Genomic DNA, 72,089 nt, shown 5'->3' on the forward strand with positions numbered 1-72,089 from the left:
CTAGATCTACAAGCATAGTACATAAATATTTGAACTTGAGGACTTACAAGAGTCCAGAATGTGCACAAGAAAATGATAAGGAGGTTTGCTTGTTGGATCTAAGCACCAAGGACACCTTATTCTTATTTTTCAAGACACCAAAAACACCACTAAAATCTCACAAATGTTAACAATGGAGGCTAGGGTTGCTTTAGGTCCAAAGGGAGGTGATGGCGGCTGAGGGTATGCAAACCATAGTTATCGCATCGCTTAAATAAAGCTCAAAACCTATAAAATTAGGATTTTGCACTCTAACGGCCACCACATCGTGGCCAGGCTCTTGCCACGTCATGGTGTGCATAAATGATGTGTGTTTCCTCCCACTATCACGACGTCATGGTGCATCCTTCACCACATCATGGTCACCACAAAATCTACAATTTAAGTCTTTAATTGCCATAAAATTGTGACAAACCGAACCTTTTTTCGTTAAATAAATTTCGAATTTTATTTGTTCCGTAAAATACTCATGGTTTGGAAAGTCATTTAAGTTATATAATTGAATTTTATATATAAGTAGGAACCAAAATCGCACAAGAACCTGAGATACTTCGAAAATCAGTGAAAACCGGCCTGACTAGTGTTCACGGCCATGAACCCGATCACGGTCGTAAACCTGTTCACGGCTGGTGGACCCTCACCGACCATGAAACCCCCCTATAAATATGTACTCCTACCCCTCATTCACACTTTTCTGGCCGCGAACCCCCTCTCTCTCTCTCTCTCTTTCTCTCTCTAAAAATCGTCAACCGAAAACATCGGATTTCACTTCATCTAGCACTCTATCCGCCTTGGAACTCGTTTTGGAGCATCAAAACATCCATTTTTCATCAAATCGAGCTTTGCTGTTCTTGAGTTCACGGCCGTGAACCCTTCAAATCTTCATATTCACCAAGATCAAGCTGTGAACCCTTCAAACTTTCAAAGGTCGTAAACCCTTCGAGGGCAGTAAACTGTTCACGGCCGAGAACAGTTCACGGCTGGGAACAGTTCACGGCCACAAACCTTCTCAAGTCGTGAAATTGGCTGAAAACCCGCTTATCTGATTCAATCGAGTCCCGGTAACATTCCTAAACCAAAATCAAGTGCTTTTTACCAACACTATAATTAATGGTTTCGCTAAGAGAATGCATATATGTATTTAACTGTTATTAGGATCTCGTTAAGTGTCACGTACATAAACCCGAGGGTCTTCATTTCCAGTTTCTTTGTCCGACACTTTCACGCAACTAACAGTGAGTTCATACCCCTATGCTTTTACTGTTTTTAATATTTTCAGGGGGGAGTACAAGCCAAACACAAATGATTTTTTGTGAATTTATACAAAAGGACTCCAACACGATTAAAACTGATGCAATTGATACATCCATACGTTTTTCACATTTTATAAAATATTTAGATATTTTATCCCTTTTGTATTATGCTGAGCATAAGGGACGTTTTCAACTTACTGCCAAATTGCATAGTTTTCAGATCAAATCATGAACCAAATACATAATATTCATGCAAACTATAATAGGTATAGTTTGGGGTTTTCGATATATAGTTTTACAAATTCAGAGCTTATACATTGTTAAACATATAAACTATGACAGACTTAGTTTATGATATTCTCGGGTAGGAAGAATACTTTATTAAATAATTATTTGAGTCTAATTATTACCCTATAAAGTATAAAAACGGATTTAAATACAATAGATCAATATAGAACTACACGTAAGCTAGTTAATACAGGATTGTGAGAAAACCCTTCCAAATGTACCTTTCGGGGTACAGATTAAATCCTATATTTTAGTGTAACCAGAGTCTCCTGGAGGGAGAGCGTGAGATTTGTGAATAGATATATTCGGGACTGACAATCCCACACCTAAACTGCTAGCTACAGTTAGGCAGGCATGCCTGGGGTGACAAATATCATACCGTCTGACGCCTGAAGAACGTCGTAGAGGTCATCAGTCATATCAAACATGGTTATACGACTCACAATAGTATAAACTAACCTTTTGTTTACGGGATTTCATTCAGCATTAGTTTTATTTTAATTAATAGAACTAATATACATTATACTGGAGGATTCCAGGGGATAAAATACATGGTTTTGGTTTAATTAATAAAACTAATATACATACTGGTGGTATCCAGGATTTTCCCTCAGAACATTCTATACATACCGGTGATAGCCAGTATTTTCATACAAAAAAGGGGTTTTTCATTCAAAACAGTATTATATAATTTATCTGGTGGCAAACAGGCATTCGAACTAATACTATATGGAATACTATAACAAACTCATACATTAGAAAATATTGGATTTTCTTGGAAACATATAAACATTTTTACTAATTCTTTAACAGATTTTCATCACAAAAACATGCTTATGAACTCACCAGCTTTTATGTTGATACTCTCTTTTCAAAATCACTTGTATTCTCAGGAAATCAGTAGACAGGTACCTCAGCAGACTTTTGAGAAGACGGAGCATATAGAGACACGTCTTTATATTTATTATACTTTTTATGTATATGAATACGAATCAAACAGATGTAACTACTTTTTATATATTCAATGTAATGGTTGTGTTTACCTTGATTACTATGATGCAATTGTTGTGATACTGCATATGACGTCATCCACCCCCGAACGTTTCCGCCGTTTCGGTTTGGGGGTGTGATAGATTGGTATTAGAGCTCTTGTTTATAGTGAACTAAGTATACCGAACCTTACATGGTATACAACTATAAACACTAAAGGGGCCGAAGTGCTCTGAAACTAAAAGTATACTTTAAAATATAAGTATTTTACAAGAAGTATACAAGTATACATATATGCGAGAAGCTATAAAGTAGTAAGAACTACATAAAAGTATTTAGGGCAAGTTGGACACTACGGTTAAACCTGAATAGTTATGTAGTCATATGTGGGGCCAATATAACCTGATCAAGTATATTTATCCGAGATATGACCAACATGCGTTTGAGAGTGACTGTAGTGTTACGACAAGTCTAAAACTCACCAAAACCTATACAAATGAAGCACATACTTAAAATACTATAGGAGTATTTTATGGTTCTATAACACTGCACAAATAGTACTAATCCTCACAAATGAAAGACCTGCAATTCCTTGGTTATGTTAGTAAACTTTTATTGTAGGTCTCTGTTATCGTTGTAGGATTAAATCGTTGTAGGATTAAAATATATCTTGTTCGAAAGTATCCGACTCATGATCGGTATGGAAGGCTTACCGTCATTTTTCCTCTATATCTTTTAGAGAAAAGATGCCACCCAGAAAGAGACCCAACAAGAAGAACAACGATCCACCGCCGCCGCCACCTCATCAGTTCGATCCTGTCATGTTCCAGGCAGCAGTTACAGCCGTTGTGGTTGCTGCAATGTCACAGATGAATCCTGGTGGCTCTAGCGGATCAGGAAGTGGTACCCATCCCCAAAATCTTGATGGTTGACAGGGACACCAGAAGGAGTGTTCCTACAAAAATTTCATGAATTCGAAGCCCAAATCCTTCGATGGCAATGGAGGAGTCATTGCCCTAACCCGGTGGTTCGAGAAAATCGAATCAATTTTCTAGATTTACGCATGTTCTGAGGAAAGCAAGGTGAAGTTTGCCGCCTGCACCTTCACCGATAGAGCATTGACTTGGTGGAATAGCCGGGTCAAATCCCTAACTCTGCCCGTAGCCAATGCCATGGGTTGGGAGAGTTTAAAAGAGTTAATGCTTGCTGAGTACTGCACAAGGGGCGAGATGCAGAAGTTGGAGCACGAGCTCTGGAATCTGAAGATGAAGGGTTCTGACATTTCTACTTATACAGCTAGATTCTGCGATCTGGATCTTATATGTCTGGGGATGGTCACCCCGGAAAGCAAGAAAATAGAGAGGTACATTTGGGGATTGACGCCCCCAAATCAAGGAAATGTTTTGGCTGCTAAACCTCTCACATTCGACAGTGCCAAGTGTTTGGCGCAAACTCTTATAGATCGCGGGGTTGATCTTGATGAAGTGGCAGCCGTTCCCGAACCACCAAAGGCGAGTGGTGGGAAGAAAAAGTTTTGGAACAAGCGAAAGGGCCAGTCTTCGCAGGAACCCTCCAAGAAACAACATGTAGTAGTAGTTCATGCTGCTACCACTCCTGCCGCTGTTCCTGCAACACAAGCATCTGCCAGTAGATATGCTGGTACACTTCCAAAGTGTGACAAGTGCAATTTCATCATCATGGGCAGTGTCGTGAAATGTTGTGCAATAGTTGTGGTAAGAAGGGACAGACAGCTCGATTTTGCAAGACACCAGCCCAACCAACCAATCAGGCTCCTGGAGCGGGCGTTGGCCAAGCCTGTTACGGTTGTGGGGAGATCGGGCACTTCAAGAGAAATTGCCCCAAAGCAACAACTGATGGCAACACAGGAAGAGTGCTAGCCATGGGTCAAGAGGAAGCGGTCGTTGATCCCATCGTTGTTACGGGTACGTTCCTCCTCGACAACTCTTATGCATGCATTCTTTTCGATTCTGGTGCGGAGAGAAGTTTTGTTAGTCATGCATTTAAGCATCTTATCAAGCATGAATCCCAACCTTTAACCGAAACGTTTACCATCGAGATGGATAACGGAAAGAAAGAGAACACTAACGACGTATTCATAGGCTGTACCCTTACCCTAAACGACAATTCCTTTCCAATCGACCTTATGCCAGTTTCCATAAAAAGCTTCGATGTCATCATCGACATGGATTGGTTGAGCCCCAATCGTGCTGATATCCTTTGTTATGACAAAGCCATTCATCTCAATCTACCCTCAGGCGAAGTCCTCATAATCTATGGTGATAAACTCAGCTCAAACATTCGTATCATTTCATGCATCAAAGCCCAGAAATATCTACGAAAAGAGTCTTATGCATTCCTAGCCCATGTCGTCAATGAGAGACAAGAAGTTAAAGACCTTAAGAGAATCCCCGAAGTCTGCAACTTTCCTGATGTCTTCCCCGAAGATCTTCCCGGAATCCCTCCCGAGCGCCAAGTCGAGTTCCGAATCGACTTAAACCCCGGAGCTACCCCCGTAGCCAAATCCCCTTACCGTTTTGCGCCGGCAGAAATGGAAGAATTATCCAGCCAGCTCAATGAGCTACTCAGCAAGGGATTCATCAGACCAAGTTCCTCACCCTGGGGAGCCCTGGTCTTGTTTGTGAAACAGAAATATGGATCCTTTCGGATGTGCATAGATTATCGTGAACTGAACAAGCTTACCATCAAAAACTGTTATCCCCTACCCAGAATCGATGACCACTTCGATCAACTCCAAGGAGCCGGCTACTTCTCAAAAATAGACCTAAGATCAGGGTACCACCAGTTGCGAGTCCATGAGAATGATGTTTCCAAGATAGCATTCTGAACTCACTATGGTCACTACGAGTTTGTAGTAATGCCCTTTGGTCTAACCAACGCACCCGCAGTATTCATGGATCTGATGAATCGGGTGTGCCGCCCTTTCCTAGACAAGTTTGTGATAATGTTCATAGATGATATCCTTGTCTATTCTCGAAGTGAGGAAGATCATAGATAGCACTTGATGCTAGTGCTGGAAACCCTAAGGGCGGAGAAACTGTATGCAAAATTCTCCAACTGCGAATTCTGGATCAGAAAGGTAACTTTCCTCGGTCACGTGGTTAGCGAGGAAGGCATACACGTGGAACCTTCCAAAATCAAGGCGATTGAGAATTGGTCAGCACCAAAGACACCCACAGAAATCCGTCAATTCTTGGGTCTTGCTGGCTACTATCGCAGGTTTAGCGAGGAAGGCATACACGTGGAACCTTCCAAAATCAAGGCGATTGAGAATTGGTCAGCACCAAAGACACCCACAGAAATCCGTCAATTCTTGGGTCTCGCTGGTTACTATCGCAGGTTTATCCAGAATTTCTCTAGGATTGCTAAGCCTTTAACCACCCTAACTCAGAAAGCTGTACCCTTTAGTTGGGGAGAAAAACAAGACATTGCGTTCCAAACATTGAAGCAAGCCCTATGCAGCGCACCTATCTTGTCCCTTCCAGAAGGGACGGAGGACTTCGTTGTCTACTGTGATGCATCTAATCAGGGCCTATGCTGTGTGCTCATGCAACGAGGAAAGGTTATTGCTTATGCATCGAGACATCTGAAAGCACACGAAGTCAATTATACAACTCACGATTTGGAGTTGGGAGCAGTGGTCTTTGCATTAAAGATTTGGAGACATTATCTCTACGGAACCAAGTGTACTGTCTTCACCGACCATAAGAGCCTACAACATATATTCGATCAGAAAGAGTTAAACATGAGGCAACGGCGATGGGTAGAGCTACTCAATGATTATGAGTGCAAAATACACTATCATCCCAGCAAGGCCAATGTGGTAGCGGATGCCCTCATCCGGAAAGAGTATTCAGGTCGTAGAGTGAAGGCACTGACAATGACCATCCATTCCCATCTGTCCGCTCAAATCAGAGAGGCTCAGTTGGAAGCCTTAAAACCAGAGATCATGTCGGATGAAGCTTTGAGGGGAATGGAAAAGAACCTAGAGATCAAGAGAGACGGAGTTTACTATTTCATGAACCGGATCTGGACCCCAAAGTTTGGCGGTTACAGGGAGGTTGTTATGAGCAAAGCTCACAGAACTAGATACTCCGTTCACCCAGGTTCGGATAAGATGTATCTGGATCTCAAAAAGCTTTATTGGTGGCCAAACATGAAAGAAGAGATCGCTACCTTCGTGGGCAAGTGCCTGACTTGCGCCAAGGTGAAGGTGGAATATCAAAAGCCCTCAGATCTACTTCAGCAGCCAGAAATACCTGAGTGGAAGTGGGAAAGGATTACAATGGATTTCATCGCTAAATTGCCCAAGTCTCCGAGTGGGCACGATACCATCTGGGTAATTGTCGACCGATTGACCAAATCCGCCCACTTCCTGCCAATCAAAGAAACATTCAAGATGGAGAGACTAACACGAATCTACATCCAAGAGATAGTTCGTCTGCATGGTGTGCCTGTGTCCATTATCTCTGATCTGGATAGCAGATTCACCTCGAGATTTTGGCAGTCACTGTAGAAGGCTCTTGGAACTAAGATGGATATGAGCACAGCTTACCATCCACAAACCGATGGGAAAAGTGAGAGGACCATTCAAACATTGTAAGACATGTTGAGAGCATGTGTCATAGACTTTGGTAAGTCGTGGGACACCCATTTTTCCCTTGGTCGAGTTCTCGTACAACAACAGCTACCATACCAGCATCAAGGATCTGCCGTTTGAAGCCGTCTATGGCCGTAAGTGCAGCTCCCCTCTGTGTTGGGCTGAGGTGGGTGACACGCTGCTAGCTAAAGTTCAAGTCCCTGATAGCACTCTCACAGGCCCAGAAATCATCCGTGAAACCACAGAAAAGATCGTACAAATCCGAGAACGACTAAAAGCTTCAAGAGATAGACAAAAGAGCTACGCCGATAAGAGACGAAAACCTTTGGAGTTCCAGGTTGGTGACCACGTCCTGTTGAAGGTCTCACCCTGGAAGGGCATGATACGCTCTGGAAAGCATGGGAAGTTAAATCCAAGATACATAGGACCATTCGAGATCCTCGCTAGGATCGGTCCCGTAGCATACAAACTTTGTTTACCCCAAGAGCTTAGTAATATTCATCCCGTCTTCCACGTCAGGCACCTTAAAAAGTGTTTATCTGACGAAACCCTAGTGATCCCTCCTGATGAGATCGAGATCAACAAAGACCTTAATTCCGTGGAAGAACCAGTCGAAATCTTGGATCGGGAAGTCAAACGAACGAAACAGAGTCGCATACAGATAGTGAAGGTCCGCTGGAATGCCAAGCGGGGACCTGAATTCACTTGGGAGCGAGAAGATTCAATGCAACAGAAGTACCTTCATCTTTTTCCGAGTCCATGATTTGTATTCTATGTTTGAATTTCGGGACGAAATTCCCTCTATCGGGGGGATGATGTGATAACCCGAACCTTTTTCCGTTAAATAAATTTCGAATTGTATTTGTTCCGTTAAATACTCATGGTTTGGAAAGTCATTTAAGTTATATAATTGAATTTTATATATGAGTCAGAACCAAAATCGCACAAGAACCCGAGATACTTCGAAAAGTAGTGAAAACCGGCCTGACTAGTGTTCACGACCGTGAACCCGATCACGGCCGTAAACCCGTTCACGGCTGGTGGACCCTCACTGACCATGAAACCCCCCTATAAATATGTTCTCCTACCCCTCATTTACACTTTTATGGCCGCAAACCCCTCTCTCTCTCTCTAAAAATCGTCACCCGAAAACACCGGATTTCACTTCATCTAGCACTCTATCCGCCTTGGAACTCGTTTTGGAGCATCAAAACATCTATTTTTCATCAAATCGAGCTTTGCTGTTCTTGAGTTCACGGTCGTGAACCCTTCGAATCTTCATATTCACCAAGATCAGTCTGTGGACCCTTCAAACCTTCAAAGGCCATAAACCCTTCAAGGGGAGTAAATAGTTCACGGCCGAGAACAGTTCATGGCCGCAAACCTTCTCAAGTCGTGAACTTGGCTGAAAACCTGCTTTTCCGATTCAATCAAGTCCCGGTAACATTCCTAAACCAAAAGCAAGTGCTTTTCCAACACTATTATTAATGATTTCGCTAATAGAATGCATATATGTATTTAATTGTTATTAGGATCCCGTTAAGTGCCCATACATCAACCCGAGGGTCTTCATTTCCAGTTTCATTGTCCAACACTTTCACGCAACTAACAGTGAGTTCATACCCCTATGCTTTTACTATTTTTAATATTTTAGGGGGGAGAGTACAAGCCAAACACAAATTATTTTTTGTGAATTTATACTAAAGGACTCCAACACGATTAAAACTGATGCAATTGATACATCCATACGTTTTTCACATTTTATAAAATATTTAGATATTTTATCCCTTTTGTATTATGCTGAGCATAAGGGACGTTTTCAACTTACTGCCAAATTGCATAGTTTTCAGATCAAATCATGAACCAAATACATAATATTCATGCAAACTATAATAGGTATAGTTTGGGGTTTTCGATATACAGATTTACAAATTCAAAGCTTATACATTGTTAAACATATAAACTATGACAGACTTAGTTTATGATATTCTCGGGTAGCAAGAATACTTTATTAAATAATTATTTAAGTGTAATTATTACCATATAAAGTATACAAACGGATTTAAATACAATAGATCAATACATAACTACACGTAATCTAGTTAATACAGGATTGTGAGACAATCCTTCCAAATGTACCTTTCGAGGTACATATTAAATCCTATCTTTTAGTGTAACCAGAGTCTCCTGGAGGGAAAGCGTGAGATTTGTGAATATATATATTTGGAACTGACAATCTCACACCTAAACTGCTAGCTACAGTTAGGCAGACATGTCTGGGGTGACAAATATCATATCGCCCGACGCCAGAAGAACGTCGTAGAGGTCATCAGTCATATCAAGCATGGTTATACGACTCACAATAGTATAAACTAACCTTTTGTTTACGGGATTTCATTCTTCATTAGTTTTATTTTAATTAATAGAACTACTATACATTATACTGGAGGATTCCACAGGATAAAATGCATGGTTTTGTTTTAATTAATAAAACTAATATACATACTGGTGGTATCCAGGATTTTCCCTCAGAACATTCTATACATACTGGTGATAGCCAGTGTTTTCATACAAAAAGGGGTTTTTCATTCAAAACAGTATTATATAATTTATCTGGTGGTAAACAGGCATTCGAACTAATACTATATGGAATACTGTAACAAACTCACACATTAGAAAATATTGGATTTTCTTGGAAACATATAAACATTTTTACTAATTCTTTAACAGGTTTTCATCACAAAAACATGCTTATGAACTCACCAGCTTTTATGCGGATACTCTCTTTTCAAAATCGCTTGTATTCTCAGGAAATCATTAGACAGGTACCTCAGCAGACTTTTGAGAAGACGGAGCATATAGAGACATGTCTTTATATTTGTTATACTTTTGATGTATATGAATACGAATCAAACAGATGTAACTACTTTTTATATATTCAATGTAATGGTTGTGTTTACCTTGATTACTATGATGCAATTGTTGTGATACTGCATATGACGTTATCCATCCCCGAACGTTTCCGCCGTTTCGGTTTGGGGGTGTGACAAAAATCAAGAGAATTATTTACTTGAATTGGTGTTACAGCCATTACCAATCAACGTAGAGTCCACATCACCGGTTGTGTCCACGTAATCGATGGTATAATAGAACCGAAAATAAAAGTTTTTTGGTCAATTGGATACAATTAAATAGGTATAGTGACTTAAAAAGAAAATAAAATGTTATTGGTTTCCATTTTATGACATTTCGTGAGTGTTGTTTCTAAGCGAAGCCTCGAAGGTCAGGTTATGAGCAAGATCTGAAGCATAGCCTAGAAGAAGAATATCAAGGTGAAGGTTTTGACAAGAAAAGGTTTTGTAGAGCAGTTGAACACCGAAGGACGACCTCGCTTTCAGTGTATTCCTTACTTTTACTTTTGGTGTTTAGAAGCAATCTCAAACTGTAAATATCAGTCCAGCCAGTGGCGAACACACACAGTAATTTATGGAGTAGTGGCACCAATGTTTTTTTCAGTGAACATATACTAGTAGTTTTTAGGGGTGAGCATGGTAAAATAAACAAAAAGTAAGGAGGGATAATTGAACCTAAAACCTCATGAATAAATAGCCAACAGCTTAACCAACAGACCATAAATCTATTTATGCTTATAAGTTACATGATACATATATATACATATGTGGAATTTGTTTGGAAAAATAAATCAAGAAAAATGTATCTACCATGTTTCAAACTAAGAAATTGGGTTTAAATAGCCAGCGCGCTAACCAACTCAACCACCTGATGCTTTTGTTATTAATTTGCAAAACATATTTATATTAGTCGTTGCACCTTAATACAAATATATATATATATATATATATATATATATATATATATATATATATATATATATAGAGAGAGAGAGAGAGAGAGAGAGAGATTTTACACTAAGCCGAAATCGAGTAGTGGCTTGGGACCCCGAGGAATTCCCTAAATCCCCCCTTAAGTCCGACCCGGTACTAACTGGGGCCTAAGTATGCTATAAAGGGCCAACTTATGTCGGTGATGTCATATAACTATGAGCCTTAGTTGATAAGAAATTAGGTCAGACCATTGTTGTAATAAATAGATCTCTCAGAATTAGGTCATTCTCTAGTTTTCCTTTGAGCATAACTTAATTACTCTAATGAAGTGAACCATGTTTAATCCTTGTGCTCTTATGTTTCTTTAGTCGCTGCATTATTTTCTTATGTGTTTATCGAAGTCCTTCTGTAACACCCATAATCTAGAAGGCCAATTAAGAAAATATAATCTTCATTTCTAAAGGTCAACTCGTCGACTTTAGGAAAGAAACTCGACGTGTTGGAAAGTTGGGCCGCGTGTTTTTGGAAGACCAAATCGACGAATTGGGAAGGATCAAATCGATGAGTTGGACGGGGTTTGGGAAACCCTAAAATCAGGACTTTGCACCCTATTTAAACAACTTAAGCCCTAGGGTTTGGCATCATTTCCAGCATCCACTGTCCAAAACCCTAATCTTAAAACCCTAAGCCATTTTTGATAATTGTGAGCTAATCTTGTGCATTCTTGGTGAGTTTGAAGAAGAAACTTGAAGGAGGAGCAAGAACGTGTGGAAGGAGAGTAGATCCAGAAGTTGGGCTTCATTTCTTATTCATCTGAGGTATAAAGCTTCAACCTTGTCCATGGCATACTTAGATCTAGTTTTAGGATGCTTCTCTCATATTTTGGTCCAAGTATGTTGATGCTTGGGATTTGGACGTCCCATTTGGGAAAACCCTTCAGATCTAGGTTCTTCAGGGGACTTTATGGCATAAAGGTGTCAACTTTATGGCCATGGAAGTCCCATGCAACCTATAGACCATCATTTTGGTCTTTTAAGCCCTATTAGGTCATGCATGCGAGTAAAGATGGGAGCTTTACATGACCAATTTGTCCCTTGAGTCCGGATCTATGACCTCATGGTCTATCTTGAAGTATTGATGGTCTTTGGAGTTCGATCTAAGTCATTTTTGGGTTAGGGTTTGATTTTATTCTTTTTAGGAAGGGATGAATGGGTAAAGTTGGAAACTTTACCCTTCTAAAAGGTATTTCTATTCTAGATCTAAAGTATTGGGTTCAGATCTGAAGAATAAAGGCTTAATGCATTAAGGAGGAGTAAACAGAATGAAGAACTCGACGAGTTCACGAAGGAACTTGGCGATTTGATATGAGTATGACTCGATTCTGTTAAAAATGAAAGAACTCGACGAGTTGATACGTAGTATCACAATTCTATGGTTTATGGGAACTCGCCGAGTTGAAGGAATAACTCGACGAGTTTAGTCAACTCGGAGCGTTGACTTTGACTTTGACTTGGATGCTGACTTTAACCTTGACTTGACTTTGACCAAGGTTGACCCCTGTAGGGTTATGAAGTACGGAATGGGTTCTAAAGGGTAGTTCCATGTAAGGGTTGGGCCCAATTTGGAAAATTGGGCCAATGATGGGCTTTATGGATTTTTACAGTTTTAGGCCTCTTTGGTCTTGGGCTTGGGCCTTAGTTATGAATATTGTTGGGCCAGGGGTAAAATGGTCATTTTACCCTAAGTATGGATTATGGATCATGGTTGGGAACCAATTTCTAATTGGGTGATATTTTCGTATTGATAGCTCGATGAGTTGCTAGGGTAGCAGCTAAGGATTTCTTGCAGTAAGCTTCAGCATTGCGAGGTGAATTACCTTCCCGATATGAGTGGGTCGAAGGCACCAATGCCAGCCTACTAGTAGTTGTTTATAGTAGACATAATTGTCTTTGTGATAATTGTATGGTATGCCACTATCTGTAGAGATTTATGTGCTTGTATGATATGTATTATGTGGTAGTGGTAGGAGGGGTGAAATAGACCCTGTAGCCGATTGAGATAAACCGGAGGGTAGGTCGGGCACCCAAATATGTCTGACAGTATGCTTATGATATGTTATTATGTGGTAGTGGTAAGAGGGTGGAATAGACCCCGTAACCGGTTGAAATAAACCGGAGGGTAGGTCGGACACCCGATATGCCAGGATAGGTCGAGCACCCAGGTATGCCTGACATGGGTAGGTTGAGCACCCAGGTATGCTCAGCAGGGTAGGTCGGACACCCAGATATGCCTGATAGGGTAGGCGGGCACCCAGATATGTCTGACAGTATGTGATTATGTGGTATGATGGAGGAACTCACTAAGCTTCGTGCTTACGGTTTACAGTTTTGGTTTCAGGTACTTCTTCTTCGAAAGGAAAGGAGCCGGCATGATCGCAACGCATCACACTATGATTTTCCGCATATGAGATCTTTGGGAGTTGTACTCTGATATTGTTTTCTTAGGACATGTTTTGGTTATGGACGTATTGGTTTTGATTATGATTTGGATGAAATTGTTGATGTTCTCAGAATACCGTTTTTATAAATTACTCAATTAAAAATGAAATTTTTAATCATGAATTTTGGGATGTTACACCTTCATCCTAACAATGTATATATGTATACATGTGTTTATGTGTATGAATTTTGGGATGTTACACCACATTCGCTCACTTTAAATTCTTCTGTAGGACCTTCCCAGCTCATCATTACTGACCCATACACACAATGTGAACATTCCTTTTTTTTTTCTTCTTTCTAGATTGTCGTAAGGAATACAATTCAAAGTGTAATACATCTCTTTGTGGAAAAATATGACACTGACTTAACATAAAAGACACAATACAATTCAAAGTGTAATACATTTCTTTGTGGAAAAATATGACACTGACTTAACATAAAAGACACGCCTTATGAAAGTCAAATTTTCTTTGTAGAAAATAGAGAAAATAAAAACAAAAAAGAGTGCTTCTAGTACAATTACGGGCACAGATCACCATTTTTCAAGAAACAAAATGACAAAGAAAATAATGGCATCTTCAAACTTCTTACTTTTCTCTCTAACTCTAGTAATCATTATGCTCTTCCTCTTACAAAATTTTGTGGATGCTTCTTTGGAGGAAGCCCATGCTCTTCTTAAATGGAAAGCAAGCCTTCAAATCCCAAACAACTCCTCCGTGTCTTCATGGCTTCCTCTCCCTATTAATCCCAGTGCATCGGTTCCATGCACTTCTTGGGTTGGAGTGGTTTGCAATGCTGATGGGAACATTCAAAAGTTGAACCTCAGTTCATCTGGATTAAGTGGTACTCTTCACCAATTTTCATTTTCTTTGCTACACAATCTTACACATTTTGATCTCAGTGTAAACAATTTTGTTGGCCCCATCCCATCTGAAATCCGAATTCTGTCCAAACTTGTCTATCTTGATTTAAAAAAGAACAAGTTTTCTGGAGTAATCCCACCTGAGATAGGAAACATGGTCTCACTTAAGCTCCTAAGCCTCTCCTCAAACAATCTATCTGGCTCAATCCTTCATCATTGGGTAGTTTGACATCTTTGAATGTTCTTACATTGCACCAGAATCAACTCTTTGGTTCCATTCCTATTAAACTTGGGAATTTGAAATCTCTCACTAGACTTGTGGTGAGTGAAAATCAACTCAGTGGTTCTATTCCATCATCACTAGCAAACCTAAGCAACCTACGGTTTTTATACCTCTATCACAATAAATTATCTGGTCTCATTCCTACTGAAATTGGGAATTTGAAGTCTCTCATTATTCTTTCGGCAAACACCAATTTCCTTAATGGTTCTATTCCTTCATCACTAGCAAACCTGAGCAACTTACGATATTTGTATCTCTATGAGAATAAATTATCAGGTCTCATTCCTATTGAACTTGGGAATTTGAAGTCTCTCATTGAACTTGAGGTGAGCAACAATCAACTTAGTGGTTCTATTCCTTCATCACTAGCAAACCTGAGCAACCTACAGTATATGCACCTCTATAAGAATAAATTATGTGGTCTCATTCCTATTGAACTTGGAAATTTGAAGTCTCTCACTATTCTTGAGTTGAGCCACAATCAACTTAGTGGTTCTATTCCTTCATCACTAGCAAACCTGAGCAACTTACAATATTTGTATCTCAATGAGAATAAATTAGTTGGGCTCATTCCTATTGAACTTGGAAATTTGAAGAACCTCATGCATCTTGTGGTTAACTACAACCAACTTAGTGGTTCTATTCCTTCATCACTAGGAAACCTAAGCAACCTACAACTTTTGTACCTCTATGAGAATAGACTATCTGGTCCTATTCCTATTGAACTTGGGAATTTGAAGTCTCTCTCTGATCTTGAGGTGAGTGAGAATCAACTTAGTGGTTTTATTCCTTCATCCTTAGGAAACCTCACCAACCTACAGTGGTTGTACCTCAAAGATAATAATTTTTCTGGTCCTATTCCTACAGAACTTGAGAATTTGAAGTCTCTCATTGATCTTGTAGTGAGCCGCAATCAACTTAGTGGTTCTATTCCGTCTTCGTTGGCTGATTTGACATCGATAAATCACCTTTATTTGCAGCAAAATCAGCTCTCTGGTCCTATTCCTATTGAACTTGTTAATTTGAAGTGTCTTATTGATCTTAAGGTGAGCCACTATCAACTTAGTGGTTCCATTCTTCAGGAGTTTGGAAATTTAACTCAACTACAAAGGCTTGATCTGTCTTCGAATCATTTGGTTGGTGAGATTCCAAAGGAGTTTGGGAAGATGAAAAGTATGTTGTATTTATACTTGTCTGATAACCAACTTTCAGGTACCATACCTCTGGAGCTTGGGTTCTATGAGCTCCTTGAAGTACTCGATCTCTCAAGGAATAGACTGAATGGGTCCATACCAAAAAGTATTGGTCAATGGGCTCAAATTCACTACTTGAATCTTAGTAATAACAAGCTCAGTGAGAAAATTCCATCTGAAATAGGTAAGTTAAGGCAACTTACAGAACTTGATTTATCTCACAATTCGCTCATGGAACAGATACCATCTGAAGTTCAAAGTCTACAAAAATTGGAGAAACTAGATCTTTCTCACAATAGACTATCTGGTTCAATTCCTAATGCATTCGCAAATTTGCCACATGGGATTGATATCAACCTGGCGTATAATGAGCTGTCAGGTCTAGTTCCCCGCTATGTTGTCTTTGTAAATGCGTCCATACAACTGTTACAAGGCAATCCAGGTTTGTGTGGAAATGTTACAGGGCTGAAACTTTGTGCAAGTCAAATTATAATGAAGAAAAATCATCCATTTCATCATAGGGTCATTCTTGTAGTTATGCTCCCTCTTCTTGGAGCAGCTTTACTTGGTTTCTTCATGTGTCGCCTCATTGCTTATCAACAACAAAAGAAAAAAGTTCCACAGAAAGGATTGGATGAAGAAAGTGGTGATTACTTCTTCATAAAAAGTTTGGGTGGAAGAGTAGTGTATGATGATATCTTGATGGGAACAAATAATTTTAATGAAGCATATTGTATTGGGACCGGAGGATACGGTATTGTGTACAAAGTCGAGCTAAAACCTAACAATGTGGTAGCTGTCAAGAAACTTCACTCCTCGCCTGAGAATGTTGATCGCAATGGTTTCCTTAATGAGGTACGAGCATTGACGAACATAAGGCATCGAAACATAGTGAAACTCTATGGATACTGCTTCCATGCCCACCACTCATTTTTGATTTATGAATACCTTGAAAAGGGGAGCCTAGGATCAATCTTAAGAAGCGATGTTTTAGTAAAAGAATTGGATTGGTTGAAAAGGGTCAATATTGTAAAGGCTGTAGCTAATGGTTTGGCTTATATGCATCATAATTGCTCACCTCCTATAATTCATAGAGACATTTCCATAGCCAACATCCTTCTTGATTCTGATTATGAGGCACATATTTCTGATTTTGGCACGTCCAAGCTTTTAAAGCTAGACTCATCAAACTGGACCGCAATTGCAGGCACCTATGGTTATATTACGCCAGGTAACTTAACTTTGTGATGTTTTTTCTACATCTTATGAATTATATACAGAAATATGTATGTGTGTTATCCAGTGGGGTTAATACATTTTTTTTTATCTTATGTTTCTTTTGATGTAGAGCTTGCTTATACGATGATCGCAACTGAGAAATGTGATGTGTATAGCTTTGGAGTTGTTGCACTAGAAGTGATCATGGGAAAGCATCCAGGAGAACTCATAACATCTTTACCAACACTGTCTGCTGATTATCTAGTGCCAGAAATTATGGGAGATAGTCGGATACCACCTCCCTCATCACAAGTTCAGAAACAACTTAAGTCGGTACTAAGTCTCTCAAGAGCATGTTTGAAATCCAATCCACATGAAAGACCAACAATGTGTAGAGTTTCAAATATGTTAATGAAGGATCAACTTTGAATTTATATCTCTTGTTTGAAATATATATATATATATATATATATATATATATATATATATATATATATTCGGTATATAACAACATACATAGTTTTAACAAAATACAATCAAATATCTCTGCTACCTTTCTTGTATCCTTTATTAGAGCTTATCTTATGCTTTGTATATATTTTTATAGAGTTTTCTAAGTTTAATTTTGCACCACAAACCGTGTAAATGAATATTTTTACCAACTACCTGAAGGTTTCCATATTGAATCTTATTATAGAAAATTATAGTGAAAAATTGAAACTGTTCATTTAAAAACGAAATAAACCTCTTCCATAACCCATAAAAACACATGTAATTGTATACAAGGAAGGTGTCCAAGGAAGATATGAAGCCTATTAGTGGTCTAATAAAAAAAACACATTCGAATACATAAATATTAGGGATGAATCAGGAAATCATAAATAATATGAGTTCAAAAGCAATAGGACAGAGTTAACTATGAAAGAAATTTGTGTTTTTTTAATCAAAATGAAATCAATTTTTATGATTTTATACCTAATATTACATACATGACTGCCATATGTTCAATTTTCCTATATATATATATATATATATATATATATATATATATATATATATATATATATATATATATATAGAGAGAGAGAGAGAGAGAGAGAGCTAGATTCAAATGTGGATTAAAATCTATTGTGCGGACGTGTGGACAGTGTTATTCTGTGAGAATGACAAAGAAAATATATTGTTTGATTATGTGAATACGTTCAACCTTACATAACTATTGTCATTATCACTCATTCTCCCTAATTAAATCGTCTATAAGGTTATTATTGAATTTCTTTTATTATTCTCATTCTGTCAGAATGTTTATTGAATCGTATTCTGTAAGAACAAAAATAAGTGAAAAACGACGTGTGAGAACAAAAACGAATAAGAAGTAGTGAGAATCCATGAAAATGACAATAGTTGTGTAAGGTTGAATGTTTTCACATTACTAAACAACTTATTCTCTTAGTAGTTCTCATAGAATAGCATTATGCACACGTCCGCCTAATAGTTGTCTATCCACATTATACCTATATGCATTATCTCAATATGCATTCATTGAATGCCTTCTTATTAAGAAACTTTATGTATTTTGTAGTAGATAAACAATTAAGTCGATGAAGATTGTTATACTTGTAAAAACTAACTAATAGGAACCAGACAATGCTATACAGGCATCTCCCAAACAAGAATTTTGCGTATAGATATATAACCTATGAGGCAGTTTTCAAACTATTTTTGGGAGTTTGATTTTGGAATTGGATGACTTCAACCACCTCTATCCTTTAAAAGTTCACCCGAGTAGTGTTGAGCAAAAACCGAACCGGTTAAAATGGCAAAAAAAAACCACAACAAGCTAAAACCGAGACAAAAGTTGACGGTCCAGTTTTTGATTTTGCGAAAAACAAAAATCCAACGGTTTTGTGTGGTTTTCAACAACAACAAACAAAGCCAACCCCCCCCCCCCCCCCCCCCGAACCACATCGAGTGTTAATAAAATAAATATTATTAAAATACTAATAATATATATTATATTTTGTCTTTGACCTATGCTTCAACCCAATCGGTATTCAAAAAAATTCAAACATTGTGTCTTTCCCTTAGTTGAAGACTCCAAGGGCTCAAACCTTAGACCCTTGCACTCGAAGGGCTCTACGACGATGCTACCCTTTTCATTCTCTAGGTATGTTTGTGCTGATTGTTTTCAAACATGTTTCTATTTGCAGACAAAATCAATTATATACATGTTTGTGATTTTAGAATTTCATGATCTATCTGATTTAGTGATATACGGATGGAATCATAAGAATGTTTGATAGACATGTTTGTGTTCTCAAAATTTTATTAGCTCTATTTGTTAGGAATTAACGAGAAAATCACACAAACAAAGACATAATATTTAATATGGTTCAATTGACCTATGTCCACACAAGACAAGAGAGTATTCTTACTCACAAAATTGAAAACAATAGAATAGTACAATTGAAACCCTGACTCCCGGTCGTTATATATATGCAAAAGTATAAACAACCGGGTTTCTTTACGTAAATCCAAACTACTCCAAACACTTATATCGTTGATATTCAATGTCGGGTTTCTTTACTTTGCTCGAATGGATCGATATCCATTCGGGTCGTTAATTCTCAAGTCAAATTTAACAATATCCACCTTGACTTGAATATGCTCCAAACTCTAGAAACCAAGAACCTCACGCTCCCTCTTACCATTTTGCCTAATAAATACTTAACTCCTATGAACATATACTAAGTCCAAGAAAATCTTGAATTTTTCCATGGGCAATCACTTTGTTTTTGCTAACATATCAGGTTCTCCTTGATATCTATATCTTGGATAGAAAACCTTTCTTTTTCAAATCCATGTTGAAATTCAGCTTTACATCAATACGTTTTCTTCTCATGAGACCATATTCTTTGCAAGACACAAAGCACTCTGACTATCACAAAATAAGACATGCTTCTCCACCTTCAACCCAATACTCTAAATTAGACCATGTAACCATATGTATTAATGTATGCCTTTGGTAATTGACATGTACTCTGGTTCAGTTGTAAACAATGAAAGAATTGTAACCTTGACTTCCAACTTATAACATATCTAAAAAAGGGTAAAAATATAACATCTAAGTGGTCTTCTTTTCATAAGATCACCACCATATCATAGTTTAAATCCTCACTAGTATTCTATTTATTCCAATTACACAAAATGACATGACACTAAAATCCCAAACTATATTCCAAAATTTTCACTCTTTTAGAGATCCACTTGATTTCATTCCAATTAACTCCCTCAATCTTATCAAGTTTGTTTATGTAATAACAACAAAAATGTTTCATTCTTCATCAATGTTTATGTATTTGAATGACAGTTATTAATCACTACCCAATATTACAATCGTATAAAGCACAATGTGAAATTTATTTTACGAAATGTACTTCTTGAAATTTTCAAATTTCGTGGACTTTTGCTAGAGTATTTCTAGCATTCATTTCTATTAAGATCAAACTTACAAAAAATAATAATAATAACAATTTTTTTTTCTCATTGACATTCAAACTATATCTAATGCATGCTAAACATGATGTTATACATATGTCTATTGCAATATATTGCATGATATAAATTCAATTTCAAAACTACTATTCATAAAAAAGTACAATAAAGTCTTCTTATTTTCTCATGGACTAGAAAGCACAAATGAAACGGATGTATAAAATAAGTTAATATAAATATATTTACAGAAAATATCAAGTTTTAAGAACCCGAAAGGACTTTGGTGATATTACTTTGCACAGTTGCAATGGAGTCAACTGCAGATTTTGCCAACCAACTGATTCCAACTTTAACACGATGTTCATCAGTAGGTAACCTGATCAAGTAAGCTAGTTTCCTAGCTGCAAATTTTATCATGAATCAACATGTGAGGGTCAAGGGCAAAACGGTAATATCACAAAAAGTGAAGACTGATTAATTACCAGTATGACCAATAGGACCCTCCAATGTTAGACCCTCGATGAAACTTGGTGTAATTGCTGCATCGTTTCTCCCTAAGACCATCATCTCACCCAAATTCTGAAATCTGTATACAATACAAGTGTAAGAGTAAGAGTAAGATATTTTAACTTTATATTTTAGATATTTCATAAATAATATAAAACGATTTTTTTTTTTTTCAAATTATGATATTGGAATTTTATTGGAAAAGGAAGTAGTATTTAAATTTTGGTATTGAACCTAAATGGCAAAAGAGGACGGTTGTTGATAGCAGCCCAAATGTTCCAACCAGCAAAATCAGCCTGCTGAAATGCAACCTGAAAACAAATTACATGGCGTATTAAATTATCAATAAAACAACATCTGTTGCAGTTTTTTAAGACTATTTTTTTATGATGAGATGATGAGGGCATTCATGTCTTTTCACATACTCAGTCACCTTTTTTGATGGGACAAAAAATTGCAACTTTTATCATGTTGACATCTGTCCATGTCCCACCTTTTGGGAAGAGAGAGAAAATGCAGTTTTTATCTTGTCTCACCTTTTTGGATGAGACAAAAAATTTCAATTTTAATGGACTGGTGTCAACATGATAAAAAATATAGTTTTTTTCAATGTTGACACCTATCCATATCCCACCTTTTTAGATGGGACAAAAAATGCAGACTGTCTCTGTCCCTGTCCCACCTTCTTGAATGGGACAAAAAAATGCAGTTTTTATCATGTTGACACCTGTCCATATCCCATCTTTTTAGATGGGACAAAAAATGCAGACTGTCCCTGTCCCTGTCCCACCTTCTTGGATGGGACAAAAAAAGCAGATTTTATCATGTTAACACCTGTCCCTGTCCCACTTTTTTAGATGGGACAAAAAATGCAGACTGCCCCTGTCTCTGTCCCACCTTCTTGGACGAGACAAGAAAAGCAGTTTTTATCCTGTCGACACTCCACCTTTTTAGATGGGACAAAAAACTGTCCTGTCTCACCTTTTTAGATGAGACAAAAACAGCAGTTTTTATTGTTGAGTTTTTATTGTTGACACCTGTCCATATCCCACCTTTTTAGATGGGACAAAAAATGCAGACTGTCCCTGTCCCTGTCCCACCTTTTTGGATAGGACAAAAAAAAATGCATTTTTTGTCTTATTAACATTATTCCCACAATCCTACCTTTCTAGATGAGAAAAAATATTGCAATTTTTTTTTGTCCCATTGACATCAGTGATCAGTTTCAGTCTCAGTCCCAGTCCAAATACATTGCAATTTTTTTTTGTCCCATTGACATCAGTGATCAGTTTCAATCTCGGTCCCAGTCCAAATACAGTACAACCTTTTCTGTTATATCTACTCTTACGCAACAATCACAATCAGGACCTAATAACTATGCAAAACTCCAACACCATTACCAATTTCTTATCTATAAGTACCTGTGCAGTAGCTGGAAGCACTTTTCCTTTGGAGTCTCTCAAAGTAGAAGAATCACCAACAGCAAAAATACGTGGATGCCCTTTCACTTGAAGGGTTTCATCTGTTTCTGCTTGTCCTCTACCAGTAACAGGAAGCTCAAAAGGCCATCCATTTGGTTCCAATTGAGGAAGTAAAGGTTTATTCCCAACAGTCCATAGAACCAAATCAGCTTCCAAAAGTTGACTTTTTGCACCCTTTTCATTAGCCTGCACCTCAATGATTAATTTTTCAGAATCATTGACTTTTTCTTCAACTTCTGACTTTTCAATAGAGCTTCTGAAATCACCGGATTTTCCTATACGCCGGACAAAATACCCTAGTAGAAGTTCAACTTTCCTCGTGTTGAGAACCTGTAGATAGAAGGGTAAAATGGTCATTTAACCTCTCGTTTAATGTTAATACAAAAATTACTCGAGATAGACGTAACTTTTTGTTTTTTTTTCTCATGAAGTGTTGTCTGGATAAATGATGTTTAAAAGATATTTGAAAAATAAAGGCACAAATGTGAAAATAGAAGGTAAAACAAATAAACTAGAGTAAATTTGTAAAAAGTTTGGTATATTGCTATTTCTTGCATTAAACTGTATAACTTAAGCCAACTTGACAAAAAAATTTAGATCTATACTCCAATTAATAAACATTTGGCATTACAAATAGGCAAAGTTGTAGTCAATTTCAAAATTTCCACATAGTTTTTTGTCAAATTGTCGAATTTCGTATAGAACATTTGTCTATTGGTACTTAAAGTTCATGAAAAAAGTCATAAGGGTAATGTATTTAGTAGCCAATTTAAGTTGATTATGAAGATAGAGTCTCTTACTTTCAAAGCAGCTTCCTTATTTCCAGAAGGAGCATTTGGTAAAATTGATGAGTCAACACTGATTGCTTGCACAACTCCTTTACCCTCTAGTCTTTCTGATACTGTTGCCGCCAGTTCAACACCAGAGTAACCAAGTCCAACCACCACCACACGTATCGGATTTTTCTTACCAAAATTCTCACGCTCTAATTTTGTTAATTTCTCATTTACTTTCTGCATCAAGATATGAAAGTAGGATATTATAAATATAATGGAAATATCAATGAAAGTGCATTGATATTTCTTCCATTTAACTCATTTGTTAGAAGTTAGGACTTAGGCTATGTTTGGCCTACTACTGATAGTTGAAAAGCTAGCTGATATATGAAAAGGTAGTTGTTATATAAAAAGCTAGCTGAGAGATGAAAAACTAATTGTTATATAAAAAGTAGCCGATATATGAAAAGCTAGCTGAAAGATGAAAAGCTAGCTGTTATATAAAAAGTAATTGATAGCTGAAAAACTAGTTGTTATATGAAAAGCTAGCTGATATATGAAAAACTAGCTGAGAGATGAAAAGCTAACTGTTATATAAAAAGTAGTTGATAGCTGAAAAGCTAGTTGTTATATGAAAAGCTAGCTGATATATGAAAAGCTAACTGTTATATAAAAAGCTAGTTGAGAGATGAAAAGCTAGTTGTTATATAAAAAGTAGCTGATAGCTAACAAGCTAGCTGTTATATGAAAAGCTAGTTGATATATGAAAAGCTAGTTGTTATATAAAAAGCTAGTTGAGAGATGAAAAACTAGTTGTTATATAAAAAGTAGTTGATAGTTGAAAAGCTAGTTATATAAAAAGCTAGTTGTTATATAAAAAGTAGCTGATAGTTGAAAAGCTAGTTGATATATGAAAAGCTAGTTGTTATATAAAAAGCTAGTTGTTATATAAAAAGTAGCTGATAGTTGAAAAGCTAGTTGATATATGAAAAGCTAGTTGTTATATAAAAAGCTAGTTGTTATATAAAAAGTAGCTGATAGTTGAAAAGCTAGTTGTTATATAAAAAGCTAGCTGATAGCTGAAAAGCTAGCTATTATATAAAAAGCTAGCTGATAGCTGAAAAGCTAGCTATTATATAAAAAGCTAGCTATTATATAAAAAGCTAGCTATTATATAAAAAGCTAGCTGAGAGTTGAAAAGCTAGTTGTTATATGAAAAGCTAGTTGATAGCTGAAAAGCTAAGTGATAAAAAATGACGTTTGGTAAAATTAATTGATAAGGTAGCTGAAAGATACAAAATGTCATAAAAGGGCATTTAAAAGAATATGTTTTCTATGATTAACTAAGGGGTATATTTGGAATTTTTTTAAAAAGCTCATGAAAAGCTAGTTTAAGTAGCTTTTTAAAAAGCTAGCTTATAAGCTACTTTTTGGCTTGCAAAACACAACCTTAATGGGGAAAGCCTCGTTTCCCTTACTTTATCCACTAAGTTGTTTGATCTATATTAAGTCAAAAACAAACACTCATATCATATATAGCTTATACAATTGAGTTTTGTATCTGTTAAGTCCATTAAGTAAAAAAGAAACATAATCTAATTTGATATGTTGAGAAACTTACACAAGCATCATTCAGGGTCGAAAATGGAAATGCAAACTCAACAGCACCTGGTATAACATCAAGTTTAGGTTCAGCTCCTAAAGAAAGTACCAACCTGGCTGCCCAAATACAAAACATAGAATTAGAATGAGAGGATGAGGAGAGTATTTTCGTAATTTACATAAAGAATAGATCAAGAGCTAATCAATGTCCCATCGACATCAGTTTCAGTCTCAATCTGAGTCTGAGTCTAATGCAGGTCAAACACAGTACAACCTGTTCTGTTCTGTTCTGTCATACTCACACTCTAATTACTGAATGTGGGTCCCAAAATTAACTTATTGGGAACTAAAGTAAATTGCTAAATTAAAAAAATACAAAATTCATACCAATCATATTCAATAACAAGACCACTTTCAAGTTGAACAGTTCCTCCACTACCAGATACAGTAGTGGGCCCATTTATTCCCAAATGATCACATGGACTCAGTATTTTCACCCTATCTTTTAAAAATTGAACAGCAGTATTCACAAGCAAATCTGAAAACCTTGGAGCAATTTCCCATGCATCTACTTCTACACTTCAAAAAAATTTATACACCAATTAGTATACAATGATCAAGGACAAGAATTCAAATTTAAAACCATAAAAATGAAGTGTGTAGTTGTGTAATGTATACCTCCTGTTAGAAGCTCATATAACATGGGCTTAAAGACAAAACGCTCAGATTGATCAACAAGTATCACCTGTTTGCATTTTCATGAAGGGTAAAGGTGTCATTATATTGATTCATAACACCATTGCCATGATAATATAAGGGATTAAAACTTTTTAGCTCATTATGAGTAGCAATTATTTAATTTATATATGATGTGATTCATTATGATTACCTGAGGTTTTTTGTCATCTGGCCATGTTAGTGAATCCAATCTTAAAGCAGTATATAGACCTCCAAATCCTCCACCTAGTATGCACACCCTTGGCCTCTGTAACAAAAAAGAATAAAATGTCAGTTTTGGTAATGATAATAAGCCCTATTTCCTTGACTTTAGTCAAAATGAAACATCCATATACATATACCCTGTTTTTTTTTTTCTAATTAAGTGATGTATGGATAATGATGCATATAAGATATAAGAAGATCAAGAAAGACAATCAGATAAACCTTTTTATCAGGCCATGAATAAAGCGACACAGCTTCTTCTTGAGAAACTTCATTGCTCCCTAAAATTTTCCCCTCAATTGCAGAACTAACAAAACGTAATTGTCTACTCCTTGGTGTACTCGAGAAAAATAACGAATTAGAATGGAATTTAAGCAAAGATGAACCATGGAACAGTTTCCCCAATTGAACGAATGTACCTGAAATACACGTAATAGAAAGGTCGTCAATTTCAATAAAAGAATTTCTCTTTTGGTGATTCGCATTTCAATTTGTAAGTTACTCTTGACGATTACGTATTTGATTAATGTTAAACCTAATTTGAAGTTTCAAATTTGATGGTGAATTCCGTAAGAACTCATTAACTACAAGTGAAATCTGGAACAGACTTCGAAAATCGGAGATTCGTAAAGAAATTTATAGGATTTCTGTAAAGTGCAAGATGGAAAACTTACGGTTAAGAGGAGGGATGACTGCTGAAGCAGATACAGAGGCTGCAGCAGCACTAAGATGCGCCATTAACGTCGGAGAGATGAGACCAAGAAGAAGAAGAAGAAGAAGAAGAAGAAGGTGGATTTGGGTGGAGATGTGGTGGTTTCACTTCCACGTTGAGTTCTGGTACTTGTTAGTCTCACAATTGGAAGTTAGAAACTTGAAAGTCACAACACAAATGGTATATGGTACGTGGTTAAATAAATTAAAAATAATAATAATAATATATAACTTTTCATGTGACAAACTCACATATTGATATTCCAAGGGTAGTTATGTAATCTTTGAAGCTTTCCAATCCCTAAAAAGATCAAAATTTGCTAGAAATAAAATCAAAATAAATCTAAGGACATGATTGGAGTGGAAATTAAAAAAAAGATCTTCTGAAAAGTTCATAATTTACACCTAAAAGAAATATAGGGGTGCCAAAGATCACTATCATTTATTTCATTGTGTGAAGTACAAGATGTTAAACATCCTCCCACAACATGTTTCTTGACGAAGTTTTCTATAAGTATCTCCTTCCTTTTCCAATTACACCCCCTTATTTGATTTTTTGTCTTTTATGTTTTTTTTTTCCTATTTTGTTTTTTTGTTGTTTTTAATTCTTTTTTAATTATTATTATTATTATTATTATTATTATTATTATTATTATTATTATTATATTTTGATTATTATTATTATTATTATTATTATTATTATAAATTTCACACAAAATTTTAACATTCGGAAGACATTATAAATTCAAACGGCTATATAAAATCGGTTTTTAAATATTTTTTTTATATTTTTTAATTACGGACAAAAAAGTCGTTCGAATTTTATAATGTCGTGCGAATTTATAATGTTTACCGAATTTTAAAATGTCATTTGAATTTAATAGTAATAATATTAAAATATAAAATAAAAACAAAAAAAAAATCAAAAACAAAAAGGAAAAAAAATAATGTCAAATCAAAAGTAAAAATTTGATTTGATTGATGTTAGGGGTAAATTGGTTAACGAAGGTACTTATAGCACAACCCTTCTTGATTTTCATCTTCAGGCAAAAATATTTAACCTGAAATATTTAATGTTGAAGATTCTTTGTAAAATGGTAAAGCAACATGTTGTACCAATTACGCAAATGTCACACCCCCGAACCACACGGCGGAAACGTCTGAGGGCTCGCGTGACTTAAAATGAAATATCATCACAATGAATATATATGAAACATAACACATGCATCACCAACCATTACATAGTACAACTGGCATTGTTTACATCGAGTACAAGGTTTACATTACATGATTTCAAAATATAAAGTGTTTGGTGATTAGCAACTACAAAAGAAACTTTCAACACACCGGATGCTTCCTTGACTAACGATTACCTGAGAATACAAGTTATTTTGAAAACGGTCAACATATATAATGTTGGTGAGTTCATAAGTGTGTTTGATGAAAAGTAGTTTATGTCATTGGTAAAACCCAGAAAATCCGATATTTTCTGTAATAAAACTTTCTTGAAAAATAGTGTGATGATCCTGTAAGTATATGCGTGAATGATTTCAAAACATGAATAAATGAGAAGTTTTTGCATTATAATGTTTGAAAGTACAAGTGAGTAAGATTTATTTCCCCGGAAAACCCGATGTCTTCCGAATAAAAGTTATGATTGTTTTGCTTTATTGAATCGTTACATCGAATGAATATGATTTCCATTGATTAATGAACTTCCTTTAATTAATGATTTCCCTTGATTAATGATCTTCCTTTGATTAATGATTTCCCTTGATTAATGATTTCCCCTGATTAATGATGTCGGATTTCTACGTGAGTCGTTATAACCATGCATTATAATGACTAGTTCGTCTGTCTTAGTATTCTAATGAACACCGAATTTGATCTTAAGACTTTGTCACCCTAGACTGGCCGAGTCTAACTGTAGCGAACAGCTTAGGTGTGGGGGAGTCACCCCCGTATAGATCTATACACAAACTCTCGCTCTCCCTCCAGGAGACTTTGATTACAACTACAGACTACGACCGACACTTATTGGTGTCACCCGTTATTCCTCACTCAATCCACATGAGTTTGATTAACCTTGATTAATGATCGAATTTTATTTTATACAAAAAGAAGGTAATCCTAACAGACGAGGAGAAGAGGACTACTAGGCCCTACTAATTTCGTATGTTATATAAGGATGTCGAGTATACGAAAAGCGCGTTGGCCCCTCTCGCATTTAATTTACTTGGACCTTACTAGTAATGCATAATGGGCCACTGAGGCCCAATAGCATGTAAAAACCATTGAGGGTCCATTAAACATGTAATTGGGTTATAGGAGGCCCAATAGACATGTTTTATCATTGTTAGGCCCGAAAGTCATGTCAATGGGCCACGAAGGCCCAATAAGCATGATTAGGATCTTTCAAGCCCAACAATTTGAATATTTACTTGTTTTAGGTATAGTATAATTGTCGGAAGCTTGATTGAACAATTGTTAATATTAGTAACGGCACGAGGCTTGTCGATTGTTTATAACGATATTTAAAAATATATGTATATTCTTCATTCTATTTTCATAAGTCGTAATTTGGTATTTTTGACCCAAATATCTTAATAATAAAATAATTGATTCAAAATATTGGTCTGACCTATTCAGCCCTTCTACAACAAAAATGACAATCTTAGTCCCTTATAAATTGACAATCTTAAGCCCAAAAATTGGCCCATTAAGCTACAAATCACATTTCTAGTCCTTTGAAGAGCATAATATTCATAAAAACATTTATTTTAACTGTTTTGACTCTTTTGGTCCTTAAGAAAACCGTGAATGACAATTTTTAACCCAACTTTTGTTTATTTGACAAATATAGTCCAAAAATGAGTTTTATGTTGCAATATGTTTATTATAACCTCAGAGGGTAATTTTTCTTGACTTGTTTAGTGTAATATATCTTAGATCATGTTTATTTTCCTTCTTGTGCCATAGATCTCGAGATTTCTTTCCTTTTTGTTACATATTTACCACATAAACACATGAAATCACACATAACATACACGTACACATAGATCTACACATTTTACTTGCATTCTCCCCCATAAAACTTGTGAAAACCGAAAATAGAGGGGTATGAACTCACCTTTGCTTGTTGTTTTCGATTTGAAGAAGAAAGGGAAGAGTTTGATGCTATTTTTCGGCCCTAGCAAGCTTTCTTGGGTTGATTTTGAACTTAAGAAGTTTCTAAGAAGTAGATCACGAAAATGGTGTGAGTTAGGAAGAAGTTTTGATGAAATAAAGAGACTAGGTTATGGATCTAACCAATAACTTACCAATGATGATGATTATTATGGAATAACCTCCTTGAAGAGCCCTAACTCTCAAAAATTTTGAAGGAGAAGTGAAGAAGTTGTTGTGAGTTCTTAAGAGGATTTAGAAGTGAAATAAGTGTGTGTGTGTGTATGTATGTGTATTGATACTCTCGGCCGAGAGTAGTAGAATGTGAAGAGAGAGAGGTGATAGGATGGATGCATGGAAGTATGTGACTTGATGCATGGATATCCCATGGATAATTATGAAGTGGCACCATGGAAAGTCAACCCTCCCTTATCCCTTCTTTTCCTATTTTTTTGTTTTGTTTTGTTTAACTTGGGCCGAGAGAGAGAGAGAGGGAGAAGAAAATATTTGGGCCTTGGTGTTAGAGTCCAAAATATGGAGCCCAATTTAATAGCTTTTGGCCCATTTGAGCCTTTGGAGTGGGTTACGGCCCAAATGTGCATGCAAGAATGGATTTGTGGCTTTTTAGGGCTTATTGGATTGTTATGGCCCAATAAGGCCCATTAAAGGTAGCCCAAAAAGGTTAAGTCTTATGATAGTGGGTCCAATTAGAGCCCATTTAAGAGTTCTAAGTCCAAGATAGTCACATTGGAGGTTTATTGGCCCATTAGGCCCAATAAAGAAATCATAGTCCATAATGGACTTAAACCGGGATTTCTAGGGTTTCCAACCTTTTGTTGACTATTTGAGTGTTTTGAATAGAGTGTTTGATGGAATTTGGTTGTCACTGAATAAGCATCATACATTGCTTTCAAGTTTTTAGTTACAATGTTATCCTTGTTCAATGTTTACAAAGCATTAGAATTCCTAGTTGTGACATCATCCCCCCGTTAAAGGGAATTTCGTCCCGAAATTCTTTTTGAAACTAGATTTAAGAATGCGAGAATAAGTGAGGGTACTTTTGCTTCATCTGGTCTTCGCGTTCCCAAGTGAATTCCAGTCCACGCTTTGCGTTCCACCGAACCTTCACTATTGGAATGTGGCTTTGCTTAGTACGCTTCACTTCCCTGTCCATGATTTCGACGGGTTCTTCGATGAACAGGAGATTTTCGTTGATTTTGATTTCTTCTAACGGAATGACGAGAGTTTCGTCGGACAAGCACTTCTTCAAATTGGAAACGTGAAACCCGGGGTGTACACTGCTGAGTTCGGTAGGTAGTTGCAGTCTATAAGCCACTGGACCAATTCGGGCAAGAATCTCGAAGGGTCCAATGTATCGTGGGTTTAGCTTTCCCCGTTTCCCAAAACGGATCACCCCTTCCAGGGGGAGACCTTTAACAACACTCGATCCCCGACTTGAAATTCCAAAGGCTTTCGCCGTTTATCGGCGTAGCTCTTCTGTCGGTCGCGTGATGCTTGAAGTCGAGCTTTGATTTGGGCTATCTTCTCTGTCGTTTCGCGTATGATTTCTGGTCCTGTCAATGCATTGCTAGATGTCTTCCTTCTTTCCAGCTGAGTGTCGCCTACCTCTGCCCAACACAACGGTGATCTACATTTACGACCATATAATGCTTCGAAAGGAGCAACTTTGATGTTTGTGTGATAACTGTTGTTGTATGAAAACTCAATTAAAGGTAAGTGGGTATCCCACGACCTTCCAAAGTCTATCACACATGCTCGAAGCATATCCTCAAGCGTTTGAATGGTTCACTCACTCTGACCATCCGTCTGGGGGTGGTAAGCAGTGCTCATGTCGAGTTGTGTCCCCATAGCCTTCTGTAGTGATTGCCAAAAGCGTGAAGTGAACCTACTATCTCGATCTGAGATGATAGATATTGGCACTCCGTGGAGTCTCACAATTTCCTTGATGTAGATCCTTGTTAGTTGCTCCATCTTGTATATCTCCTTTATTGGCAGGAAATGAGCGGATTTCGTCAATCTGTCGACTATCACCCATATGGTATCCGATCCATCTGTTGTTTTGGGTAATTTGGTCACAAAGTCCATAGTAATCCTTTCCCATTTCCACTCGAGTATTACCGGCTGCTGTAATAGTCTCGAGGGCTTTTGATGCTTTACCTTCACTTTAGCACAAGTGAGGCATTTGCTAACGTATGTGGCAATCTCTGCCTTCATGTTAGGCCACCAATAACATTTCTTGACATCCAGGTACATTTTATTTGACCCTGGATGGATGGAGTATCGTGTCTTATGAGCTTCATTCATGACTACTTCTCTGAGTCCTCCATGTTTAGGGACCCAAATTCGGTTCATGAAATAATATGTTCCATCCTCCTTGACTTCGAAGTTCTTTTCCATCCCACGTAACGCTTCGCTCGTTCTGTTTTCTGTCTTCATGGCGTCGAACTGGGCTGCTTTGATTTGTGAGGACAGATGAGATTGGATGGTTATTGAAAGAGTCTTCACACGACGAGGGGAGTATTCCTTCCGACTCAAGGCATCAGCCACCACGTTAGCCTTGCCTGGGTGGTACTTGATTTCGCACTCATAATCGTTCAGCAGCTCAACCCATCTTCGCTGCCTCATGTTCAACTCCTTTTGATTTAAAATGTGCTGGAGGCTCTTGTGGTCGGTGAAAATGGTGCACTTGGTACCATAAAGGTAGTGCCTCCAAATTTTCAAGGCGAAGACCACAACTCCTAATTCGAGATCATGGGTGGTATAATTCACCTCATGTGTTTTCAGTTGTCGGGATGCATAAGCTATCACCTTGCCACGCTGCATGAGTACACAGCCTAAACCCTGATTCGAAGCATCGCAGTAAACTACGAAGTCCTCTGTTCCCTCTAGTAGTGATAATACTGGTGCACTACAGAGAGCTTGCTTCAGAGTTCGGAAGGCAACCTCCTGCTTTTCTATCCATTTAAATGGTACACCCTTCTGTGTAAGCATGGTGAGTGGCTTGGCTGTTTTGGAGAAGTTCTAAATAAATCTCATGTAATAGCCTGCGAGACCTAAAAATTGACGAATTTCTGTGGGTGTCGCTGGGACTGCCCATCCTTCAATGGCTTTGATCTTAGAAGGGTCCACATGTATCCCTTCTTGGCTGACAACATGACCTAAAAAGTTTACGCTTCGGAGCCAGAACTCGCATTTAGAGAGTTTTGCGTATAACCTTTCAGTCCGTAGGGTTTCCAAGATTTTCCGGAGGTGTCGGCCGTGCTCCTCTTCGCTTCGAGAATAGACTAGAATATCGTCAATGAAAACGATGACAAAGTTGTCGAGGAATGTTCGGCAGACTCGATTCATTAGGTCATGAATGCGGCAGGGGCATTCGTTAGACCGAAGGGCATCACAACGAATTCATAATGTCCATAGCGGGTTCAGAAAGCGGTTTTGGGGATATCCTCTTCCCGGACCTTGAGCTGGTGGTAGCCGGACCGTAGATCTATCTTAGAGAAATAATTTGCTCCCTGGAGCTGGTCGAACAGGTCGTCGATTCGTGGAAGTGGGTAACGATTCTTGATAGTGAGCTTATTCAGCTCTCTATAATCGATACACATCCTAAAGGATCCATCCTTCTTCTTAACAAAAAGGACCGAAGCTCCCCAGGGTGAGAAGCTAGGTCGGATGAATCCTTTACTCAAGAGCTCGCTGAGTTGGCTTGACAGTTCTTGCATCTCCGCAGGAGCCAACCTATAGGGTGATTTGGCCATTGGCGTAGCTCCCGGTACCAGGTCAATTCGGAACTCGACTTGTCTTTCCGGAGGTATCCCCGGAAGATCTTCGGGAAAGACGTCCGGGAAGTCCCAAGCCACTGGGATGTCTCGAATATTGACCTCTTCCTTGGACTTATCCACTATGTGTGCCAGAAACGCCAAGTCCTTCTTTTGAAGACACTTTTGTGCCTTAATGCAAGAGATAAGACGAAGGTTCGTACTAGGTTTGTCTCTGTATATAATTAGGGTTTCGTGATTAGGGAGATGAAGGCGAACGGCCTTCTCGCGACATAAAATTTCGGCATGATGGGGGCTTAACCAGTCCATGCCGATAATCACATCAAAACTCCTAATAGTTACAGGCATCAAGTTTATTTGAAAGGTATGCTGATTTAAAGTTAGGGTACATCCTACATAGATTTCCCCAGCCGATTCTGTTTTCTCATTAGCCATTTCCACCGTAAAGGTTTCATTAAGCCTTTGGGGTTGTTGTTTTAGCAAGTGTTTGAATTTGTTACTCACAAAGCTCCGCTCTGCTCCGGTATCAAACAGTATGCATGCATATGAGTGGTTAAGGAGAAACGTACCGGTGATGACAGCGGGATCCTGAACCGCTTCTCCTTGCCCCATAGTCAGCACTCTTCCTGCTGCTCCTGTCGCATGGGTGTTCGCATTGGGACAACTTCGTCTGAAATGTCCAGTCTTCCCGCACCCATAACAGGTATAATTGGCTCTGTCCTTGGTGCTGTTGTTGTTGTTGTTGTTGTTGTTGTGCATCTGGTTTTGTGGAAACTGGGCCTTATAATATTTTGATGTATGGCCCTTCCGGTTGCATCTTGTGCACATCATCTCTCTGCATTCCCCGAGGTGATGGTAGTTACACTTGTTACACTTGGGAAGATTCCCTGTGTACTGCCTCGGAGTATTCGGCGTGGATGAGGCTGGAGCATGTGGTGCTGGGGTAGCTTGGGTTGCTGCATGGACAGTCACTGTCTGTTGCTTCTTAGATGACTCTGAGTTCTGTTTACCTCTTCTCTTGTTACTCTTTCCTTTCTTTTTCTCTTCTTCCTTCTTGACATCCGCTTCCACGATCTTAACACTCTTCTTGTTGCCATGATCATACAGTTTCTTGGCCAATCTTTTGGCGCTATCAAACGTCTCGGGGTTTTCCGCAATGAAATTCCCTTGGATAGGTGCAGTCAATCCCCAGATGAACCTCTCAATCTTTTTCCCTTCTGAGGTGATCATACCCGGACACAGAAGGGATAGCTCGCTAAACCTGGATATGTATGCTTCGATGTTGGAGTTCTGAACCGTCAAGTTCCACAATTCGTGTTCCATCTTTTGTATCTCGCCTCGAGGACAGTACTCTGCCAACATCATTTCCTTCAGTTCTTCCCAGGGCATCGCGTTTGCCACTGGAAGGGTCATGGCTTCAATATGACCATTCCACCATGAAAGAGCTTGATCAACAAAGGTACATGCTGCGAACTTGACCTTGCACCCATCTGGACACCCACAAATTTCAAAGACGGATTCGATTTTCTTAATCCACCTCTTTAGGGTTATGACGTCTCCCGTCCCATTGAAGGTTCGTGGCTTGGCGTTGGTGAAGTCGTTGTAAGAGCATGTTTTGGTAGGTCCTTGATTTATTCCATTGTTTGAACTTCCAGCTCCCTGCCCGTTTCCTCCGCCATTGTTCCCCTGGTGGATTTGCGCCATGGCTGCTGTGACTGCAGCAGATACAGCGGCTTGAAACGCGGCTGAGTTGACTTCCGGTGGCGTCGGTGGTTGGTTATTTCCGCGGTTTGGTCTCTGAGGCATCTTGCTGTTATGGAACAGAAAGATGTTGAGTATGAATTGTTTTTAAGTTGAAGATTTCGTGAATCGATTTTTGTATCTAAGTGTTCCCATAAATTCACACAACACAATAATAGTATAAAAACACATAGCAGGTCACAACATCACCATAAAACACATAACATTTTTTTAACTACTAATATTCGTACTTTGATACATGAAAATTTGCTCGAAAGAGCATACATAGAGGTACAAAGTTTGACAGCATAACGACTCTATGAGTAGTGTAATCATTTAAACATGGAATCGGTAGTACATAATATAGCGAACATAGAGAACATAGCACTAGTAGGGAAAAGCTACTGGTCCGAAGTGCTCTGAGATGCATCGGGTGGTGGGGCTGATGATGTGGATGCGCCCTGAAGTCGCGCCACCTGACGTTCTGTGGCTCGTAGTCGATCCTCCCACATCGCTTGACGTACTTGAAAGTTATGGATTACCTCTTGAGTTTCTCGCTCCGCCCGGGCCACTGCGGCTCGCATCTGATTCAGTTGCTCGGTCGTGTCCTGGGCCAGGTCGCTAGTGTTCCGTAAGCGTCTTACCATGACAGGAAGTGCTCGGTCAGCCGGTCCTCCCTCCCTCAGGTCATAAAACTGGCGAGCCATGCCAAACGGGGGTTGTTGTCCCTGTTGTCTGCTTCATCTCCAAATATCGATACCCCAGGGAGGGGTAGGGCCGTTAGGGCCCATCCGGTGAGCTGGCACCCTCACTGGGTATGGGGGGTTGATGACTACAGACTCAGTGTCCGAATCATCGCTGCTATCGCCACCCGACTCTTCCTCTTCCATGTCTGCCACAGGTTCTGCAGGTCCTTCTTCGATTTCCTCTTCCGGTTCCTCTTCTTCCATGGGGTCCTCTTCAGGCTCCTCGTCAGATTCCTCTAGCCATCCGTTATTTCCCTGATTGGGGAAATACGGATCTCCAGGGAGATGGAACCCAGCCATACTGTCTGCACGGGGGGGGGGGGGGGGTATACGTGAAGAGGTATATAAATAAGCTATTATTAATCCTAGAATATTTATAGTTGTTATAAAAATTGGGTTGATGCATTCCTCTTGTTTAACAATAGGGTATGCCTTGGGTTTACTGACCATCGCGATCTTTCCAGGGCATGTGATAGTTGTATTACGAAGAAATGTAGTTGATCAGGCTACATTCATCCCTAATACAACTGTGAACAGTCCTGGCTTAACCGGGATGTCAGGTTCTCCCAATTGTTTTATTCGAGTTGTTATTGTGTTCGTTTTTTTAAGTCGCACAAATAAGAGTGTTTATTGGTATATTTTATTTGTTTTGTTCAGAGTTATTTAGTCCCTTGCTGGGTTTATAGTTGCATATCCATGTGTGGTTAGATATGCCAGTTCACTATAAACAGTGCTCTGATACCAACCTGTCACACCCCCGAACCAGACGGCGGAAACGTCAGAGGGCTCACGTGACTTCCGAATAAAAGTTATGATTGTTTTGCTTTATTGAATCGTTACATCGAATGAATATGATTTCCATTGATTAATGATCTTCCTTTGATTAATGATTTCCCTTGATTAATGATTTCCCCTGATTAATGATGTCGGATTTCTACGTGAGTCGTTATAACCATGCATTATAATGACTAGTTCGTCTGTCTTAGTATTCTAATGAACACCGAATTTGATCTTAAGACTTTGTCACCCTAGACTGGCCGAGTCTAACTGTAGCGAACAGCTTAGGTGTGGGGGAGTCACCCCCGTATAGATCTATACACAAACTCTCGCTCTCCCTCCAGGAGACTTTGATTACAACTACAGACTACGACCGACACTTATTGGTGTCACCCGTTATTCCTCAATCAATCCACATGAGTTTGATTAACCTTGATTAATGATCGAATTTGATTTTATACAAAAAGAAGGTAAGCCTAACAGACGAGGAGAAGAGGACTACTAGGCCCTAGTAATTTCATATGTTATATAAGGCTGTCGAGTATACGAAAAACGCGTTGGCCCCTCTCGCATTTAATTTACTTGGACCTTACTAGTAATGCATAATGGGCCACTGAGGCCCAATAACATGTAAAAATCATTGAGGGTCCATTAAACATGTAATTGGGTCACAGGAGGCCCAATAGACATGTGTTATCATTGTTAGGCCCGAAAGTCATGTCAATGGGCCACGAAGGCCCAATAAGCATGATTAGGATCTTTCAAGCCCAACAATTTGAATATTTACTTGTTTTAGGTATAGTATTAATTGTCGGAAGCTTGATTGAACAATTGTTAATATTTGTAACGGCACGAGGCTTGTCGATTGTTTATAACGATATTTAAAAATATATGTATATTTTTCATTCTATTTTCATAAGTCGTAATTTGGTATTTTTGACCCAAATATCTTAATAATAAAATAATTGATTCAAAATATTGGTTTGACCTATTCAGCCCTTCTTCAATAAAAATGACAATCTTAGTCCCTTATAAAAAAAAGACATTTTAGGTCCCTAAAACCATTTTCTTGACATTTTTGATCCATAGACTTGTTTAAGTAATGTTTTTAGCTCAAAATTTACTCTTTGGCAGTTTCAGCCCTTTCAGCAAAGAGTTTTTCAGTTAAAGTCCAAACTTTTCGCAACTTTTACAATTTTGACCCAAATTCCAAAAACTTTACATTTTTTATCCGTTTTGGAAAAAAATCATTTTAACCCCTGAAATAGTTTTGTTTACCCTTCAGCAAAGAGTTTTTCAGTTAAAGTCCAAACTTTTCGCAACTTTTACAATTTTGACCCAAATTCCAAAAACTTTACATTTTTTATCCGTTTTGGAAAAAAATCATTTTAACCCCTGAAATAGTTTTGTTTACCCTTTTTCCCCTGTTTTGAGAAATTTACCATTTCAACCCCTTGAAAATCACATTTTTCGCAATTTTTGGGCCTATGGTCCGAAAAGCCCAAAAATTGGCCCATTAAGCTACAAATCACATTTCTAGTCCTTTGAAGAGCATAATATTCATAAAAACATTTATTTTAACTGTTTTGACTCTTTTGGTCCTTAAGAAAACCGTGAATGACAATTTTTAACCCAACTTTTGTTTATTTGACAAATATAGTCCAAAAATGAGTTTTATGTTGCAATATGTTTATTATAACCTTAGAGAGTAATTTTTCTTGACTTGTTTAGTGTAATATATCTTAGATCATGTTTATTTTCCTTCTTGTGCCATAGATCTCGAGATTTCTTTCCTTTTTGTTACATATTTACCACATAAACACATGAAATCACACATAACATACACGTACACATAGATCTACACATTTTACTTGCATTCTCCCCCATAAAACTTGTGAAAACCGAAAATAGAGGGGTATGAACTCACATTTGCTTGTTGTTTTCGATTTGAAGAAGAAAGGGAAGAGTTTGATGCTATTTTTCGGCCCTAGCAAGCTTTCTTGGGTTGATTTCGAACTTAAGAAGTTTCTAAGAAGTAGATCACGAAAATGGTGTGAGTTAGGAAGAAGTTTTGATGAAATAAAGAGACTAGGTTATGGATCTAACCAATAACTTACCAATGATGATGATTATTATGGAATAACCTCCTTGAAGAGCCCTAACTCTCGAAAATTTTGAAGGAGAAGTGAAGAAGTTGTTGTGAGCTCTTGAGAGGATTTAGAAGTGAAATAAGTGTGTGTGTATGTATGTGTATTGATACTCTCGGCCGAGAGTAGTAGAATGAGAAGAGAGAGAGGTGATAGGATGGATGCATGGAAGTATGTGACTTGATGCATGGATATCCCATGGATAATTATGAAGTGGCACCATGGAAAGTCAACCCTCCCTTATCCCTTCTTTTCCTATTTTTTTGTTTTGTTTTGTTTAACTTGGGCCGAAAGAGAGAGAGGGAGAAGAAAATATTTGGGCCTTGGTGTTAGAGTCCAAAATATGGAGCCCAATTTAATAGCTTTTGGCCCATTTGAGCCTTTGGAGTGGGTTACGGCCCAAATGTGCATGCAAGAATGGATTTGTGGCTTTTTAGGGATTATTGGATTGTTATGGCCCAATAAGGCCCATTAAAGGTAACTAGTCCATTTTAGACTTATAAAGCCCAAAAAGGTTAAGTCTTATGATAATGGGTCTAATTAGAGCCCATTTAAGAGTTCTAAGCCCAAGATAGTCACATTGGAGGTTTATTGGCCCATTAGGCCCAATAAAGAAATCCTAGTCCATAATGGACTTAAACCGGGATTTCTAGGGTTTCCAACCTTTTGTTGACTATTTGAGTGTTTTGAATAGAGTGTTTGATGGAATTTGGTTGTCATTGAATAAGCATCATACATTGCTTTCAAGTTTTTAGTTACAATGTTATCCTTGTTCAATGTTTACAAAGCATTAAAATTCTTAGTTGTGATAGCAAAGCCTCCCCCCATTTCATGGTGGGCCCTGGAAAATGGTGGTTAGTGGGAAATTGTTTTTAATTTTTGTTTAATATTTTGGAAAGCTTTAAAAAGTGACTAATTTTGTCTTCTTTTTCAATTATCTATTTGACATTGTCTAACATATTTATTTAAACCATCACCTTAGAGTAGTTTAATTAGTGGTGTAGTGGTAGAGACGGATAAGGATAAACTCCCTAGGGGAGGCTATGAGTTCAAAATCTCGGCAAGTGTTAACTTAGATGTGGCTTGAGACTGACTATGCATTATGCATATTAACAACTTCACCGCCAATCCCCGAGAACCTCAAAATTAAGGGACATTGCAGTGGGTGATACAAGCAGGGGCGCATATAAGAGTTGTTTGATAGTTGTTTATTGAGTCTTGTTAAGGGTTGTTTGATAATTGTTGATCGAGTCTGATCAAATCAATACCTGATTTAATTGTCCATATCATATAGACTATATTGTATGACCGAATCATAGACTACTAATTGTTGCGACAAACTGTTTTTATCTGACTCGGTCAGACACAACTTCTTAGTGTATCATAAGTAGGGTGTATGGACCCACTTAAATTAAACCGCATCTAACATTTTAATAAAAGCTATATTTTTTATTAAATTATATAATTGGCCCCATTTAAGCTTTTTTGGCACCCATTCTTGTTGAAATCCACCAACAAGAACCTACAAATTCATATCCTTTTTATTAATTTCATTATATTTATCTTTTATATATGATGCCCTAGATTAAGTATTGGTTATAAATGTGCCACTAGATAGGAGCAACCTAATTTTATATTCCTATCTAAGGCTTTCTATTTTCCTTTAAATTATTGTTTCATGTTACAATTCAATCTTGATCTTAAATAGTTTTCAACATAATTTTTGGCCGTCTTCTTTCATAATATTAATATAAAAATCTTTAACATTTCAATAATATATAAAAAAAACTAATTGTTTCATAAATTAAGTTAGTTGTGAAACATAAATATATCATTGAAACGACATATCCAGAAGAGAAATTCCAGTAATTGTAATTGTCATCGCTATATACCTATTATTGGTTGAGGTGGCATTGAACAATACTTATTCTCAAGTATCAGCAATGAAGTTTTTACTATTACTGGTTTGTTTAACAACGCATAGTGTCGAAGCTTACATATAATAAAACAACAAAAAAATTTATTTTGAGAAATGAAATATTGGACTTCAAATTGATCATATAATGAAGATAAATGTAACCAACAACAAACAAACTATACACAAAACAAAAAAAAAAAAAAAAAAAAAAGGTAAATGGTAACCTATTGCATACTTTTATGTGGCCGATCGGGTGAGGGACCATGCACACATTCAATAAATCAAATATAAAACTAATATTTTGTTGATTTACGATAGAAGTTGTTGTATCTTCAATCTTGATCATCTCTAACGACATTAGCTTGGTGCTAGTATATCATAAAAAACATGTGGCTTCTTGTATTCAGTCTTACACAACGCCTAAAAACAAACCATGTCAAGTAAGAATTAGTTCAAGAAACACAACCAACCTCAAGAGTAATATAATATATAAAACTAAGAAAATTTTCCCAATTTACCTCCATAGCATAAGCAATTTGAATCAATTTAGCTTCGGACCATGGCTTCCCGATAAACTGAATCCCAATAGGCAACCCAAGTCTGTCGTACCCAACCTACCAGAAAGAACTAAATTGTTAACCCACTTGGCCCACTAAGGCCCAGTTTGTCGGTTTGTCACTACAGGACAAAAACAAGTTATACTGTATTTGGTAACGTTTTAGAATAAGACTAGGAGTGATGTCATCATGACAAATAGCTCCAGAAAGTTTGTCCAGTCCAGTGCTATCATTTTCCAAATTTGTTATATAACTTACTGGAACAGTCACAGCTGGCAATCCAAGAAAATTTCCAGCTATTGAATATCGAACGAGTGCAGCTGAGAGAAAAAAAAAATTGAAATTAAAAATCTAGTGAAAAATAAAAAACAAGCATTAAAGGCAAAGTATCATATATATATATATATATATATATATATATATATATATATATATATATATATATATATATATATATATATATATATATATATATATATACTACCTCCATTAACGTAGTCCAATTCTCCGGTGTCTCTTACATCATCCTTTATTTCATATGCAGTTACACTACCACGAACCATAAATAAAATTAGATGCTTTTTTTTTACTTTATTCAAAAAAAAAGGAGGCTTTACATCTTAAATATATTTTAACAAAACTTATCCAGATTTTTATGGTTCAAGATCATACCCAACCATAGGTGAAACAATGACATCAGCCATGCTGAAAATCTTTTCATGGAACTTCATTTGACGATTTCTACATAAAAATTTCAATGAAATTTTAGAAAAAAAAAATATATATAAATTTGGGAGAATTTAAGCTATTTGATACCTGATTCGTTGTGCATTTAAGTAATCCCTACTGTTAAAAGAACCATATATAGAAAGTGCAACTCTTACATCCCATCCTGATTCTGACTTTCCCCTGATTCATTTCAAGTTAAAAATTTTAGCAATTCAGCATCATTGCAGAATGCAGACAATAGATTAATGGATAAATGGATAAAATTGTGTTTTGCCTATTCTTTTTTTAATTAAATGTTGACTTTGGTGTGTATTGGAAATTTACTTACATCTTTTCTAAATGATGAGCAATAGATGCTGTACATTCTGAACCAATAGTAACATAATGTGCCAAACGCATCACTTCTATATCTGGTAAAGTCACCTCTATTGTCTGTATGAAGAAAAATAAAGATACATTGTGGGAGTTTTAACGTTAAATAGAAAAAATAGCAACATATTTTCATTAATTTGTTTATTGTAACATCCTACTTTCATTTATGTATATTACAACATTATATTTTAGAAAAGTAAAGAAGCTCTGACATTTCCTTTTTCTATTTACTTAAACAAATTAGAGTAAATTACACGAATGGTCCCTATGGTTTGGGGTAATTTGCACGTTTGGTCCCTAACTTATTTTTTTAACTTGGAAGGTCCCTATAGTTTGTTTTTGTTGCGCGTTTGGTCCCTGTCTAACCTAAAAAGACTATTTTGCCTTTGATTTTTTTAATTTATTTAAATAAACACACCCCAACCCCACTTCCACCTCACCTTACCTTACCTTACCTACCCCACTTTATTTAAATAAAGTAAAAAATCAAGGGCAAAATAGTCTTTTTAGGTAAGACAGGGACCAAGCACGCAACAAAAACAAACTGTAGGGACCTTTTGAGTTAAAAAAATAAGTTAGGGACCAAACGTGCAAATTACCCCAAACCATAGGGACCATTCGTGTAATTTACTCAACAAATTAATATAGAGTAAAGAAAATAAACATTGAGTACCTCCCATCCATACAACTTATGAAGATTAGCCAAAGCACGTGAACAACAAGCTCTAATATCATCCGAACAATCATTGAACCACTGATATATAGAATTAGAAAGCAGAAAGTTTATAATTATCATAAAGGAATAAAAAAATTAAAATCAAACATAGAGGTGAAGTAAAAACCTCATTAGATTTAGCCATCTTGATACTAGACATATTAGAAAGATTCAGCTTTGGCAAATTCAATCTAGGCTGTATAAAATAAAAAAAAAAAAAAAAAAGTTTATGAGTCCACTATGTCTAGAATAAATGTTTTGCTTAGTGTGCTTATCGATTCTTTTTGTTGCTTAAATTCAAAGTCTAGTATGAATTTAAGCACAAAAAACAACTGATAAGCACATTAAGGAGATCTTTACATAATGGTGATATAGGACGAATTAAGTACAATTTTTGGTTTGTGTGATTCAGCTGGACCACTGATGGCTGCATAACTGAAAATATATAACAAAGTGGAAAGTTGTAAAAAAAAAATTATAAAAGTCTGAGTGGAAAACAATTTAGTGGTTTTAGAAATGAAGAACACTAACACAATAAGAGAATCCTCAACTGTTCCTGCTAATATTCCAACCATTCCAACTGTCCAATTCAAGGGTAGAACCCTGAAAAAAAAAAGATAGAAAAGAAAATGACTTGGTATTCTTGATGAATATCATGTATATAAGGTTAAAAAAGTAAACTGACCCTGTGTGTGGTATGCGCCCAAAAGATGGTTTTAACCCTATAACACCACAAAGAGCAGCAGGCATTCTCACAGATCCTAGACAAATAATGAAAATTAAAAACCAAACCTTGGTTTGTTTCTTTCTATTTCCTATTAGGTAAAGTGGTTGAATGGGTAATGATGTGGAAAAAGTGTTGTATAGATAAGTTCTTTTCCTTTTCAAGACCGAATAAACCGTGTAAGTGACCGTTTTACCCTTACATTCGAAAAAACAAATTGTAACATATTAATCGATTTTCAATTTTAGTAACTTTACCTCCCCCATCAACACCGAGGGCTACAGGGCACAGCCCTGCACATACAACAGCAGCAGATCCGCTAGATGAACCACCGGAGATCCGTTTGGGATCATATGGATTTCGTGAAGTCCTGCGTTAAAAATTATATATATATATATATATATATATATATATATATATATATATATATATATATATATATATATATATATGAGTCTATGAGTGTCCAAGAAGGACGACATGACATGACATGATATGACAGAACAGAACATAATAGACTGTCTGCGTTTGGTGCATTGGATTGGACCAGGCTATCAGTTTCCAAGAAGGACAAGACAAGATATGACATCACATCACAAAACTGAATAGAAAGTACTGCGTTTGGTGTGCATTGGACGGGACCAAGCTATGTGTGTCCAAGAAGGACAAGACAAGACATGACAGAACAGACTGTGTTTAGCGTGCATTGGACTGGACCAGGCTATCAGTGTCCAAGAAGGACAAGACAAGTCATGACATGACAGAACAAACTGTACTGTGTTTGGTGTGCATTGGATAGGTGTGTCCAAGAAGGACAAGACAAGACATGACATGACAGACTTTACTGCAATTGGCGTGCATTGGACTGGGACAAAATTTTCGACTTTTTTGTTCCAGTAAAAAAGGTTGAAGAAGGTGGGACATGGACTCGCTCTCGATCACTCATCTGTGCAAAAGACATGAATACCCTCCTCATAAAAAAATAGCTCTAGCCAAGGTTATAAATGGAAATGCAATTTTTTTTTGTTTACCCGTAATGAGGATTTATCCCACTGGTTCCTGCACCAAGCTCGTGCATATTTGTTTTTCCAACAAGTATGGCACCACATGCACGCAACCTCATAACACAACAAGCATCTTCTTTACAAGGTCTTACTTTATGTAGCCACTTTGAACCTCCTACAACAAACAATGGTAAGTAATGCAACTCAAAACATAAAAAAATAAATTTACCCTTTATTAAACGACCACTATACCCTTGATCAACTTTATATATATTAAAACATAAGTCTTCATTGAACCTTTTTACAAGAGACATCCTCAACCATATAGCAACTTACATGCATTTCTTTACCAATAATAGTAAATGTAAATAATGCTATTATCAGTAAAATATATATATATATATATATATATATATATATATATATATATATATATATATATATATATATATAGGTATGTTGCTTTTATAGGTAAAAAGTAATGTACATTATCCATAATATATATATATATATATATATATATATATATATATATATATATATATATATATATATATATATATATATATATATATATATATATAGCAAGAGATGAAATTACCTGTGGTTGGATAAGGCATGCAATCTATTTCATCCTTGACTGCAATAGGGACTCCATCTAGAACAGAAATCGCTTCACCTACATACATAAACAGCAAATATCAAAATTCCCTAATTGAGTATGATTTTAAAATGAGTTTAAATTACGTAAATGCCCATAGTACTTACCTCTTTGATAACGTAGAGTTGACTCAGTAGCTTGCCTTAGAATATCATGAGTATCATAACTAATAAAGAATGACATATCCATTTCTGGACCAGAAGACTGCATGACTGCTGATATTAATCGCTCTGCAACCTGAAAAAACCGTGTTGATTTTAACCACTCAAGAATCTTAACTGTTTTTGTTAGTGACATTTTTTGAACAAGTTTTTTAGGGTTATTTTTGATGATGAAGATGAGAAGGGCATTCATGTCTTTTGTGAAAATGAGAGAGAAGAATCATGTCTTTTCCACCTTATTCCACAAATTTGGGTACAATTTATAGTCACATTGACTCTTTAGTCACAAATCTGATCTGTTGTTACACCTTTTTGGGTACAATTTTTTGTCCGTTGACTTTTGTCATAAATATGACATGTCACACATTCTTTTGTACAATTTTTTGTCCCAATGACTTAAGTCACAAATATGACATGTCACATCTTTTTGGGTACACCTTTTGTCCCATTGACTTTAGTCACAAATATAAGAGTATACTTTTTGTCCATTGACTTTTGTCACAAATATCGCATGTCACACATTCTTTTGTACAACTTTTTGTCCCAATGACTTTAGTGACATGTCATCCATTGACGTACAAATATAACATGTTACATCTTTTTTTATACAAACTTGGCCCATTGAATTTAGTCAAATTTGTGAGATGTTGTAGTTTTTTTAGTACATTTTGTCCCATTGACTTTAATCACACAAATTTACAAATATGACCTTTTACATGTTTTTGGCATAACTTTTTGTCCAAATGATTGAACTCAAAAATATAACATTTACTCATTTTTTGGTACAATTTTTTGTACCATTATTGACTTCACTCACAAATCTGATAGCTTTTTGGGTATAATTTTTTGTACATGAGTCACAAATCTAACATATACACCTTTTTGGATACAATTTTTTGTATCATTAACTTTAGTCACAAAAATGACATGTTACACCTTTTTTGGTACATCTTTTTGTCTCATTACTTTAGCAGGACAAAAATGTACAATTTTTTGTCCAATTGAGTTTAGGTCATAGTTAGAAAAAAGTTCAGTTGTTGACATACCATAAGAGGAGTTATTTGTCGTGATGCATAAGCTTTAGAATAATCCAAAATCGTCCATCTGCGAAAACTGAAGTTTGAATCTTCAAGTATAGAAGAATCTGAAGACTGTAAACAATCAACAGCATGTTGAACTTGTTCTGATGCTGACAAACCACGATTTAGACATTCAATTTCTTCTTCTTGTTCTTCAAATTCTGAATTAAATCGATTATAAATATTGTATTATGATTTATGAATCATAGCGATGTTTATTTAATGAAACTGAAACTGACCTTCATAAGGGTGTAAAGGAACGTATAGAGGTGATTCTTCCAACACCGCATATGAAACTAACTGCACCAAAAAAAAAAAAGCAAGGTACTAATTTAATTTTAGAAATATATGGTACTTTATTTTTTCATTTTGTTATTATTGTAATTATTTTTTTATTATCTCTTACATTCTAAAATGAACTGTTTGCTACATCGGTTATTAGATTTGATAATTTTTGAAGTCATTAATGTAAAACTGAACCGGTCAAAATCCAAAAGAAAATTCTCACCCCAGTCTTTATGACTGGTCCCAAAAAAAACACAATCTGAAATTTAAATTATTTGAGTTTGTATTTTGTTTCAACTTTTACCTATGAGTATTTTATTTTATTATCTCTTACATTCTAAAATTTAGATTATTCGATTTACATTGTTTGATATTAAGAATTTTTAAAAGAAAGGAAACATAATTCTATTTGATTATTCATTACAAAAAAATATTAAATTATTTGAATAATAATAATAAGAGTAAATTACACGAATGATCCCTATGGTTTAGGGTAATTTGCACGTCTGGTCCATAACTTATTTTGTTAACTCGGAAGGTCCCTACTGTTTGTTTTTTGTTACGCGTTTGGTCCCTGTCTTACCTAAAAAGACTATTTGGCCCTGATTTTTTTATTTATTTAAATAAACACACCCCAAACCACCCCCCTTCCACCTTACCTTACCTACCCCATCATTTTTCTCTATTTAAATAATAGTCAATTTATGTAAGACATGGATCAAGCGCGTAACAAAAACAAGCAGTAGGGACCTTCCGAATTAAAAAAATAAATTAGGGACCAAGCGCGCAAATTACCCCAAACCATAGGGACCATTCGTGTAATTTACTCTAATAATAATAGAGTCTAAAGACCTATACTTAACGCTATCTTTAACAATTACCTATTTTCTTATATAATATCACTTATTTGCTAGCATATATTCAAGTTTAAAATGTTGAGTTGACCTAACTAAATTCAAACGTCTATTAATGCCACTTATATCATAGCAAACTTATTTTAATATGGTTTAATGACACTGTGACTCTATGACTATGAGTATATGATATGATTGATATTTGATAGTATGATAGTTGTTTATTCCAGAGAGCCCGATGTGGATGATTATTTGAAGATCCAATAATAAATAAACTGGTCCACAAAATTACTATTACTAAAGTTGGTCCCAGTAGTCCATACTCCATACTCCATACTCTCAAATCTCATCCCACCTAAAAGTCTTAAAGTATGCAGGAAAAATATTCAAATTCAAAGTCTTAATTTTAACTCATTTTATTTAAATAATAACTTTAATATATATACATATTACATTCAATTTGAGATTGCATTTGGTGCATACGTAATAAAGATCATCCAAAAATTTGAACTTGACAAAGTTAAAGTTTTACCAACCAAGCGATTACTTGGTTGACTATTTTATGAATTATTATAAATGTTTATTTTTCATGTATTATTGTAAGTGTTTCTTTATGACATAAAATGTTGTCGACATCTAAACTTTTGAATTACAAAACATATTAAGAATTGAACTTATTGTTTGTTTTATATGATTGGTTCTGTTAGTTGATAGTTCGTTATGGTGTAATTTGAATATTTCATACCATTTAACATATTTTAATTTTTAGTTTAATAAAAAATTTGGATGTTTAAAAGTTATTATATACGTTTAAAGACATAAATTTTGAATATTCACTACATGAAATTATTACATGTAAGGACTATTTCTATGCTCCTTTGAATTGCAATACTAATAAGATACCAATTCATGTCTTAAAAACACAGTAATGTTTAACAAATAGTAATTAAATAGACATAGTTAAACGCTACTACCTAACTTAAAGAATCACATATTTACATTGACTTGTTTTGATTAATTATTTCCTAAGTTTAGAGGAGTGAGAAAAAGTGACGTGACACTTATGTGACTGAATGGAGTGAGTTAGCCAAATTAAAAATGTTCAATTATTAATCAAATAAACAAATATTTAACTTTGTCAAAATAAATATAACTTTGATTTTTTGAACTTGTGAAATAAACATTAATTACCTACCTTAATTAATTACTTTTTACAATAATTTGTAGTAAGTATTGTAAAAAAAATTAATTTTATGAAAAAAAATCATATGTTAATCTTTACAAATTATGTTAATTTCTTCTTTATCAATTAAATGTACCTTCAATTATAAGAAAAAACGATATTATATGTAACATTCCAAGCATATAATTGTTTTAAGGTTAAATATAGGTCAAATTAGGTATACCTTCAAAATTTTCTAAATAGTTAGAAGTTGAATTTATTCCATATACAAGAAGGTAAAAATATTAAAATTAAAACCAATTTAATATATATATATATATATATATATATATATATATATAGGGCGAGGTTCAATAGAGAACCATAATTAACCAAGGAACCAATCTTTTTTTCAACTTTTAGAACTTATTTTTTATCAAAAAAAAAAAAACTAAAAATACAGAAATTCATAACTTTTTATCCTTTTTCCAATGATATCAAATTCAAATATATATATATTTTTACGTCAAATTCACAATGTGAATCTTTGAAAATTCACAATGTGAATCCGGATTCACCAATATTTTTCACATTCACAATGTTAATATATGAATTTAGATATTTTTAGATTTTTTTTTCGATAAAGAATAAGTTCTAGAAATTGAAAAAAAAATTTGGTTCCTTAAAGAACCAATAATTATAGTTCTCTATTGAACTTTTCTATATATATATATATATATATATATATATATATATATATATATATATATATATATATATAATTAGAGGTCGAGTTCATAAGATTTTTTAACACATGTGGACGATCTTAGAAACACATTTAAGGTGTTAAAAAAATTATCATGAACTTTCGCAACTTTTTATTTCAAGTAAATAAATCACCATTCTAGTGCATTATTCAAATAAAATATTCTCATAATAATATAATATGTGTAATATATATTCTATTAGAATATTACAATATACAAAATTCTTATATCCTTAATAAAAAAAATCTTTAATAATATTCTAATATAATATTCCGAATAATATATTTTTATGAGTAATACTAAAAATATTCACTAGAAAGGTGTTTTTTTAATTAAAAGGACACAAAAAAAACATTATTTTTTTCACTTAGAATGTATGACCGGAACCATCATATGTTGTTTTACAAAACTATTTCCTGAATTTTAATTTACATCTATTACTTTGTTATATTTATTTGATTAGTCATAACAATTATTACACATCCAAATCAAGCAAAGGTGTAATGGAAGCAATTCACAACTTAACCTAAAGAAGAAAGTTGGCCTAAGCTAGTTTTTGTTGATTAATTGAGTGGGGAAATACTTCTCTTATAACAATCCACAATCTACCTATTACTCCACATTATTTATTCCTCTCACGTCATATAAAGAATTATAAAAGTAATTCTAAAAATCAAAGATGATACATGTGTTTTATTTCAAACAAGTAAAAAACTTTATTAAAAATAGTATTCTTTAAATTACAATCATAAATGAGTTGTCAATTTCCAATTTATAAGGCACTAGAAGTTTCAAAATTGAATACTTATTTGGTCCTACTTCTTACTCCCTTTGTCCATAAAAATCACCATACTTCAAAGTTTATTGAGATGTATATTATATACAATGTTTATCTTAAATTACTTCACATTATTGTATTATTTACACACTAAAATTAAAATTGTATATTATTTTTAGCAAAAACGGGTTTGTATGAATTTGATTAAAAAAAAACATAATAATTAACGATTTAACTACTAAAAGGTTAAACATATTAACAAGTGTTCATTGGAATGTTTATGCATGTTTTGAACTCATTAATTAATTAAACTTTGGAACAAAAAAAAAAATAAACCTATTGTTTATAAAAGATATATTCATTAAAATTTGTTTAATTTATAATACATCATTATATGAAATTATGAACCAAAATTTAATGCTCTTTAATGATTTTGTTAATTAAAATAATGCCAACAATATACGTTAAATCCAAATTTTCTAAATTACGAAAACTACATTAACAAAAGAATAATTCCATACCTTTTGAATTCGGTTATTCTTCTTCAGAAAGTAAAGCAAAATCTTGCCGATTATCTTCATCTCCAAAAACCACACGAATACCTTTGCAAGAAATCCAGCCATTCGAGGAGCTGTTTATACATATACAATCATATATCTATACATTAATTCAAGCCAATTATCAAATTATGTCATACATTCATACATAATATATATAATCACACATTTAGTCGACAATCAAATTCACACACACACACACACAGAAACTGTATGTACATACATAACGCAATCTTATACTCATATACACATACATCAGTTAGTTAAAGCTAGTTGATGATCGCAAATTCAGTTAAAGTTCATACGTAATATGTATAATCGATCACACATTTAAGCTATGATCAAAATCATCCACACACACAGAGAGATATAAAAACTGTGTGTATTGATGGAAATGGAGATTGGAGAAGATCGATCATGGAGAAATTAAACGAGATGAAATTGAAATGAAGGTGAATGAAGAGACCTTTGACATCGGAATGGAGGTAGAGTTGATCGCTATTAGGGCCAAGATCAACTTCGTTGATAGGTTCGTAAACGACACCGTTGTCCTTCAAAATCCCCATTAATTCTCTGTGTTTTCGACTTTTCGTGAAGGAGAGTAGTCTGTGGTAGGAGAGAGAGCGAATGGAGAAGTGAGAGACTTGTTAACGTGACCCTTCAACTAACTGGCTGCTGTATTTATAGGAGCGGTGTTGGTGGTTGTGGTTGTGTGTGTGGAGAGTCCATGATATATTCTATTGTTTAATAAATATAATATGTTTCAACATTTAATATAAAAAAATGATGGAGACATACTAAATTTTCCTTAAAAAAAATTATATAAATTATGAATCACAACTACTTTTATTGGAATTTTATATCTATAAGAAAAGAAATATATAAAATATGAAAGAGAAATTCCCAAAAGAAAAAAAATGATATCCTTATTATCTACCAAGAAAATCAATGATAATAAGTGGTTCATGTGGGTGTGAAAATGTCTTTTCCTTGTAAAAGTTCCAATAGAATACTTTCTTGTTTGCAAAATGCAACATGATTTTTGAATCCTGGATGCTTCTACCAATGTGTTTCATGTACGTTTTTTTTAATTAATACAATGTAAACTGATTGTATAACAGTATAAGTGCATGCTAATTAAAGACTTATATCTTCGGATGCATGTAACAATGTTTTCATATATGTTAAGGTAACTTCATTTAAAAATAAAACATTGGTATGTTTGATAAGGGCCCGAAATATTATTTAAAAAAAAATTAAATATTTTTTTCATATTTTCTTCCTACTTATTCTCCTACTCATATAATGTATATTTATCCTCCTATTCATATAACATTAGGGAATATGTATTTTTATAGGATTGTATCCTTGAATCGAATATATGTACCATGTGTACAAACAAATATTTACCAACAAGTAAACTAGCTAATATGTTATCATAACACTAGGTAGTGATATTTAAAAGTAGAAAAATAAAAGACAAATATATTTAATTTCATCAAATCATTTTCCAAGAATTGTCAAAAATTGGCTCAATCACCAAAATAGCCATGAATTTCGCAGATGGCAACTCCAAAATTGCAAATCGTTTGCAAAAAATGATGTTATATGTGACGTCCTATTTTCACAACAAAAAATTTTCATTTTTATTAAGGTAAAACTTCTCAATTATAAATTCATTCTAAGAAAACCATTTATTCCTAATTACATTTATTGAAAATCAGAGTATTATAGTAAACGCAGAATCCTAGATGTTGCTGATGAGTGTGTACAGTCCCGTCTTCACATTCCTACGATCACCGGTAGAACCTGAAACATAAACAACTGGGTAAACACAAAGCTTAGTGAGTTTCCCCCAAAATACCTCATACAACAAACATACTAGCATGCATATCGGGTCCATAATCATCGGATTGGATTACCCTGGCCCAATCAGTCGTCGGATTGGAATGCCAACATGCAAATGATCCAATCAGTCATTGGACTAGAATACCTAGGGTTTGTTGGCCTACCGCCTCAACCCAACCGCTCTTCCCAATCCTCCGTGCCTACGGCTTGCAGTCGGTCTGCACCAGGTATCTTGGCCTACAACACACAGCAGGACCGCATCAACCTCAACCACCACGATATGTCGACATATAAACAAACAAGGATCAAGTAGGCACATTATACAAGGAATATCAAGAATATAGTTCGCTACTGCCTACTGGATCACTCACAACACACTACTCCACTACCAGATAACCTCCATGGAATGTGTAACCATAAGTGACCAGAGGTGAGATAGCTACCCGAACAGATGATCCTACTCCAGAGCCACAACCAAATAAGGAGCATGTAAGAAAGCCTAGATCAGGAGTTATCATGATATCCTACATGACTACGTACAGTCCCTAGGACACTCCACTAGACGATAACCTGCCTACTAGTACTCTAACCAATATAACACTACTGTTGCATCCTATCACACCAGGATATATATATATATATATATATATATATATATATATATATATATAGCAGATCACTACAACATAGAAGCATCCTATACACAAGGATATGTGACCAAATTAGCAAGGAATGTGTAACTACATATAACCAGAAGTGAGATAGTCACCCGAATAGATGATCCTACTCTAGAACCACAACCAAACAAGGAACATGCAGGAGAGCCTAGATCAAGAGTCCCCAGTCTATCCTGCGTGACTACATATAGTCCCTAGGGCATCCTGATAAAAATGATAATCAAAGTTAGTGGGTCGGCATTGGTGCCTTCGACCCACGGGTACAATGAGGCAAAACTCATCTGAATCGAAGAACCCTGAAACACTGTGGCACGCTCCCTTCTGCACTGCTTGCTCCCACGAATCCTCTATCACCAAAACCAGATAGAATCTTAATCAATAGCCTGAAGCCCTCAAGTTTGATCGAAAGTCAAACTTGGTAAAAAAGTCAATGGTCAACAGAAGTCAACGAAAGTCAAAATTCAAGCCAGGCTGAGTACGCCCTGCGTACTCTACCTACGCCCAACATACATGGTTCAGGCCTAGTACGCCCAACGTACGCAAGTTGGCTCTAACATTTCCATTAAGCACTTTATCCCTTAAGACCTTTCATCCAGAGCTCAGATCTAAGTCCAAATGATATTCTAAATCATAAAGTTTCCAACTTTATGATTTTGCATGGCTAGAAAGGGTCCAAATCCAAAACCATAACTTATCATAAGATTCTAGGCTTCATAACTCATGCATGAATGGAAGAACAAGACCAAGATTGTGTTTTTATGACTTGATATCCTCAAATACACCTGGAAATACACCCCACAAGCTCTGGGACAACTCACACTCAAATAGACCAATTTGTGGGACAAAAAGGACATAACTTTAACCTCTAAACTAGATCTATAAATGGAGGCATAAAGGTACAAACTTTATACCTTCTTGAGATGAATAACGGAGGAGAACTTCCAGATCCAAGGTTGCTTTAAGCTTCTAATCACAATCACCGCCTTCTTCTTCCTTCAAAGACACTCAAAAACACCTTATTTAGCTCACAAGGCTCAAACTAGTGTTAGGGTTTCAAGGGATGATGTCGAAGAGATGGAGTCTAAGAATGGAGAGGGATTGGGGAAGTTAAGGAGCTTAAATAGATCTCAAAACCCTGAAATTAGGATCACTCACAATATATGGGTTATGACCGTGTATGCCCAATGTACGCTTCTAAAGTCGCATTTTTGGTCAGCTAGTACGCCCAACGTACCTAGCGTACGCCCAACGTACCTAGAGTACGCCCATCGTACTACCATGCTTCACATTCCAACCAAAATTCAATTTGCGGCAACTTCTTCGTTTCAACTTCGATTTTAGCGTTCTTTATATGCACATAAAGGTGTTGAAGAGCCCCACCACATAATCTAGTTACTTTGGACTAAAAACTGCTCGAACTAAAATCCATACTTCATGCAAGAAACTCGGCCTATAGCTTTTCCATTTTCTACCCTTTGGTCCAGTACACAGCTCAAGGGTTAGATCTCTCAACCATCATTACGTCCTTCTAATGGTCTAAACCTTACATCCTTAAGGCCCAAAGCTTTTACACAATCGACTCCAGTCCTATGGCCCTGAGATAAGAAATGACAGGAAACCGGATGTTACAACTCTCCCCCACTTAAATTAGATTTCATCCTAGAAATCAGTACTCGCTTCCATTTCATGATATAACCCCCTGAGGGTCCTTCAAACCCGACTCCTTCAATGCGGCTAAGGTCACTGAAATGTCAACATCTGAAACCATCATCAATAATGGTTCCACCCTAGGCTCAAGCCAATCAAACCAAGACTCCAAAATCTGACGCAACCCTCGTCTCAACTAAACTAACCGAAAATCAGCAGATTTGATCGGCCCAAAACCTTCTCGGCCACACGTCGTCCTGTTAATCCCGCAAATAAGTACACTAAAACGAAGAAAACCAAACAGTCACATACTAAACTAGACCACACTCCTACTCGGCTTCGACAACCCTGCTTAGCTATCTACTGTCAACACTCGGGCTCACCCCCGACCCATTAACCAACAACAACACTTGGGCTTACCCCAGATCTACTAACCAACAACAGCACTCGCAGCCTAACAAGACACACATTGATCCCAACAAGACTTAACTGACCCTATTAGGCCCTTGGGCCGCAACTCAGACTTCCAAACCCCAATCAGACAATAACAAACAAGGAAACCCTCATCACATCCCTAGAGTTGGGCTCCTAACACCTTAGAGTATAAAGCACAAGCATGCCCTACAGATGCAATCACAACTAAAACTAATACAACTTGAAGGGAAATCCAACAGCTGACATTGATCTTGACGCGAAATCATAAGATTCAACTGTTGTACGGAAGTCCTGAACTTGGAGAAATCCGACTGAGAACTGAATCTTGGCATAGGCTCTTCTTGTTGCGAGGTTCCACTCTCCTCCACTTGAAATATGCTAGAATCTGACAACTTCACAATCTTTTGATACCTAGACCGACTTGAACTCTACTACTCGATCCCAACCACTAATATCCAGATACACAGGAGAATCTGAACCCACACAACATTCATAAATTCCAACACACATGTAATCTGAGGACAATGATAATTAATCTATTCACAATAAGAAATTACTTAAAATAGAGCTAAATAAGATAATATCATTCAACTGATCATCCAAGATTACAAATGAACTTCAAAACATAATAACAAATTACAGATGACTACCAACACTACAGCAACCAACTAAATCGAAGAACTGAAAACTCAAACCTCGGCCCTCGAAACTGCCGCTGTCCCATGACAACTGTCGGGTAAATGCCAAGCTAGGGGTGTAGGGTCCAACACCTCACCGAAAACGAGAAAGGGACAACGAGCTCTGATGTGGCCCTCCTGGCCGCAATGGAAACAAACCCTCAAACTCTGTCTGCAATATCTACCAAAATGACCCTCGCCGCCACATCTACGACATCCAACAGGTCCACACCTTCAGTCATGAAACTTTCGGCACTTGCCACACTTGAATCTCCTCCTCTCATCCGATCATGAACTCGGGTCTGTGGACTTGAACAACTTAGCTGCCGACCGATACTCTCCTGAAGTTGTCCATTCCTCCTCCTGCTAATTCTCTAACTTAACCTCCCTCCTCCTGCAACTTGCATGCATATCGGTGAAGATCTGGTACTACTGAGTATATACAAACTCTCAAATCTTCGTCTTGAGCATACTCAAGTATCGCGACATCTGTGCCTGCTATGAAGCGGTGTAATCAGAGCAGAAAAGAGCACTCTTCGTAAACATCTTGGTGATCTCCGTCATTGACTCGGTCGTCTACTTGAGCAACAGGTACTCTTGTGCCAGTCTCTCCTGCTCCACAAGAGGAACATACTGATGGAGTTTTGAGCATATCAAACAATCCTATGTGTGCATGCAACCCTAAATAAGATCTACGTCTTCTCTAATTGAACATACAATATGAACAACAATATGTAAACCTTAGATCTATAGATCATAATCGAAATTCACATAATAAAGAGTTTATGATACATACCTTAGATTGTTATGTAGTAATAACAATCCAATAACCTTGAAGATCTTGAAGCTTAAGAGCAAGTGTCACAAGTGTAACAACTCTAATGAATCACAAACACATTTAGCAAGAGGATGAGATATGAGAGGGAGGAGGAAGCTTCAATTTTTGGCTATAACTCTCTAGGGTTTCTAGTGGCAAAAAATTAATAAGGGTATGGGTCGTTATATAGTGAGGTGACTTAGAGCCAAAGCTAGGGTTAAAAGTAGGAAACCCTAATTGCTTTGCTTAAGGACCAAGCAAACCCAAAACCTTCCATCCATAAGCCCTTAGACGAAAATTCTAGGGCTTTCCTAGAAGATTTCGTCCAATCCTCTTTAGGAGGGTTCTAGAGCTTGTTTCCTCAACTATTAATAAATTTCCAAACAACCCCTGCACTTTTAATTAATTCAGTTAATCCCAAAATTAATTCTAATTAATTTTTTATTAACTATTAATTAAATAATATGATTTCCAATTAATATATCACTTCCATAATACATTAAGAAATCATTCATTTCAATTTATTAATCAAATAATAAATTCTTCCTCTTTCTCAATAGGTCATCCTGTCTAGTTGCTAGTATGAAGGCAACCCAAAAGGATTGTGCTACTATCAATTCAAGTATATACTAATTATAGTTATGGGCTTAGACACCTAATCCAACAGTCTCCCAATTGGATAAGTCTAATAACTATAGTTGCCAGTATAACTTTAAAAATTGATTAGCAAATTGTAGCTCTCAAAGCCGCTGTCGAACTCTGACCTAGTCAGATATGCATCCTAAGATAAGTAATCATATATTTCTCCGTTCTACAAGATATCGTATGGACATGAGAAATTGATTATAATCAATCTCTTTGTCCAAGATTTGTTTCCCGATTTCTGATTTATGACGACTGAAATCAGAATACTAATTGAACACGTCAATTCAATCCAGGCTTGGCCAAGCGCTTTAGATGTCGACATCAAATCATCGAGGGGTCCACATATATCACCTTTCCCGTTAGGGCAAAAGGAACGGATAAACTTCAACTTATTTGGTTATACTATTCACTCATCAAATCATGCACAACAATATGTTTTATAATATCAAGTTACTGATACGTTTACGTATTATCAATGTACAACTGACTTGCAAACAACAACTCATATCTCTCTGTTTCAAGAATATAAGATATTATCGTCTCATAATTACTCGTGATAAAATCCATGAAGTAATTTTCTGAGTGTGGGTTTATCCAATACTTAAAATACCTATTTTCCAAGTACTCATGAACATTGTAGCAAAACCATTGCTATGTCTAAAACTCTTCAGACAATCTACAATCCAGTTCACGACAGTCTTAATTCGCTACTTACTTCCAAAAGTACGAGCGACTGTGGATGTTAGAATAATCTAATTATTTGGGGAGTAAACACTTATTATTTAATCACCATATTAATTATACTTTATTCATTGTATAATGTTTCAAGTAGTCAACTAAATACTTGAATTAAACATCAGTCATGCCATGTTATAAACATGCATACTATGTCTCTCTATGGTCCTTCCTTTGTGAACAGATCGATTGGACACTAATCCAATGATGCTCATTTCACACTTTCAAATTCTTGTTACTACTAGAATGTGTTAGAGTTCAACCTTAAATGCATTTTCCTTCTATGATGTCAAAGCTTTAAAGTCACAAAGACTCAACCAATGATATTATAGAATGTTCTGTTGGAGCTTTTTTACCCAAAATAATTCCAAAGTAATGAAGTTTCAAATTCAAGGCATATTTCTTGAACACCTTCCTTGCATTAAATTTTGTAACTCACATGTAGATTTCAATAACCAACTCCCACTATGGAAATATTTCTATAGTCCCATATGACCATCAATTCTGAACAAGAATTACCTCCACTCAGAATTATGTCAATAAAGTCCGTCCAAATTAATATTATACTTCCAACTGTCCACAAACAACCAATCTTCAGTAAACCTTAGAGTGTTCCTGATAGTTTTTTTAACAACTTTAGTCATACCAAGTTCTAGTCCTTTTCCCTCTCAATACGCTAGGCATTTGGAAAAATCAAAACAGGTGAATATTATAGCATATGTAAACGATGCTAAATTCGAAGCATATTGGTCTTAATTCATAATGTCTTACATAAAGACAAGATGTTTGATCAGTCTGTTGCTATAATATTTCCATATATCGAATTTACTATGTTGAATCATTTCAACACGATATTCATATATGTCCAAGACTAAGTTTTATTAAAACTTTTAGGTTTGAAATGAAGTATGAATACCCTCTCCCTTAAATCTTTCCATAGCGAAACAATTCCTAAACTTTGCAATTTGCAAATTTGAAATATTTGTTTCCTACAATTAGTATTGCTAACTTGCAACACTTAGCATACCAATTATACTCCCACTAGCATAACAATTATGCTCCCACTAGCTTTGACATGTATTCAGAAATCAACTGGACTTCTAGAAATCAATACTTTTTGACTTTCTTACTAAAGTGGAGATTTATGATATGTAAAGCTTTGATAAGTCTTCAGTCAGGCTTCTCAAGCTTATACACCTTCATTAGATAACATATGTGTGTGCTTAAAACCTTTCAGAACTTATAGTTATAAGTCCTGAACGTTCAAACTGCTCCTTGCCATTTCTCACAATTCGAACTATGAAAACAGATGCCGTAATCATATTGCGAATTTGAGAACGCAATTATCACAATTGCTGACCATAATGATATTAATCATATTTAAAATCTACTAGCGAAAATGTTTCCTCATAATCATTTTCATGAATTAGAGCGAAACCTTTTGCCACCTAGATTTTCTGGTGTATGTATTCCCATCCATGTGAATCTATCATTATCAACCTACAATCGTAAGAAAAGGTTTATGAAAAATTCAAATTCAAATGTAGCTTTCATGGAATGAACCTTATTTGTTCTTAATTTCTTGCATTCTGGTAGCACAAGGGCCTACCAGTGCTTCCATGTTGTTCAAGCAACTCACCCATATTGATCAATGTGCTTTCACTGACCAACGTGCTCTGCCTTTAGCAGTCAAATGAGAACCATAGAACTCATAAGCATTACCAAATCAACTACAAGATGCATAGAAACAAGAATGTGTCAACTTAACAAGATAGGCTATCAACATCAGGTCGTGTGCTAGTGATAACTAAAAGGTTTATTCTTGATTGACCGTACAACTTTTCAAGATCAATAAGACTCCCACTGACTTCTTGACATATAAGTTTTTCTTTCAAGGAACATTCCTTGACGAGCAAAAACATATATTCAAAAGTTAGTATGGATTCTCGACAAGAAAATACTTCATTGAATTGGTCTTAGTTTATCCTCTGTTTTTAACCAAAAAATCATAACTACCAATTCTTAATGTGCTAGAGTAAGAAAACATTATTACTCCACATTTCATGAGGTGTTATAAACCTAATTAGTACGAAACAAGCTTCAAGATACGATTTATAATTTCTAGAGCATGGATCTAAAATTTTAACTGGATACGAAGTATGACTCATCTCATGATTGAACCATTTCAATAATATCTGATTCCTCTTCTTAGTCAAACAATTGTACTAAGATGTTCTTAGAGGATCAATTTGTGACATAGTACCACAATCATTAAGACGATCACTAAACATGATACTAAAGTACTCTCCTTTCCTTTCAGATTGGAGAAACCTTTATCTTTCTGCCTAATAGATTCTCTTATTCTTTTACTACTCTTTGAATCTTTTCAAAGTGTCAGAATTATTCTTAATCTTATAAACACAACCATGTTTACTGATACATCGGTAAACCATGACGAATAGAGTTATCGTTCTTTGTGGTGGATATGAATAGTCCACATCAATGTGTGCTAGATCTATTAGTCATTCACTTGACTCACATAAACATCTGATCAACGAATTAATCATAATTTTCCAATGATCAAGATTCTCATACATCACTCAATTCAAAGTGCATGACTCCAAGTTTCTATCCAACTGAAACTTGGGCGATGAGAATTCTTTTTCAGTTGGTTAATTATGACAATACCACAAACGACATAATTAAGAATCACATCCATATTTAACATTGCTAATATTGGAAATGTAACCACCAATTTTCATAAATGCCATTGCAAGGAAATATAAAGTAAACTAGATAAATCAAAAATTCACTTTATTGATAATAAGAGGAAAAATTTGTCCTTACAATGAAAAAACATGAAAACTATGTTTCTAAACATCTCCTTAGAAATCTATTAAGTTATCATAACTCGTAAGAGTAGCTTCCAAAATCTGATCATCGAACCATGTGACCGAAATCCATTTCTCACGATCATATTTAGCTTACTCTTCTCAAGCTTACTTTTTTCTCTTAGATCCTGCAAAACATCAAAATATGATCATCACATCATGTATTAAGAATCTATGAATAGGAACTTATTAAAATAATGGAGTTAGATAATGGATGTACCTGAAATGAAGTCATACGACATGAATTTACCATCTCTAGGATCCTTCAGGTAGTCAGGGCAGCTTCGCATCCAATGTCCCTTCAATTGGCAATAGAAACATATGGACTCTTTAGGGTCAGCACATGGAACTATCTCAGAATTAGCCATTCTCTTTACCATATGGTCAAACAGTTTGACCTTGGCCGATCCTTTTCCATTGGGAAGAGAAACCTTTTCTGGACTTCCGTTGTCAATGTCCATGGAAATTTGGGAGACAGATCCTTTAAACACTTTTGCTTGACTTGTGCTCTTAAGCATTTCTGCTTCCGCAGTAATCAACATGTATGTTAGATCAATTAGGGCCACGTCGTGGTCCCTCATATAGTAGTCTTTGATGAACTGACTATATGGTGCAGGAAGCGAAAGTAGAACCAATTCAATGGCCAGCTCCCTTGGGAAAACAATGCCCAACATCCCCAATCTGTCAATGTGTGATTTCATTTTCAGAACATGCGCACACACAGACTTTCCATCTTGATGTTTACATGCCAATAGGGCTTGAGTCACTTCGTATTTTTCAGCTTGAAGGAAACATGACTTGGGGAGAGTCACTGGAGGAGGTGGAGGAAGAGTTGGACAAGCATGATTTCCAGTTCCACCATTTCTTGAAGAAGGGAATATTCTTTCACCTTGATCAACATGTGGAAGATCATCTTCAGATGGAGAAGAAAAAACATTTCCAGAAGGATGATGAAGACCATTTTTGTCTGAACTTGACATCTATAATAGGAGAAAAGAGAATTCAAGTTTGTTGGTTTTAATCCTTAATTATTAACCCAAAAATTTAAATTAAGGCTAGGATCCTTATTTTTGATTCGAACTTTGAAGAGGGATGCTGTAATCAAATTCGAATCTATTTTAGGTAGGTAAAGCATTTACCAATTTCAATCTTATGAAATTCCTAGATCTTTTGAGATTCACTGTACTATTCAATGGAATGTTTAATCTCGATTATGCTCTCACTTTGTGACTGGGATGTCGAGGATCACAAATGAGATGTGAATAACCATGAAAATTAGCTTGGTACTCTCGATGTCATTTATCATCTAATCAATGTGCCGATTAGACACACGCACTCCATTAATCAACGATAATTTACGAGACACCCATTACCACCATTTATTAGTCCATTTAGTGTGTCGGTTAACCACACACGCTCCACTAACAAATTATATAAAGTGCAATGTGTAATTTCATGAATTAGCATTAAATTCACATTTTTCTTAAAGTAACTAAGATTGAGAATTTTATAAAAAACATTTAGTTACTTTATAATTTCATTATACTTATTAATGAGAATTAATTGTCCTATCAAACCCGTTCAGCTAACGACCCTCCACCAATCAAGGGAGCGGTGGGTAAGAGTGGATACCCAATAGCGGTCATTTTATAAGCCGCTTCCTTAAACTCCCCTTATAATCCGACTTCGTGAATGAGGCGTACTAGCGGTTCGATTGACTTGTCTTATATATATATATATATATATATATATATATATATATATATATATATATATATATATATATATATATATATATATATATATATATATATTAAACTTTTAATGTTACATATAAAATAAGGGTGTATTTTAAAACATTTTAAAATAGAAAATGTTTAATCTTTAATAAATTAAACTTTTAATTTAATTAAAATTAAAACCTTTTATGGATTTATTAATTATCTTTTAATTAATCACTTAATTAAATTAATAATAAGATCCATAAAGATGTATTTTAAACTTTTCAAAAATACTAGGGTTATTGTAACACCCGATTCCCGGTACGTATTTTAAATATAAGTATTTGCATTTTTACACAGGGACTCGACGAGTTGGAGGCCCAACTCGTCGAGTAGACTGAATTATGGATGCAGGTTTTAAGTAATCTACTCGACGAGTCGGGAGCCCGAATCAACGATTAGGATTGTCTGAAGGAAACCCTAATATTTAGGGTTTGCACCCTATTTAAACACATTATCTTGTCCCACTTCAGCCTCCATCGTCTCTCACAGTCCAGAAAAGCCCTAACTCGAAACCCTAAATCATTTGGAGTGTTCTTGAGCCATTTTTGTGTGTTTGTGGTTGTTTGAAGCTTGAAGGAAGAAGTGGAAGCTTGGTGGTTCTAGAAGGAGCAAGTAGATCCAGAGATTTTGCTTCATTTCTAGCTCATTCAAGGTAAAAAGCTTCAACCTTGGGTATATCTCTTAGATCTCTAGTTAGGGCAAGTTTCTACCTTTTCTAAGTTTTAGTAGAGCCATTTTCGGGATTTTGTGGTTTTAAGGGGGAATGACTTCAGATCTGGAACCATTAAGGGTTCCCATGGCATAAAGGTGCCAACTTTGTGTCCATGGGAGTCCCATGCATCATATAAACCCCATTTTAGAGCCTTTTGAGCCAAAAACCCCATGCATTAATGTCAAGTTCGTAGCTTTACGTGTAAAATGGACCCTAGGAGCTTAGATCTATGTTTTGGATGCATTAAGACCATCTTAAATCGACTGAATAGTTTTGTACATAGAGGGACTTGGCGAGTCGCTTATGTGACCCGGCGAGTCAGGTCGCATTTGTCCCCCAAACCCCTTCTGATAGTGAGTGTGTGTTGAGTTGGAAGAAGACTCAGCCAGTTGGGTTCATTATGGAGCTGAAGATGATCGTACTCGACGAGTTCAAGGATAACCCGGCGAGTCCAAGGCAATATCCCAACCATATGAAGATAAACTCGACGAGTTCAAGGATGAACTCGGCGAGTCAAGGACAAAACACCTTAACTCAGATGAAGATGAACTCGACGATTTCAAGGATGAGCTCGGCGAGTCAGTTGTAGAAGGTCCCGACTTTGTTTAAAGGAGAACTCGGCACGCCCTTGTAAGGCTCGGCGAGTAGGGTCGAAGTCTTGGCATTTTCATGATTCCGGAACTTGACGAGTTGTGGGGCCAACTCGGCGAGTTGAGTCAATTGGATGTTGACTTTGACCAAGGTATTGAGGCTATGACCTGGTCGGACTTTATGACCAGGTTTAGGGCTGAGATTGCGCCGACTGTGGAGCTTCAGCAGCTGGCCAGGGAGCTTCTTGACATGAGATAGACTACTGAGACGGTGGCCGAGATTACCGCCAAGTTTCGGGAGAGGGCTTTATTGGTGCCCCAGTATGCAGGAGATGAGGAGATGCGGAAGACCCGCTATCATGATATGCTGAGAGCTGATATTCGGGAGCATGTCAGCTACTCAGCATGTCCGACCCTGGATTCCATGATTGTCAAGGCGAGGGAGTGAGAGATTGATTTGGAGCACCTCAGGAAGAGGAAGGCAGAGACGGAGCAGGTTACTGGGGTTTCGAGGAAGAAACCCAAGGGATTCGACACTAGGTCGAAGGGCCAGCCGGGCCAGGGCCGCTGCAGGAAATGCGGCAGGCCGCATGAGGAAGTTTGTAGACTGGGATCATCGGGCTGCTATAAGTGTGGCAGGACTGGGCACTTTGGTAGGGATTGTAGTGCCCCTACCCCCACCTTTCAAACATCAGACCTGATTTGCTTTCATTGTAATCAGAAGGGCCATAAAAAGGCCAACTGCCCGAGATTGACAGCAGCAAGAGCGCCAATGGCGGCGCCAGCTTCTTCGACCATGCAGATTACTGATGGCCAACAGGGCAAGTCAAAGGCTCCAGTGATGAGGAGCCGAGCCTTCCAATTGACTACCGAGGAGGCACGCGCTGCACCCGATGTGGTGACGGGTATGATTTCTTCTCCTTAGCTTTTATTATATATTGTTTATGATATTTATGTGCCATGTTATGTGTTTTGTTTAGGATCGTTCCATGTGAACGATATTCCAGTCCAGGTGTTGTTCGATTCGAGTGCTACTCGATCATTTGTCTCTCTTGCACTTAGCAAAAAGTTCCATGAGTCTTCGGGCATGTTGGATTGCCCTCTAGAGGTCGAGATTGCTGACGACCGATCAGTTCGAGCATCCGAGTTTTCAGAGATTGTGTGTTGAGGCTGTTCGAGGAGCGCTACCTGGTAGACTTGGTTCCCATACCTTTGTGTGGGAACAATATCATCATCGATATGGAATGGTTGAGCCCTAATGGGGCTGTGATTGACTGTTCGCAGCCGTTGGTACGTGTTAGGACCCCAAGTAGGGGAGAGCTGGTGATTCAAGGCGAGAGGCCACATCGTGGACCAACTTTATGCTCAGCAGCGAGAGCTAGGCGCTACCTTCAGCAGGGTTGTGCCAGATATGTCGCCTACGTTATGGATACCTGAGAGGAGGGCAAGGCGACTGTGATCGATGTGCTAGTGGTGCGAGAGTACCCGGATGTGTTTCCATAGGAGTTACCGGGGATACCTCCGGAGCGGCAGGTTGAGTTTAGGATCGACCCGGTCCCTGGTGCGGCTCTGATAGCCAAGGCACCGTATCGGTTGGCTCCTCCCGAGATGTAGGAGTTGTCTACACAGCTGCAGGAGCTGTTAGACAAGGGATTCATCAGATCGAGCAGTTCACCCTGGGGAGCCCCAATTCTATTCGTGAAGAAGAAGGACGGGTCACACCGGATGTGTATAGATTGCCGGGAGCTGAGCAAGGTAACGGTGAAGAATCGTTACCCACTCCCAAGGATTGATGATCTCTTCGACCAGCTACAGGGGGCATCTTGGTTTTCGAAGATAGATCTACGTTCAGTCTACCATCAGATGAGGGTCAGAGACGAGGATGTACAGAAGACTGCATTCCGGACTCGCTATGGCCACTCTGAGTTCGTGGTGATGCCCTTCGGGCTCACCAATGCTCTTGCCCCGTTCATGGATCTCATGAACCGCGTATGCAGACCGATGCTAGATCGGTCTGTGATAGTTTTCATCGATGACATATTGGTTTACTCCAAGACGCGGGAGCAGCATGAGGAGTACTTGCGGGAGGTGTTGGATACTCTGAGGAGGTAGAGCTTGTATGCCAAGTTCTCCAAGTCGAGTTCTGATTGCGCGAGGTGCAGTTTTTGGGGCACCTTGTCAACCAGAACGAAATTTTGGTTGATCCGGCCAAAGTAGAGGCCGTGATGAGATGGGAGGTTACGAAGTCTATCTGAGATTCGGAGTTTCCTGGGATTGGCGGGCTACTACCGGAGGTTCATTCAGGATTTCTCCAAAATAGTCGTACCCTTGACCCGTCTAACAAAGAAAGTCGTTGTATTTCGCTAGGGGCCTGAGCAGCAGGCAACGTTTAAGACATTAAGGCGGAGACTATGCGAGGCGCCGATTCTAGCCCTGCCAGAGGGCGTGGAGGATTTTGTAGTATACTGCGATGCATCCATTTCGGGTTTGGGCGCAGTACTGATGCAAAGAGGGCATGACATCGCCTACGCCTCGAGGTATTTGAAGCCTCACGAGGCGAACTACCCGACGCATGATTTGGAGTTGGGGGCAGGCGTCTTCGCCCTCAAGATTTGGCGACATTACCTCTATGGGGTCAGTGGTACCATTTACACGGATCACAAGAGTCCGAGGTACCTCATGGATCAGCCGAATCTGAACATGAGGCAGCGTCGGTAGCTAGATGTGGTGAAGGATTACGATTGTGAGATCCTCTACCACCCGGGGAAGGCTAATGTTGTGGCCGATGCTCTTAGCCGCAAGGAAGCCCCGATTAGAGACGTTTGCTTGCGGATGACAGTGGTGACTAGAGATGGCAACGGGGGCGGGTTTTACAGGGGACCCCAATCCCCATCCCCATCCCCGAATCCTCATTCCAATCCCCATCCCCATCTCCATCCCCACCGGGGAATATAGATAAACCCCCATCCCCACCCCCAACGGGGATTGGGGATCCCCAACGGGGAATCGGGGATTTCTTTTTCTCTTTTAATATGAAAAATTTTATGTAAAGAAAACATCTAAATTTCAATTTTACCAGCATAAGTTTAAAGATTTTACAAAATATAAAAAAATATATAGATTGCAAAAAAAATATAAATAAATTTTCTACCTTATTTAAATATATACATGAGAAATCAAGTAGAAAAAATTATCAGAGTGATATTTGAGGTAAAATAGATGAACAAAATACAAAAAAATTATACATGAGTTTAGATAAGATAAAAAGAAAAACAAAGTATAATTTCAACCAAGTAATTACTAATGAGTTAGGTTACTTGGATAAAATTCTATGTATTGTAAATTGTACTATAAATATATGTTTTGTATTACTTTTATATATTAATATATATTGGGGGCGGGTCCAGGGTTGGGGATTAGGGGTATCCCCATCCCCATCCCCTTCCCCACTTTTTTATTCAGGGATTCCCCATCCCCGTCCCCATCCCCGGTCAAATTGGGGATTCCTTGGTTAAAACGGGTGCGGGTTTCGGGTTCCCCATCGGGTATGGGGCTTTTTGCCATCCCTAGTGGTGACTCCGCTTCTGGAGCAGATCCAGGAGGCCCAGCAGGAGGCTATGAAGGAGGAACATCGGAAGAGCGAGCGTATTGTAGGACAGGTTTCCTCCTTCGACTATGATAGCCGTGGGTTGTTGACACTACACTATAAAGTGTGGGTTCCATATCATGGAGGGGTGTGCCAGATTTTGATGGAGGAGGCGCACAAATCCCGATTCTCGATTCATCCTGGGGCGACGAAGATGTACATAAATCTTTTTCCTGATTATTGGTGGCCCTGCATGAAGCGGGATGTATCCTGGTATGTCGAGAGGTGCCTGACCTGCAGGAAGGTCAAGGCGGAGCACTAGCGGCCTCACGGCAAGACGCAGCCGTTGGACATCCCCATGTGGAAATGGGAAGATATTACCATGGATTTCACCACCAAGCTTCACAGGACTGCGCGAGGAGTGGATTCCATATGGGTCATCGTGGATCGGTTGACCAAGAGTGCCCATTTCATACCGATCCAGGAGTGTATTTCGGCCGAGAAGCTGACCGGCATCTATATTCGAGAGCTTGTAGCTCGACACAGAGTGCCAGTCTCCATGATTTTTATAGAGATGTGCGGTTCACTTCCAGATTCTGGAAGAAATTCCCCGATGAGTTGGGTACTCGTCTGCACTTTAGCACCGCTTTTCACCCGCAGACGGATGGTCAGAGCGAGCGGACCATCCAGAATTTGGAGGATATGATGCGGGCATGCGTTTTAGACTCCGGTGGTAGCTGGGATACCTACCTTCCTTTGGCAGAGTTTTCCTATAATAATAGCTACCATGCGAGTATCGACTGTCCTCCATTCGAGATGTTATACGGGAGGAAGTGCAGGACCCCGATTTACTGGGGTGAGGTTGGGCAGAGAGTCATGGGGAGTACCGAAGTGGTACTCAAGACGAAGGAGAGGATCCAGCAGATCCGGAGCAGGCTTCAGAATACTCAGAGTCAGCAGAAAAGTTATGCCGACAAGCGTCGTTCGGACCTGGAGTTCCAGGTCGGGGATATGGTTCTCCTGAAGGTGTCACCTTGGAAAGGTGTCATCCAGTTCAGGAAGCAGGGCAAGTTGGGCCCCAGGTACATAGTTCCTTTTTGGGTTGCTGCCCGGGTGGGCAAGGTGGCGTATAGGTTGGATCTGCCAGCCGAGCTTAGCCAGATTCATAGTACCTTTCACGTCTCCCAGTTACGGAAGTGCCTGATAGACAACTCTATAGTGGTGCCTCTAGAGGATATACATGTGGATGACAACCTGAACTACATTGAGCGGCCAATATCTATCCTCGACAAGAAGTCGAAGGAACTGAGGAACAAGAGGGTTGAGCTGGTAAAGGTGCAATGGCAGCACCACAAGGGCTCAGAATGGACTTGGGAGTTGGAGGACGAGATGAGGGAGTACTACCCTGAGCTTTTTCCAGATGCTGCAGCAGACTTCGAGGACGAAGTCTAAAATAAGTGGGGGAGAGTTGTAACACCCGATTCCTGGTACGTATTTTACATATAAGTATTTGCATTTTTACATTGGGTCTCGACGAGTTTGAGGCCCAACTCGTCAAGTAGACTGGATTATGGATGCAGGTTTTAAGTAATCTACTCAACGAGTCGGGAGCCCGACTCGACGTGTAGAACTACCTGGAGGAAAACCCTAATATTTAGGGTTTGCACCCTATTTAAACGCATTATCTTGTCCCATTTCAGCCTCCATCGTCTCTCACAGTCCAGAAAAGCCCTAACTCGAAACCGTAAATCATTTGGAGTGTTCTTGAGCCATTTTCGTGTGTTTGTGGTTGTTTGAAGCTTAAAGGAATAAGTGGAAGCTTGGTGGTTCTAGAAGGAGCAAGTAGATCCAGATATTTGGTTCATTTCCAGCTCATTCAAGGTAAAAAGCTTCAACCTTGGCCATTTATCTCTTAGATCTCTAGTTAGGGCAAGTTTCTACCTTTTCTAAGTTTTAGTAGAGCCATTTTTGGGATTTTGTAGTTCTAAGGGGGAGTGACTTCAGATCTGGAACCATTGAGGGTTCCCATGGCATAAAGGTGTCAACTTTGTCGCCATGGGAGTCCCATGCATCATATAAACCCCATTTTAGAGCCTTTTGAGCCAAAAACCCCATGCATGAACGTCAAGTTCGTAGTTTTACGTGTAAAATGGACCCTAGGAGGTTAGATCTATGTTTTGGATGCGTCAAGACCATCTGAAAATCGTCTGAATAGTTTTGTACATAGAGGGACTCGGCGAGTCGCTTATGTGACCCGACGAGCCAGGTCGCATTTGTCCCCCAAACCCCTTCCGAAAGTGAGTGTGTGTTGAGTTGGAAGAAGACTCAGCCAGTTGGGTTCATTATGGAGCTGAAGATGATCGTACTCGACGAGTTCAAGGATAACTCGGCGAGTCCAAGGCAATATCCCAACCATATGAAGATAAACTCGACGAGTTCAAGGATGAACTCGGCGAGTCAAGGACTAAACACCTTAACTCAGATGAAGATGAACTCGACGAGTTCAAGGGTGAGCTCGATGAGTCAGTTGTAGAAGGTCCCGACTTTATTTAAAGGAGAACTCGGCGAGCCCTTGTAAGGCTCGGCGAGTAGGGTAGAAGTCTTGGCGTTTTCATGATTCCGGAACTCGACGAGTTGTGGGGCCAACTCGGCGAGTTGAGTCAATTGGATGTTGACTTTGACCTAGAGTTGACTTTAACCAAGGTATTGACCTTGACTTTGACTTTGACTTAAGTTGACCAGGAAATGTTAATTAAGGAAGATTGTTATGTGTAGGATCTGAGAGGAGTTGACTGGCAGCAAGGACAGTTCAGACACCTTTAGACATTGAGGTGAGTTACCTTCCAGTAGAGGTGGGTCTAAGGCACCAATGTCGGCCCACCAGTAGGTGCTTATGTATGAGATGATTGTCTTTGTGATACTTGTCTGGGTTGCCACTATTTCATATGCCTTTATGTGCTAGGATGCTCTGTTATATGTGTTCGTAGTAGTAGGGGTGAAATAGTCCACGGATACCGGTTGAAAGATACCGAAGGGGTAGTCAGTACCCATGCATGCCTAGCAGTAAGTTTATGTTATGTTATTATGTGGTAGTGGTAGGGGGTGAAATAGTCCCCAATAGTTGGTTGAGAAAAACCAATTGGTAAGTCAAGCACCCCAGAATGGCTTGACATGGGTAAGTCGAGCACCCCAGAATGGCTTGACCTGGGTAAGTCAAGCACCCCATAATGGCTTGATATGGGTAGGTCAGGCACCCCATAATCGCCTGGTAGTATGTATGTTGTATGGTATGTGGTATGATGGGGGAACTCACTAAGCTTCATGCTTACAGTTTACCATTTTTTTCAGGTACCTCTTCATCGACGGGGAAGGAGCTGGCACGGTAGCAGCGCATCGCACACACACATCCGATTTCCGCACTATGATGTCCCTGGGATTGTACTCTGACATTATTATTATTCCATGGCATGTTCTTATGACATTTGACTTATGGGTTATGAGTTTGATACAATATTGATGTTGTTTTTCAGTAAATGGTTTTATAAATTACTTAATTAAAAACGAAATTTTTGGTCTTGAAAATTGGGATGTTATAGTTATATTTTAAAATTTCAAAATTAATATCCAATTAATTAAATTGAAAAATATAACCATTTATGAATTTTAGATAATGATATCAAATTACATTTCAAAATATTCAGATTTATACAATTAAACAATATTAT

General features: G+C 37.2%; 3 protein-coding genes across 3 annotated transcripts; 1 reads left to right on the forward strand and 2 right to left on the reverse strand.

Moving 5' to 3' along the window:
- Positions 1–14,171: 14,171 nt before the first annotated feature.
- On the forward strand, positions 14,172–17,540 carry LOC145122510 (uncharacterized). The gene is made up of 4 exons (XM_079058107.1): positions 14,172–14,469; positions 14,539–14,637; positions 14,676–17,124; positions 17,242–17,540. Exons 1-4 carry the CDS (start codon positions 14,173–14,175, stop codon positions 17,538–17,540), a joined length of 3,144 nt encoding a protein of 1,047 aa, XP_078914233.1. The 5' UTR covers position 14,172.
- A 3,152-nt stretch (positions 17,541–20,692) lies between these two features.
- On the reverse strand, positions 20,693–26,807 carry NDC1 (NAD(P)H dehydrogenase C1). The gene is made up of 11 exons (XM_079079503.1): positions 26,589–26,807; positions 26,137–26,333; positions 25,862–25,957; positions 25,651–25,717; positions 25,360–25,546; positions 24,992–25,085; positions 23,395–23,607; positions 22,535–22,924; positions 21,348–21,424; positions 21,089–21,192; positions 20,693–21,007 (listed from the first exon to the last, which is right to left on the reverse strand). The coding sequence occupies exons 1-11, from the start codon at positions 26,650–26,652 to the stop codon at positions 20,868–20,870; spliced, it is 1,629 nt and encodes a 542-aa protein (XP_078935629.1). The 5' UTR covers positions 26,653–26,807; the 3' UTR covers positions 20,693–20,867.
- A 14,230-nt stretch (positions 26,808–41,037) lies between these two features.
- LOC145160352 (fatty acid amide hydrolase-like) lies at positions 41,038–51,968 on the reverse strand. The gene is made up of 20 exons (XM_079079511.1): positions 51,787–51,968; positions 51,285–51,394; positions 47,157–47,217; positions 46,885–47,078; positions 45,785–45,914; positions 45,618–45,695; positions 45,044–45,191; positions 44,270–44,382; positions 43,974–44,049; positions 43,820–43,891; positions 43,678–43,723; positions 43,416–43,484; positions 43,247–43,327; positions 42,530–42,633; positions 42,289–42,381; positions 42,145–42,213; positions 41,957–42,021; positions 41,731–41,792; positions 41,434–41,529; positions 41,038–41,335 (listed from the first exon to the last, which is right to left on the reverse strand). Exons 1-20 carry the CDS (start codon positions 51,884–51,886, stop codon positions 41,273–41,275), a joined length of 1,830 nt encoding a protein of 609 aa, XP_078935637.1. The 5' UTR covers positions 51,887–51,968; the 3' UTR covers positions 41,038–41,272.
- Positions 51,969–72,089: the final 20,121 nt, after the last annotated feature.

This window comes from Lactuca virosa, chromosome 1 (genome assembly GCF_052849685.1).
Source record: "Lactuca virosa cultivar CGN04683 chromosome 1, Lactuca_virosa_CGN04683_v6, whole genome shotgun sequence".
Classification (NCBI taxonomy): Eukaryota; Viridiplantae; Streptophyta; class Magnoliopsida; order Asterales; family Asteraceae; genus Lactuca; species Lactuca virosa.

Bases quoted from the DNA above. Each gene is read 5' to 3' on its own strand.
- LOC145122510 (XM_079058107.1), top strand. From the start codon at position 14,173: ATGCTCTTCCTCTTACAAAATTTTGTGGATGCTTCTTTGGAGGAAGCC. The intron at 14,470-14,538 runs GTTGGCCCCATC...AAAAAGAACAAG, and splicing joins ATCTCAGTGTAAACAATTTT to TTTTCTGGAGTAATCCCACC. The intron at 14,638-14,675 runs GTAGTTTGACAT...ACATTGCACCAG, and splicing joins GCTCAATCCTTCATCATTGG to AATCAACTCTTTGGTTCCAT.
- NDC1 (XM_079079503.1), bottom strand. From the start codon at position 26,652: ATGGCGCATCTTAGTGCTGCTGCAGCCTCTGTATCTGCTTCAGCAGTC. The intron at 25,547-25,650 runs GTATACATTACA...TTTGAAGTGTAG, and splicing joins ATATGAGCTTCTAACAGGAG to AAGTAGATGCATGGGAAATT. The intron at 22,925-23,394 runs GTAAGAGACTCT...TTCTATCTACAG, and splicing joins ATAAGGAAGCTGCTTTGAAA to GTTCTCAACACGAGGAAAGT.
- LOC145160352 (XM_079079511.1), bottom strand. From the start codon at position 51,886: ATGGGGATTTTGAAGGACAACGGTGTCGTTTACGAACCTATCAACGAA. The intron at 45,915-46,884 runs GTATGTCAACAA...CGGTTTTTTCAG, and splicing joins GACAAATAACTCCTCTTATG to GTTGCAGAGCGATTAATATC. The intron at 44,383-45,043 runs GTAAACAAAAAA...TTTTTAACGCAG, and splicing joins GGGATAAATCCTCATTACGG to GACTTCACGAAATCCATATG.